The sequence below is a fragment of the Pan paniscus genome, chromosome 8 (genome assembly GCF_029289425.2).
Source record: "Pan paniscus chromosome 8, NHGRI_mPanPan1-v2.0_pri, whole genome shotgun sequence".
Classification (NCBI taxonomy): Eukaryota; Metazoa; Chordata; class Mammalia; order Primates; family Hominidae; genus Pan; species Pan paniscus.
In genome coordinates, this window is record NC_073257.2 from 20,677,662 (window position 1) to 20,749,750 (window position 72,089).

Sequence of the window (72,089 nt, forward strand, 5' to 3'; positions counted from 1 at the left end):
TGATCAGATGTAAGTCCTCTGTTTTCACTCTAATCACACATCTTGGATTTCTGCTCTCCTTGCACCTTATCCTGTTTTCTGTTTCTACCTTATGATGACCAGTTCTTTATTGCCCAGTGGCCATTCAGGTTTCATGTGTGCCAACGTGTGGCAGTAACGCCGGCTGAAATTTACTTAGTACCCTATCTCAGAAGAGATCAAAGTACTTTTACAAACAGTATCTTGCTAATCTTCCATATACCATTGTAGAGTAAATAGGAAACAGCTATTATTATCCTTATTTTACACATGAGGAAATGGGAGCTCAAAGTGATGAGATGGTTGGCTCTATGGTACAAGTACACAGTGGGCTAGGTGTGGTGCTGTGTGTGTTCATTTGGTAGGTTCTTGTGACTTTCTAGGCAGATAGTCTTTCTTGCTAAAGCTATATAGGGAGACAAGAACATCAGAGCTTGTTTTCCTTTTTTCCCATTAGATTCGTACTAATTTTTTTTTTGTAGTCTTTGGCCTATTGCCTTAGGTGGTGTTTATTTTTCAGGGGAGCTGTTTATAGTATGAGCTTGGACTCGAATATTGCTGAGATGTGAGCAAGTTGCATATCAGAATCAAATCCATGGCTAGGACTTATTTTTGGTTTGGGAGATCTCTGAGAAAAGAGTGATTCTTCATCAGAAAGTGACTCTCTTGAGAGGCAGGAATGGGAGAAATCGTCTCTCATGGTTCCCCGTATCTTTATGCTTTTTGGACTCGTAATAGCACTTTGGGGTGAATTTCAATGGGTAATACCCTTGTGACAGAGATATTTAATGGGAAATTGTGATCCTGAGCTTTCTGTTGGCAATGGGCTGTAGCTTATCAAATCACTGGCTTATTTGTTATGGTTGCTAAATTATGTTTTTGGAGAAATTCAGGACCTGCTTTGCCTGAGGACTTTTAAAACAGTGCTCAAAGTCGAAGGAGCTTTATCTTGAAATGTTTTATTGGATGTTCTGAAACACCCTTATGCAAGAATGATGAAGGCCAGGTATGTGTAGGGTAAGGTGTGGTCTTCGTACAGTTGCCAAGTGAGACTTGCTTTTTTCTTTTTTTAAGTTTTGTTGAGACTTGGGCAATCATGATTTGGTTTTCTTCCAGGTCAATCTGCAACATACTCCCTAAATAATCTTGCATTCTCTTGGGGCTGTGGCACTTCACTTGGGCTATGTAGATCTGACAACACATTCAGACTGAGCTGTCATTCTCAAGTAAGAGGACACAGTCATGTATCCCTAAAAGGTCTATGGGGATGTTACTCAACATTGGCTGCTCCAAGAATGGGGAATGCTGAATTTTCCAACTCTTCCATGAGCCATTTGTAGGCTGCTTTTACAAATCTGGGATCATGTCAGCTGGATTTCAGATAACTGGATTGATTATCTAGTAAAATAGATAAAAACTGAACTGGGGAGAAAGTGAGTGGGTCAATCGGCTCTGTAGTTGGCTATGAAAGGCTAGCAACAGAATGGAAATATCGCAGTGGCTTTACCACTCTCCTGGGCTAGCTACTTAGGTTCCAAAGCCTCAGTTTCTTCCTTCATAAGTGGATATTCCTGTCCTACTTATTGGGCAAGAAATGTGAGGATTAGATGATACACTACATGTGAAAGTCCCTCATACACTGATAAAGCTCTGTAGGGATCACTGATGATATCTGTAAAATAGGAATAAAGATATCCAGTTGGTAGGATTGTTGCAAAGACTAAATGAGATAACCTATATAATGCTCCTAGCATATTGCTTTACACATGGCAATAAACAACATGTAACCTTCCCCACAACTTCTTTTTTTTTTTTTCCTTTTCAAAACTCTGATGTTTATTACTTTTACCCTCACTTTGACTGTTTTTTGAGCTATAGGAGAAGCTAGAATTTGTAGTTCGGTCTTTGACCTGGGTTGCTCCTTCCATGGGTTCGTTTCCTTTGGTTTCCTGCGTTGGATCAGGCGTTGGTTCTCACATACGGATATTCAGGGCTTCAGTTCCTATGCTCCTGGATCTCCTGGCTCCAGAGTTTCCCGATCAGATACCAATGCCTCCTGGCAGAGCTGTCACTGCTGAGATCAATCACTTTTTCTTCTACGATCTCATGATGCATACAGAGGCTTTTAGAATTTAGCCCTTATTTTATCCTAATTTATTTATTTTTTTTTTGGAGACATGGTCTCACTGTCACCCAGGCTGGAGTTCAGTGGTACAATCTCGGCTCACTGCAGCCTCGGCCTCCTGAGCTCAAGCGATCCTCCTACCTCAGCCTCCCAAGTAGGTGGGATTACAGACGCACACCGCCATGCTCGGCTAATTTTTTTTGTATTTTTTGTAGAGACAGAGTTTCACCATGTTGTCCAGGCTGGTCTCGAATTCCCGGGCTCCAGCGATCCTCCCACTCCAGCCTCCCAAAGTGCTGGGATTACAGGTGTGAGCTGCTGTGCCTGGTCTATCCTGTCTAACTTGTATCTAATCTCTAATTTTCTATTGTAAACTCCATGATGGCAGGGACCATGTTTGTTTATTTTTGAATGCTACACAGCATCTAGCTTAGTTTCTGGCACACAATAGGCATGCAATACAAATGAATGGGCAAATGCAGGAGTGAATGAAACTAGCAACTAGCAACCCCCTCAGTGTGGTTGCTTATAGATATCACTTTCTGGGATATTCTGTTAAAGCCAGTGACAGGCTTTATTTATGTTTTTCAGTCATGCAATCTGTTGGTGGCTAAGGGAGGGTCTCATCACAATGATCTCTTGAAATGGTAATATTCTGATCACCTGCTATTTTGAATAGTGTTCCATAACTTCTGCTCTGGTGACTCATTATGACTTAGTCTCTATCCTGCCAGAAAAGTTAGTTTCATTCTTTGAAAAAAAAAATGAGTCCAGTTGGTGACTCAGATCCGTCCGACTAGTTGTTCGGTTGCATGTAGGTGAAACAAACTGGTTTTCCATTTTTGAACTGGTGGTTTTGATCTCAGCAGAGGTAGACTCCATGTGACTCAAAGTGGCATTGGAAGGGATAATTCTGCCTGGTGGTCAGAAGACAGGATTAGAAAGAAACAGGAGGACACTTGAATTACACATCCAACCCAGCCACCACCTGGCCTTCGGCAGGTTATGCAAATTTCCTTGTCAGATATTTCCTGAAATAGAAAGGGGAAGTAGTGGATGGGATAATAGCAATGCTTCTGAGAATCTGTGCCCCACTGTGGGTATAAGGTGTACCTGTTGCTCAGGGACATGGTAAAATACTCTGAAGTGTGCAGTGCTATGAAGGGAATGGGGCTCTGTTTCTTATCTCTTTACTCCTTAACTTGTACTTGCCTACACCCCCTGCTTGCCACTTTCACTGGGTTCCAGGACCACTAGGCTACTTAAAGTACTTAGAAAGAAACTTTATCTGAGGCTGGTCTGAGTGCAGAGTGTCAATTGATCACAACCAGTTGCAGATCTCTTTTCTTTCTTTTTTCTTTTATTTGGGTTTCAGACAGGATCTTGCTCTGTTGCCCAGGATGGAGTGCAGTGGCACGATCACAGGTCACTGTGGCCTCAACTTCCTGGGCTCAAGCTATCCTCCTGCGTCAGCCTCCCGAGTAGCTGAGACTATAGGCACATGCCACCATGTTCGGCTAATTTTTTAATTTCTAGTAGAGATGAGGTCTCACTGTGTAGCCTGGCTGGTCTTGAACTCCTGAGATTAAGGGATCCTCCCACCTTGGCCTCCCCAAGTGCTGGGATTATAGGCGTGAGCCACCACGCCCGGCCCATTACAGGTTTCTTTGTTCCATCTTTATGCCCACTATATCACTTGACTAGCCAAAAAAACCCAAAGAAATGAACATTATTTGAAAAATAATAGGTATGACAGAGTAATATTGTGTCCTTATTTAGGAAAAAAAAATCTTTATTTGAAAGCTTTTTTTTTTTCTTTTTCTTTTTTTCTTTTTTTTTTTTTTTAAGACAGAATCTTATTCTATTGCCCAGGCTGGAGTACAGTGGTGTGATCTCGGCTCACTGCAACCTCTGCCTCTCAGGTTCAAGTGCCTCAGCTTCCCAAGTAGCTGGGACTACAGGAATGTGCCACTGCACCCAGCTAATTTTTGTATTTTTTGTAGAGACGAGGTTTCACTATGTTGGCCAGGCTGGTCTCAAATTCCTGACCTCAGATGATTAGCCCGCCTTGATCTCCTAAAGTGCTGGGATTATAGGAGTGAGCCACTGTGCCCAGCTGGAAACTGTTATTGTCCAATATGCCACCATTATGACAAGTATGCCTGGGTGCTGGGCTTACAAAAGCATTACTACACATAATGTATTGCTGAAGACCCTGTTTTGAATGCTCACAGATAATAAGTCATTTAAAATTTCATAGTTAGTAGATAGCTTGAGGAAAAAAGGAAGGAAGAGAAACAAAAACGAAAACAAAGATTCACTAGTGCTTCGGTGTTTTAGAGACTTAAGCTCCGAGCTTTCGTCTCTGAGAATAATCCATTTTGGAGGTTCCCTCCAGCCTTCTTCTCTTCCCTTCCCCAATCTTTTCTTTTTTTCTTCTATTCTATTTCTTCCCGTCATCTTTTTCTCCTCCTGGTATCTTTCTTTTTCCTTCTCTTGGGGTAATTGGAGAGGGAGGATGTGGTCAGAATTGATGAGGTGAGAACGATTCCAGTTCCCTTTTTCCTCCACCTCAAACCCGTAGCAGATGTGAAGCTTAATCACATCATCTCAGCCCAGACCACGAATGGAAACTCCAGAAACCTCAGTCTAGGGACATTATGGCCACAACCACACTCTCAGTGGCAGAATCATTCTAGAAAGCATTCTGACCATAAATGTCGGTCACATCGGTTAGAAATTCATCTACAGAGCAGTGAAGAAGGCACCACAAGAATTTGTTGGTGTTCGTTGATCACATCAACATGTGAATGAACCATCCTGATTTGGTAGGGGAGCAGAGTCCTCCAAGCCCAGAATCTTAGCGTGCTGTTATTCACTGCTGTTTCCGTCCACTCCTTGCATTTCTAGTTTGAGTGCCATTGTTTGTGTGGTGACACCAAAAAGGGAAACTGTGTACTCAGGAAGGGACTGGTCTTAGAAATAATGATATTCCTTAGCTCAGCGTAACTTGCGTGGTGACTTGGATCCTATAATCTTGAAGAAGATGATCATTGTGTAGTTTTCTAATTGACCAAAAGACAGGAAGATGATGAGGACAGAAGGCCGTGAGTTGTGCCTGTGTAATACACCAGCTTATCATTGAGATTTGGGTTCATTTTCACCACTTTTATTCATACCAATTTCCAAGCTCAGGGGAGCTTACGCTCATTTCCAAGAGAGACCATCACTTCTGATGTGATCGTGTCTAGAACCAAGAAACTGGTCTCATCAACATCCTCACAGGAGATCAGTGGTCTGACAATGTATCTTGGTATCGGTTGATTTGGGCATTGAACACATGTAGATCTGGATCAGAGAGCCGTAGTGTAATTCACTCTTGGAGAGACCTCAGGTAACAGATGGAGAAACAATGTCACCAAAGGATACTCTTTATGATGACTTGCTTTTCATTCCTGAAAGCAAGCTTGAGCTTGATGGTAAGGCTCCTAATTTTATAAAACAAGGAATTTGCAATAGATCAGGTCGCTTCCAACCATGGTTGGGGAATTCAATTTAATGCAACTAGCATTAAAATACTGCAATAGGAAGGAATATAAAAATGTCAGAGTTCCTCAAATGTAAGAACAGTGTATATGCTCTTTCTTGAGATTTTTCACTCAGTCACATATATACCCATATGTATGTATTAAATCAATATTAACTTTCTTATGGTGGAAAAAGTTTGCGGGTCACCATGATAGGTGATTACTTTATTCTCTCTAGATCATTAGAGCCATGATGAAGGCAATTTCAGTTAGGGGAGGATGCTTTGTCCTTGGTTTATTTAGTACAGTATGTTCCTTTCTACAGAAGAAGAGAAACAGCACTTAAAAATAACATTCTTTTCTTTTTCTGAAATAAATATATGCTTATTTTAGAAACTATAGAGAATACAGATAAGCGCAAAGAAAAATAAATTAAAATTTTATCTCGCTACCTGGAGATAACTATGTATAAGCGTGTTTTGATGTGCATCCTCTCACTTTTTTAGGATGTGTGTGTGTGTTAGATGGGATTATAGTACATATAATTTTGTAACCTGTGCTTTTCAAATAACCATATATTATGAGCATATTAAATATATGTTTCTAAAATGCCATTTAAAATGGTGGAATTGGCCGGGCGCGGTGGCTCACGCCTGTAGTCTCAGTACTTTGGGAGGCCAAGGCAGGCGGATCATCTGAGGTCAGGAGTTCGAGACCAGCCTGGCCAACATGGTGAAACCCCATCTCTACTAAAAATACAAAAATTAGCCGGGCCTGGTGGCAGGTGCCTGTAATCCCAGCTACTCAGGAGGCTGAGGCAGGAGAATTGCTTGAACCTGGGAGGCGGAGGTTGCAGTGAGCCGAGATCACGCCATTGCACTCCAGTCTGGGGGACAAGAGCAAGACTCTGTCTCAAAAATAAATAAATAAAAAAAAATAAAAATAAATAAAATAAAAATAAAATGGTGGAATTGCACTCAGTTTAGGTACTTTTTAAAGGCAATCGACATGTTGAGAAGTGAAGTGTGGATTTAGAGGACATTGCCAGCCATCGTGGCACTCAGTGCTTGTGAATGGAAAATGTCAAGATGGGTCCAAAGACAGAGAGAAGCAGCAACACGAGTGCTCTTAGGGAGAGGGGGGTATTTTGAGAAAACAAAAATCTGAGCTACTATAACAGGAGTAAAAGAGATAATCCTCCCTATTCTCTCAGATTTGATGTGGAGGAGCTCACAAATACCAAGAAGTGCCAAAAAATGTATTTTCTACTTTATTTACCACCCAGGCTGGAGTGCAATCACAGCTCATCGCAGCCTGACACTCCCGGGCTCAAACAATCCTCCCACCTCAGCCTCCTGAGTAGCTGGGACTATAGGCATGCACCACCATGCCTGGCTCATATTTTCTATTAATTTTTTTTGGTAGAGATGGGGCCTCACTGTGTTGCCCAGGCTGGTCTCAAACTTCTGGGCTCGAGCAATCTTCCTGCCTTGGCCTCCTGAAATGTTGGGATTACAGGCATAAGCCACTGTGTCCAGTTAAGAAATTTATTTTTCATTCAGGTGGACACAAAGTGAACTCCAAGGACATGAACACCTTACTTCAAATGGGGTAAAAATTGTACTGGATTTTAGAACTTTCTTAGGCTACCTGTCATAAGCACATGACCCATATGGTTTTGTAATTTTTCAAAGCTCTGTCTCTTTTTTTTTTTTTTTTGAGACAGAGTCTCACTCTATTACCCAGGCTGGAGTGCAGTGGTGTGATCTCAGTTCACTGCAACCTCTGTCTCCCGGGTTCAAGCGAGTCTCCTGCCTCAGCCCCCTGAGTACCTGGGAACACAGGTGTTCATCACCGTGCCCAGCTATTGTTTTTGTATTTTTAGTAGAGACAGGGTTTCATTCACCATGTTGCCCAGGCTGGTCCCAAACTCCCTACTTCAAATGATCCACCCTCCTCGGCCTCCCAAAGTGCTGGGATTATATGTGTGAGCCATCACGCCCGTCCCAAAGCTCTTCTCAAAAAATGATCTCATTTGGACTTCGTGAGAGCCCTGTATGGAGAAGTGGGGTAGTCCTTGTTATCTGTATTTTACAGACAACTATACTGAGACTGGGTGAGATGAGGTATTGTTCTTCCGCCATCATCAAGATGCAGATAAAGTAATTGAATCTAGACTCCATGGCTTCTGGTTCCTGATGTGGGTTTCACTACGTGGCACCAACCATCAAGCCCATTTTCACCATCATCTGTGAATGCCATATGGCTCTGCCTTGGGATTTTTGGCTCTTCAAGGAAAACAATAAGACTTAGTTGAATGAGACCTCGACCTCTTATTTCTAGGATCTTCTAATCTGAGATAAAGAGTTGTTGTGATTATCTAGAGAATGACAATAAAGAATTCTTAGACAGTGTTTGAAATGGAGCTGAGGGTAAATAACACACGAGTGAAATTTCTTTATAAAACTGTGGTGTTTGTCTGCTTTGGGGTTGATGTTTCCTTATAACAACAACGCTGAATGCCTCATGCAATGCCGATGGGAGGGATTAAGGCTGGCCCCATCTGAAGAGTGCCGCTTTCCAAAGAACAGAGGGCGTTTCCACTGAGGTAGTTTCATAGTCCCATGAATAGACTCTTCTGCTCATTTAAGGACCTTCCTAACATATCTGTAGAAATGAACAGAATATTGAAACCCCACCAGAAGAGTAACCTCTACCTTTCTCATGCTTTCAGTGTGCTGACTTGCTTTTTTTTGGGTTCTCAAATGATGCAATCTGATAGTGCAGCAGCTTCCTGTTTGAGGGTTAATTATTTCTTTTTATGTCTATATTTAAGATGCTTAAATTTGTGATTCATTCTTTATAATTTGATCTAATGCTTAGAATATGTCCACATATATCACATTAACATTTTTCCTTTAAGGGTGATTATTTTCCCCTCTGAGCCATTGCCAATGGACGTAGATCATGAAAACAGGTTGATAAATGCAGCCATCTCAGCGCAACCTGAAATTTGCAGTTGCTGTGGCCATGAGTCAAGACAGAGCCAGCTGTGTCCACATGGGAAATTGCCATTCCCCCAAGGTTGGTTCACATCTATATCCCTGGGCGATGCACACCTTTTTAGTTGAACCAGGGCTCTGTTGTAGTCCAATGACTCTGTTTTGGGTAATGTTCCAGCCCCCACAAGCTCCACCTTTTTGGCTTCTTTGCCTCAAGAGTGAAACCAAGAAATGACTTACAGGGTGGGAGGGAGGAGATTAGAAAATACAATCTCCCCCATGTGAGGGAAGGGCGGGGAAGAGTTTGAAGTTCATTTGAGGTGGCAAAAACCCATCTTCCCCCTTTCTCCTTCCTTGGCTCTGTTCAAATAAGCAGAAGCTTTACCAAGTTCTCAGAACTGAGCCCATTTCTGTTTCGTCAATGCCTATTGTTCTGGAATCAGTGCATCCTTGCAACGGAGAAGGTGGCACTTTCTATTCCCCAGCAGCGAGACCATGATGAGAGAAGGAAGAGAGTGAGAAGAAAAGGAGAGAAGCAGGAAGCAGGAGAAGAAAAAATGAGGAAGTAACCAGGAGTGGGGAGGAAGGAGGCGAAGAGGCTGAGAGAGGGACGGAGCCGCGTGCCTCGGAGGGAACACCTTGCCTTCTTGGCCTTGCCAGCAGCTTCATGGCTGTCCCTTTCGTGCCTGGGACTTCCTCTTCTCCAGACACTGAGTTGCTGTCTCACTGGTAACAATAAGTTAATTGAACAGCCTGTCAACAGATGGGCACACAGTGGCTCTCAGCTCTGGACTCTTTGTTAGTGAGACTTATTTGTAAGTGAGAAAGTCTGAAATAGCACCTGTCTCTTAAGAGAGCATGTGTGCTTGCACACACATGTGCGTGGACACACACACGTGCATGCACACACTCATGCATGCAGATACACACAAGTGCACACACACACGCACACACACACCACCGCCACCGTTCTGTCTTTTTTTTTTTTTTTTTTTTTTTTTAGGTGGAGTCTCACTCTGTCACCCAGGCTGGAGTGCAGTGGTGTGGTCTTGGCTCACTGCAACCTCTGCCTCCCGGATTCAAGTGATTCTCCTCCCTCAGCTTCCTGAGTAGGTGGGATTACAGGGGTGCACCACCACACCTGGCTAATGTTTTGTGTTTTTAGTAGAGATGGGAGTTTTGCCATGTTGTCCAGGCTGGTCTTGAACTCCTGACCTTAGGTGATCCACCTGCCTCTGCCTCCCAAAGTGCTGGGATTACAGGTGAGAGCCACTGTGCCCGGCCTCTGCACCACCTTACGCCAGGCCCCTTCTCTGTCCCCTGTGTGAGCCCAGGCTTTCCACAATTCAGCCTTTCCAATGCTTTCAGAAGTCATGGTGTATTTCTAAGTAAGGAGTATTTCCATCTGAGCTGTTAGGGATAAAGACTCTGAGTCATTTCCATCTGAGTCATTAGGGATAAAGACTCAGAATTTGTGCCACTGAAAATGTGGTTATAAAGGAGGAATGGATGTACTCTACTGCAATGCTGAAATGAATTAATTATGTCCTGAGGCTCAAATCTATCTCTTTTCATCTATTTTTTTTTTTTTTTTTTTTTGTATTTCACCCTCTGTACAGAGCTGAAGTGTAAACCTGTCTCTCCTTGGACACATATTGCACCCTTACCACTTCTTTTCATTTGCATCACATAGCACTTCCCAGGCAAGTTCCACTATTTTGCAGGTGGACAGAGGTTGAGCGCTTTCAGCTACAAGTGGCAGAGACCACTATGCTCGGTATTCATCTCTTTCTTTGTCCTGATGCCCTGTCACGAAGCTGGGCCTGGGTGCATTACCTGTTTGACTGATTTGACTGAATGGATGGGTCAACTGCTCTGTGGCTTAGTAAATATAAGCCAACGCAACTGTCCTGGAGAAAACATGACCATCAAATAGATTTAAATGGAATGAACTCTTCTGTGTCCTATAGACTCCTTCTCCCTCCCCTTATCCTAACACAAAGACTGGGGCTGGATGGCCCAGTACACCCCACCCTCCACACACCTGTGGAGCTTGTTTCACCTGGGCAAGGTTTGGGGTCTCCACCATTGCCTCGCCCAGGCAAATAACGAGTGGGAGATGTACCAGGAATTGCTGGCCCCCTTGCCCCAATTGCCCCAATTCAACCTTAGGAAGGCTGAATTGCTTGCCCCCTTGCCCCAATTCAACCTTAGGAAGGCTGAATTGATGATCAGGGAGGCCTGGAGGTTATATGTGAAGAGCTCAAGGCAAGGTCATCTCACCTTAACAGTTAGTAGGAGGCCATTCATGTACACGATGTAGTTGCTAAGGGACTTGTAACCACTTCCATATTCCTCCTTCAGTCAAAAGTCACCTCCCTCTTACCCAGAAAAGTCTCAAGGCAGTGAAAATAGAGTTGAATTAGTGGCTCAGTAAACTCTGATGCACAGGAGACTCATCTGGGAAGCTTGTTAAAGGATGTAGGTTGGGCCTGGTGGATGATGCCTGTAATCTCAGCACTTTGGGAAGCCAAAGCAGGAGGATTGCTTGGATCCATGAGTTTGAGACCAACCTGGGCAACATAGGAAGACTCCTCTCTACAAAGGGGCAGGGGGGGAAAGGAAAGAAAAATGAGCCAGGCATGGTGGCGTGTGCCTATAGTCCCAGCTACTTGGGAGGCTGAGTTGGGAGGATCGCTTGAGCCTAGGAGGTTGAGGCTGCAGTGAGCTATGATTGTACCACTGCACTCCAGCCTGGGTAACAGAGCAAGACCCCATCTCAAAAAAAAAGTAGTTTTAGGATCCGCCTCACCCTGATGTGTTTTGAGCCAGCAGGACTTGGGTTCAGCTGAAGAATCTGCATTTTGAGTAAGGGCTCTTGGACATTCTGACGCACGTGGACACAAGACCTCATTTTGAGAACCACTGGAAAGAAGTTTTTTGGCTCCTGGAGCCTGCATTTCCCAAATGCTTCCCTCAGAAAATCAGCAAGACCCCATACAATGAGCCCCAAGGAAGCACTGTACATCGTATTAGGTCCCGATGAGAGAGAGGCAGAGAAATGTGAACTCTGCTCTTTGCCCCCTGGGAAGGAGCCCCTTTAAAGTGTCTGTGCAACCCTCACAGGAGAGCGGAGGACAATGACTGGGTTGAAGGAAGCTCCTAAATCAAGGAGGGCAATGGTGCGAGGGAAGGAGCATGCTTCATTGATCCCATGCCATTGAGATCTGGAGTTGAATCCAGTGCCGACTAAGCCCTGACTTCTTGATACCACTCACACAGTGGAATAATGAGATGGTGGTTTGACTCATCAGCTGTCTAGAAAGCCTTATCACATCCTAAAGTAGAAACACCACTTAGTAAGGTGGGCTTCAAACAAAGGGGATCTTCTGGCCTCAGGACACTCCTGGGGAAATGTGGGGTGAGGGAGCAGGGCATGGGACCCAGGGCCCTCGGCATCAGTACAGGAATTCAGGGAAGGTGAAAGCCTCGTCCTATGGGAACTGATGTGGCCTGGGTTTTTCTTCCAATTGCTTCAGAAGGAAATGCTGGAGCCTCAGGGAAAAGGTCACCCAGGCAGTAGGTCAGTGCTCCCACCTGAGGGAAGACAGGAGCTGGGGTGGGGACAGGGAAAGAGTTTTCAGTGGCATTGGAGTCTTTGCTTCTTGAGGCCAAGTTCTCCCCTGGAAGCCAGGGATGGGTGGAAAAGCAGTCACCGTTGGCAAGGAGTTGTGGGAGGCCTGGGTGTGTCCCAGGAGGACAGGACACTGGGAGAGATTGTCCTTGGAGGGGCGTGGCTGAGGCCACTGCTGCTCTTCAGGCTGATGCATGGTGGAGGAAGGCCCCTGGAGGAGAAGAAACAAGGCCAAGCCCAGTGAAAGGCAGGCAGGAGCCAAGACCTGTCCTACCTACTTCAGGAAGCTTCCTGGAGGGAGGAGACTGGGTGCAAGAAGGGGAGACTAGGTACAAAACTTGAGCTCATTTCTGTTTCTTGCAACTTAAAAACAAGCTGTGTTTCTACCCACAGTGGAGTCTGGTGTTCCCGTCCCAGGTCTGTGCCCATGAGAAGGGACAGAGAGACTGAGGGAGAGTGGCCTCCGCTGGTGGGGTCCCGGGGCAGGGCAGGGCTGACAGCTGCTTCTGGGTCACAAGTGATCCCAGGCCAGGTGAGAAACGAATGCAGGTGGCTTCTGGGACTTGTGAGCAATGTGGCTGGGGAGGTGCCCCGTCTCTCTTTGGGGCTCTGGGGTCTTTGTAGAGCAGTGACTGGCATTTTCCTCATCTCACCCAAAGCTGCCTCCAGAGTGATAGAAAGAGTCCTAGCGAGTGTCCAGGTATAGGTTCCCTCTCCTTGTACCTGGACAAGGTGAGGACCATCTTTGGAGCAAGAAACACATTCCTAAAGAACCAGCCACAAACTAGGTCAGTTTCAGGGATGGAGTGTTGCAATGCTTCCAGTGAGAGGCACATGGGTGTTGCCACTTGGGAGAGGCGAACGGGTTCTGGAAAAATGCCCCCCACCCCACCCCCATCCCCACCCCCTCTCTGCTTAACTTTCTTGTTTCATATTAGAGCTAAGCAATGGTTCTATTTTTTTATGTAGTTTTTTTTTTTTTTATGAGTGAGACGGTTTTTCCCCTTGCACCTCTTTTGATTTGGTTCTCAGGAGTAGTTTGGAGTTTAGCAACAATGGCCTCTAAGCTCTGTGGATTCTGATGCCTGTGAGGCTCCTCAGATGGTGATTTAGAGTCAAGGGAAGACGCAGTGTTGGGGCTGGAAAGGGCCTCACAGATCACCCTTGACTGATGGCAGAGCTGAGACACTGAGGTTTGCCCACCGTCTGGGAACAAAGTTGCTGCCTCTATACTAAGCCGCTTCAGAGAAATGACTATAGACATCTTTCTGAAAACCCTTCAGAGAAGCAGATCCATCATTTTCTGTGACAGGGCGCTTCAGCGTTAACCATTTCTGAAGCTTAGGAAGTGGTTTTTATTTTATTTTATTTTTCGAAGAGTGTAGGGTCCTGGGGAAGAGGGTTGTTCCAACTTCTTGTTCCAATATAATTGTAGGAAGATTTGACATTGCCATCTTTTTGGTCAAGGAGCTGGGACCTGAGAAGTGTAGCAAGGCTATGTTTTTTCAGAACCTTCCCGTTCCTTTTGGATTTGAGTCTGGTGAGTTTCAGAGCTGGTTGTAAATCAAACTTATGAACAAAATGTATAAGCATCTCTAGCTTGTAGACGTGTACCAGGCAACCTATCATCTCTTCCTGATTTGAATGCCCATTACATTTTCCCTGTATCACTTTTGTAGTTTTTTTTTTTTTTTTTTTGAGATGGGGTCTCACTCTATCACCCCACCTGGAGTACAGTGGTACGATCACAGCTCACTTCAGTCTTGACCTGCTGGGCTCAAGCCATCCTCTCGCCTCAGCCTCCTAAGTATCTGGGATTGCAGGTTCATGCCACCATGCTGGGCTAGTTTTTGTAGAGGTGGGATTTTGCCAGGCTGCCCAGGCTGGTATTGAACTCCTGGGCTCAATCGATCCTCCCACCTCAGCCTCCCAAAGTATGAGGATTAGAGGCATGAGGCACTGAGCCTGGCTTTTGTGGTATTTCTAATACTTGTTCCCGTGCTACAGTCATTCATTTAATACATCATCACTCCTGTACTGGATGTGAAGAGCTCTGAAGGCCTGAACTGTGTCCGGTCAATACCTTGCACTTGGTAGGTTCTTGAAACAAGATGTTGGGTCAATCACATTCCCCACTATGGCAGAGGCCATCGTTTGTAACCTGGCACCCACCAGCGATGGATGAACCTCATTTTGGAGGTCATGATTCTCTGTCATTGTTGTCTAGTTTCTTTTATATCTCTTTGCACAGAAAATGCAATTAAAAATACAAATGAATGGGTCACATTTTTAAAAGATTTTTTTTTTTGGAGGGAATATTGAAAAAAAAACATGTTAATAGGTTGTCAGTGTTGAGGTATCAAGATTCCAGCCTAAGAGGACACAGGGATTGACTTACAGAAAACTTGCCCTTACTCCATGTCCCCTGAAGGGGTCCTGAATGTGTGGGGCTGGGGGATGTGGGGACAGGAAGCCTGTCTCAGGTTCAGAGGGTTAATGATATCATCCTCTCAGAGGCAAATTTCTGTGGGAGGTACTGCCCTGCATTTAGAGAACCTGCCCATGATAGGTTTGAAATCTATTTGGGCTCAGAGGGAAGTATGACCTGTCAACATCTCCTTTCTATCGTTGTTCATCTGATTTTTTTTTTTTTATTGTAAGCCATGAAAAAAGGATGCTTCAATGTTTCCTTTCAGGAAGAAGAACTGGAATTTGATCGTAGGAAGTGAGCCCTTTGAGCTTGCTGGCAGCCTCTGACCACGAGCTGCATTCAAAAATGCTTCCCAGGTCTAGGTCTGCATTTTTTAATGACTAAGTGGCCTTTGTCTATTTCCTTCCAAGATGGTGCCCAAAGGCTTGGGGGCTTTGAGTTGGGGAGTCAGCATTCCGACAGACAGGTCCCAGCTGAGGTGAGCATGCACACTGTACTGGCCACCTGGAAGGGACTTGAAGAGGACAAAACGTTCAGATCAATTTCCAAAGCTGTAGATGCTTTTGGCTTCTGGGATCTGGTTTGGTGCTTAAGGCCTGTCACTGGCCACACCTGGCCTTACTGAGCCCATGGCTGGCCCTTCAGTGGCATGGGCCCCAAGAGTGTATCCGTTTGCTCATTTGTTTGGGGAGAGGAGGTTTGGTATGAGGGGCAGTTGGTGGAAAATAAAGAGCAAGAAGACAATTTCCATTCTATTCCTAGTGGAACAATGAATTATTTGGGAGTGAATTGATGTGGGGGAAATACCAAATATTTTTAACTCTTAAAGCAAAAGGGATTACTGAAAGATCATTAAGTCTACCTTTATTTTGCTACACAGGAAGACATTATGAAGAAATGCCTCTTTGTGGCCGTTTGCATTTAGAAATTCCTTGAGGTTGCCTGGAGGTTATCATTGCAGCAAGTCACAGCTGCTATGAGCTTTTTCCGGGATGTGCGCCTTTCTGCTGAGGCCTCAGTTCTGTAGTTTTGAAAGTCCTCTGTTTGTAGACAGATGCTCCATTAGTTCTTTATGCTCCTGTTAAAACTCAGAAAAAACAAAGGGACCTAATTCTTTTTGTAACAAAACACGAGTTGTTCTGATTATGATTGCTTCTATTCCTGCAAAATCACGCTGATTCTTGATAAAATGCTGCAATCACACGGTATCGTTCATTCTGTTTCTTGAAGGGCGTGCAAACGTTTACGCATGAAAGTCCACTGTGCTCTGGCGGGCTGGGTAGATGGGGAAAAGATCAGAAACAGAAGTTGTTCTGGTTTGTTGGCTGAAATGGAAAAGTCTGTGAAGTTGGATTCTCACATGCAAGATTGTAGTCACTTTTCCTTCTCATCATGTGCCCTCATTATGCAAGAGAGCATTTTCTGTAGCAGTGTCAACAAAGGAGAAATACATCAGCAGATTATGCTGTTCTGAGATGTTTTCTCAATGCTTGAGCTGGATTTGCTCGTAAGCACCTCCAGTTCTCTCTCCTGCTACAGGAACTAGTAAATCCAACAAACATTTGTCCGGTTCCAGATTGCACACAGCCAGTGCTGTATAAGGGCACGGGGAGAGACAAAGTGGGTTAGATCTAGTCCAATCCCCCTGGGTGCCTCTTAGGAAGTAAGATTCTCACACGAGAAGACTAAAATGGTCACAGAAAGGACAGAGTCACTATATATACTGAGGACCCAGTGGATGACACAGACAGACTGCTGTCAGAGTTCAGAGAAAGCAAAACTGCAACACCGTAGGACTGATTGTCCCAGAAGCCTTGGTTCCGGAGGAAAGAAGCCCACCCTTTAGCTGGAGGTGTAATCTTTTCTTTCACTTCTTTCTCTTCTCTGAGTTCATAAACATATATGAGGATCTGGGTTGTAACTTGCCTTTAACTTGCAGTGTATGCTAGAAAATGGAAGTGCTTACCTTGACCTCTCTTGAGTAAACGCTGCCTTAGCTAGAAAATAGCGATTGCTAGGGATATGTAAAAAATTGCCATGGAAAATCAGTGTTCTCAAGCATCAAAGTCAGCCAGGAGGGTTATAAACAGAGTATGGAGACTGCAGGCCTCTACTTCTGTCTCTGTCCCAGACTGGCAGTTTTATTTTAAGCAAATGGTCATCTTTGAACAACAAGAATGACAACGATGACAATAATAACGAAAGTCTAAATAAAAGAATATCTTGTCGATTGTTGTAAGGATGGGAAACAACTATGATCCTATTATCCTCAAAGAACTTCTAGGTTCTTTCCTGTTGGGTTCTCCAACTTTACCAGTCGTTTTTTTTCTGTCAATCATTTGTGTTTGTAAAAGGCAGAGGGCTTTGGAATGAGACAGTTAGGATTTGTAATTTGGCTCTGTCACTTAGTAACTGTGAACTTGGGTGAGTCACTCACCATCTGGGAGCCTCAGTTTCCCCATCCAGACATGATGGTAATATGTCTACTTCTTTTTTTTTTGGAAATGGAGTCTCGCTCTGTCGCCCAGGCTGGAGTGCAGTGGTGCGATCTTGGCTCACTGCAAGCTCCGCCGCCCGGCCTGGTAATATGCCTACTTCTTAGGATTGCTGGAATGTTAACTGAGATTGATCCTTGTGAAATGCATAGCAGAGAACTGGCATGTGCTAAGGACTCAATAATAGCATCTCTTGTTATGCTTTAAGGATCTGTTTCATGGCTGTGACCAGCTTCAGGGGATCCACACAGGTGGGCTGCTGTCCTGAAGAAAACTGGGAGTGTGCTTCCCCACCTCTGCAAGGTTGGGGCAGCCCTGGCCTGCAAGAGTGGCTCGAGGGGTGTCAGTCCCATCTGCTTTAGATGCCCTCCTTGTTGGTGTTTGGATATTGGTCACACTGATTTCATGCTGCACCTGGGGTGCTTGGTTTATCTGATCTACCAGATGATGTTTGGCTGCAGAAAGGACACAGCCAGAGCCAGGCACAGCAAAGAATCAGCGGTGATAAATCTGGACTATTGAAGGTGTTGGAATTGGGCAGTTGGGCCTCATCCCATGCCGTCCTACCTCCCTCTTCTTTGAGATGTTTGGCTTAGTACTCCCAAGGGAGAAATGGGGACTGAAGCCTTGCAACCAGGGGTGGAGATGAAATGCCTAAGTGCACACAGGCAATGCGGCTGGAACTTCTGTGCCCCTCCTGGCTCCATCACTTCCCAGTTAGGCCATCCTGAGCCTGTTATCTCACCTCTTTGTGCCCTGGTTTGCTCATCTCTAAAATGAGGAGAAGAATCATACCTACTTCATTAGGTTGCTATTGGATTAAAGGACTTAATATACACAAAGCAATAAGCAGTTTCCAGCATATAATAAATAAATGTTAACGCACTGATGCTCAATACATGTTAACTATTTTAATTCATCATCCAACTCACTTAGATTCGAGTGGAATTACAGTCAGTTCCCCGAGGAAGGTAGGTTGTTTTCTGTCCCCGTGGCCCTTGGTTATTACGAACTTTAATAAGGATGCTATTCCCTCCCCTTGTACTAGATTTTCCTCTGTCATTACAGCTTCCTGCCACTGACATACCTTTGCTGTGATTAGTAGGTGTAGGAAAAATGTTGTGGTCTGGTCTATGTCGTGAAAATATTTGCGGGAGGCCCCTTTGATTAGCTTTGTTACTGCTTTTAATGCCCAGCACATGGGCAGTCACACGTGTTTGGAAAGAGGCCATATTGCTTTTCAAGACAGATGATCAAAAACTAGCTTTCATTCAATTGTGGAGTCAAGGAATTCCAGCAAACGTTCCTAAGAACAGCCACCAGATATTTGCTGGTATTCTCCCTGTGACCGCCAACGTTCTTTATAATTTTTCCCTGCTCTATACATTCTACCCTGGGTCTCTCAATGATGCAGATATAAAATGACATCTGAATTTTAATATTTTTGATTTTATTTTTATCAAAGTTGCACATGTACATAGTTTAGAGAGTCAGATTATGAAGCTTATTACGAAAAATGGCGATCCCTTGCCCAAAACCCTCCTACACTTTCCTAATCTCCAGAGAATATCACTTTTTTTTTTTTTTATGAAGTCTCACTATGTTGTCCAGGCTGGTCTTGAACTCTGGGGCTCAAGGGAAACTCCTGCCTCAGCCTCCTGAGTAGCTGGGACTGCAGGCATGCTTTTCAACAATTTTAATTGTTCCTTTGGTATTAACCTCCATTATCACTAAGTAACATGTTTTGAATGCTATTTCTTGAATTTCACCATTAGGCATTTTCTATTTTCTTTCCACTGCTGGAGATGAAACTTTCTTTCTCTTTCACCAAATCTGCCCCTCAGCTACCTCTGATTACCTCTCAACATTCACTCCCCTCTCCCCATTCTCCCACTACAGTTATGTAGTAAATGTGGTCATGCTGTTTTACGTGAGTGTTAATCACAACCAAGACTTTTAAAATACTATGATTACCCTGTTTTCTTACAAAATGTTTTCACTTTCTTGGAGTTAATAATTGTCTTATTTTTATTTAGTTTTTTAAAATAATGATCAGAGCCAGGTGCAGTGGCTCAAGCTTGTAATCCCAGCACTTTGGGAGGCTGGGGTGGGTGGATCACCTGAAGTCAGGAGTTCGAGACCAGCCTGGCCAACATGGCAAAACCCTGTCTCTGCTAAAAATACAAAAATTAGCCAGGCATGGTGGCACACCCCTTTAATCCCAGCTACTGAAGAGGCTGAGGCAGGAGAATTGCTTGAACCTGGGAGGGAGGCAGAGGTTGTAGTGAGCTGAGATAGTACCATTGCATTCCAACCTGGGCGACAGAGGGAAACTCTGTCTCAAAAAATAAATAAAATAAAATAAAGATAAATAAGCCCTGAAACATCTGCTTGTTTTAATCTCTGCTCCCTGTGTTCACATTCATCTGGTGTGCAATAAATTTATGTTTTGGAAAGCTCTTTGCTAGTGATTGACAACCTGGTGATTGCTCTCTGGCCTTGAAATTTCCCTTCCCCTCATCCTAAAGATACTCTTTGGCCCTTTAGGGGGTTGGAGCCCTGTTTCCTGGTCGCTGTGTCTTCATGTCTTCCCCCTCCTGTCCTCACTTCACTTGCTGGAGAACCTCCTCTGGCTTTCTGTTTTCTCCCTTCAGTATTTTAGTATCTTGTCTTTGTCTCCAGTGATTAAAGCTTCACAAAGCTCTACCTTGGTGTGGGTCTCTTTCATTCATTCTCTGGGGGCACTCAAGCTTTTATAATCTGGAAACCCACGTGCTTAAATTCTGGGAAAATTTCTTGAATAACGTATTTGATAATCTCACTCCACCTTTCTTTTTTCTTTGTGTTGGAATTCTAAAACAGATCTCTAATTTTTTTTTTTCTGCCCAGGATGGAGTACAGTGGTGCAATTATAGCTCACTGCAGCCTCGGCCTCCTGGGCTCAAGGGAGGCTTGCACGACCCTTGCTGCTAACTGTAGCTACTATCTAAGCAATCTCTGCAAGTTGACTGGTCTTCAAGAGATGAACGTTCCATGCAGTAGAGGGGTGGAAATGGTCCCTCTTCTCTTAACCTTTTCCCCTAATCTATCAATTCAAGCTTCTGCAAATTCAACAAGCAGTTGGAGATGGTGGGAGATCCTAGACAATGTTTCTCTTTATAATACCCATATTGCCCAAATCTCTTAAACTTTCCAAAGATAGTACTTACTGAAAGCCGGTTTTCACCTTAAAATCTTAGATCTGGAAGTGTTTATAAAAATGGTTTAGTTCATGTTTCTAGATGAATATACAAAGGCCAAAGCTGTGAACTGGCTCACCCAAGGTCACACAGGCAATTTGAGGGACGAGACCTTGATTCTAGCCACAAATGGAAAAGAAGCAGTTTTATCTACTTTTAAGGACAGTTTGGCCAATCATCGACTGTTGGGAATCTTTATGAGTGCATAGGTCCTTCTGTTTGTTTCTGTGGCTAGGGAGGTGGAGAGCTGTTTATTTTTAGTTTAAAAAAGTGATGATGTAGGCCAGGCACAGTGGCTCATGCCTGTAATTCCAGCACTTTGGGAGGTCAAGGTGCCAAGGTGGGAGGATTGCTGGAGCTCAGGAGTTTGAGACCAGCCTGGGCAACATAGTGAGACTCTTTCTCTACTAAAAATAAAAAAAATTAGTGTGGTATGGTGACACATGCCTGTGGTCCCAGCTACTTGGGAGGTTGAAGCAAGAAGATCACTTGAGCCCAGGAGTTCGAGGCTGCAGTGAGCTATGATCTTGCCGCTGCACTTCAGCATGGGTGACAGAGCAAGACCTTGTCTCAAAAAGGTGGAAATAAAAATAAGAAAAGCAAAGATGTGAATAGAATATAAAATTACACATAAAAGTTGCATCCAAGGCCAGGTGCAGTGGCTCATGCCTGTAATCTCAGCACTTGGGAGACTGAGATGGGATGATTGCTTGAGCCTGGGAGTTTGAGACCTGCCTAGGCAACAGAGCAAGGCCTCATTTCAATTTTTAAAAAATGAAAAAATAAAAATAGAATTGAAATTTTGTAACAAAGAAAAAATACCTAGAAAATAATGAGAAGTAAGTGAGAGAGAGAGAGAGAGGCTTTTCTAGCCGACTTTCAGCTTACATCCATATGATCAAGGCACATCTCCTTGGGAGCCAGGTTCAGAGGACAGCAGTTGTACTTAGTATCATGAGTAGCAGTCGCTCAAATGTGGAAACCATAAAGAAGATCCTTAGTTGGAAAACTCTGATTTTCAGATGAAAACCATTGCTGCCTTCATTCTGCTTCAGTTAGGTGCCTTAGCGTGCCCGCTGATGTTGAGGAGGGGACAAAAGCCCTCCCTGGCCACCTTCTGAGGCAGCAGAGGTGCCTGCAAGATGGTAGCTTTCCTCTTATGGTTTACGATCCTCCTTCTTCCTACCTGGGGCCAGCGAGCAGGCTAAAGAACGAAAATGAGCGGAATAGTCAGACGCACATTGATCCGGGGTCTGAAGCAATCTGCAGCCTCAGAGCTATGGCAAAATGCACAGCGTTTGACTGAAGTACTTCGTGCAGTTGGTTGGCCAAACAACCAATGTGGTTGGGAAAAGAAGCTAAATTTGATGGACTTGATCAATTCATAAAACTGGTTCGAGCCTGTGGGGGCACAGCCCTCCCCTCGCTGTTTCTCGCATCTCTTACTGCACTTATCAGCAGGGATGGCTTTGATTTGCATAATATAAGAAAAAAGCAGCTCAATAAAAATGCACTTGGTTCTGTGTCTTTACATGAGTGACTAACAAATCAGCACAAGGGAAGCTTTTGCAAATGAGAGATTAAATTTCCTTGTTTATGTTGGAAATCTCCCTCCGTCTCTGTCAGCAAATGTGCTATAACATTCTTTCCGTACTGGGCAGTTTTCAGTCCATTTGTTATTTTTATTTCTTTTGTTCTTGCTATTAGCCTTCAGAGTGACCGTCTCTCTGGGGTAGATAGAAACTCTTGTCTGGGCTTAGGGAAGCCTTCCTGGGGGGCGGAGGGTGGGGGTGGAATGGAGAGAGGATTGGCAGACAACCTACAGGATGTTCAGTGCCATTTGAATTTCAAATAAATACGTGGAGTTTATTTATTTTTTTTAAGCATAAGTATGTCCCAAACATTGCATGGGATGTACTTATACTAAAAAAAGTACCCTTGTTTATCTGAAATTCAAATGGGACTGAGTGCCCTGTGTTTTTATTTGTTAAATTCAGGGAGACACAGAGCCCCTTTGGTGAGGGGAGGAAGGGCCTGTGGGGCTGAGACATTTCCAGGGCTGTAGGGTGGGAGCTGCTCTTCCCACTATCTTTTTCTTTCCCTAGACAGAAAGAAGACGAGGATTTTTTTAAAATTAAATTATTTTTTAAAATTTTTTGTGGGAACAGGGTCTTGCTGTTGCTCAGGCTGCTCCCAAACTCTTGGCTTCAAGAGATCCTCTCACCTTGCCCTCCCAAAGTTTTAGGATTACAGGCATGAGCCACTGCACCTGGCCTTAGGCTAGGTTTTAACTCAAAGCTGGCACTTACTTGTTTTAGGGACCATGGTGAGGACAGTGAGTCATTGCCTTGGGCACAAACCCAGTAACAGAGATAAATAATATTTGAATGCAACGTAAGAAAAACTGTAAAATGAACGCTTCTGTCTTTATTTAAAAATTTCATAATTTGTTCATCATTAATCTTTGGTGTGGTGGCATGCACCTGTAATCCTAGCTATTTGTGAGCCTGAGGCGGGAAGATTGCTTGAGTCCAGGAGTTCAAGGTTGTAGTGAGCTATGATTGTGCCACTGAACTCCAGACTGGGCAACAGAGTAAGACCCCGACTCAAAAAAAAAAATGCTCCAATGTTATGTTAGTCGATTGTTGTATCGACATTTTTTAGCAATACAAATACTTGGAATCTTTAGTGTGATAGTTTTGTTTGTTCTTGTGTTCCGTGATATTTAGAAATCCTAGATAGCTATGGTTTGTGCATTCAACTCACGGTTGGTGCATGCAAACCCAGTGTTTTAGACTTGCCACATGGAGTAAATGGAGCCAAATGTCAGTTATATCACCCATTTGGCTGAGAAAGACATGCACTGTTCACATAATAATCTGTGTACACACATATGCGCGTGCGCGCGCGCGCACACACACACACACACTCTCTCTCTCTCTCTTTCCCTCCAATACATAAAGATTTAAAAGCAGACATTAGGCTACTCTGGGCACTTATCCTAAAAAAGTATAAGTACCACCCTATGGGGTACTTATGGGTGGTCCTGCTCTGCAAGGACTAAAAAGAAACTTTATTTTTATTTAAAAAAAAACCAACAAAAATAAATACAAAATAAAAGTAAAGATTAGAAGAGTAAAAATATGGGAGGGGAGCTTAAAAAAGTGGGCAAGGGATGTTTAAAAAATACAGAAGAAAGAAAGGTTGGGGTAGCATTGGCGTTAGTTAAATGAATGAATGAATGGAATGAATGAATGAGGGAAGGAGGGAGGAAACAAAGACACCCCTGGGCTCCATGAAGCACATTGCAAAGAATATGATGTGGGGGTAGATCCCAGTGGGGCAGGCAGTGATCACTCGATAGCCTCTCCTCTGTTGGGTGGTGGCTGAAGCTCTCCCAACCCCTAGCCCAGAGCTCCGGTAGTGATGGATAACTCGCATTCTAGTTACTGCCTTTATTTTTGCATCAATTAATATATCTGTGGTATTCTGAAGAAGAGTGATCAACTGCTCCATTTAGAAATTAGAGCTATCTCAAAAATAAATCCGATGTACGGTATTGTAGCAGGTTATGTGCACTGAATTTAGGAGTTTGTGAATGAACAAGAGTAGGAGTCTCTTAATGAACAGTTTCACCTACATGAGTTTATCCTAAGAAAATCTTGAATTTGAGCAAAGAGTAACTGACATTGATGTTTTCTGTAGAGGTGTTTCCAACAGCAAAGACTGCACACTACCTAAACATTATGGATGAATTGTTAACTCAATTATGAAACAATTATATGGTGAAACTGTGTACAGTCGTTAAATAGTCACGTTGTAAAACAATATTTAACAATGTGGGGAAATGTCCATTTTATAGATTGTTAGATAAAGAGATTACACAAGAATGAATGAAGTATGATCATTAAAAAAACATTATCATGTATCTAATCTATGCATATCATCTATCTAATTATATATAATCTTTATATATATCTAGTCTATATAGAATTATGTGAAAAGTGATATAAAGGAAAGAAAAACCTAGGTTCTATGACAAAATGTTGACAGCAGCAGTTTCATTTGATGGTGGGATTTTAGATGATTTCATTTTCCTTCTTCACAGTTTTCACTGTTTTTGTTTTTTGTAATGAACACATTACTTTCACAGTTATAGATTAATTAAAACTATTCACTTTAAAAGGAAAAAATTCCAGATTATAAAATAATTATGTGGAAAATGGTCTTATCACATGTGTGGCTATGTATGTCTGTCATGCCTAAAAAAATGGATCATAAATAAATGCAACAAAATATATACAGTTTCCATAGGTGATAAAATTGCAGGTGATGAATACTTTTTTTGTATATTACAATTTTTTTTTGGCCAAAAGCATGTAATACTTTGGAAAGCGGAAAGAAAATATAATAAAAGGAATTGGCCAGGCGTAGTGACTCATGCTATAATCCCAGCACTTTGGGAGGCTGGGGTGGGTGGATCACCTGAAGTCAGGAGTTCGAGACCAGCCTGGCCAATATGGTGAAACCCTGTCTCTACTAAACATACAAAAATTAACCAGGCTTGGTGGCAGCCGCCTATAATCCCAGCTACTGGGATCCACCCTCCTGGACCTCCCAAAGTGCTGGGATTACAGGCGTGAGCCACTATGCCCTGCCTTAAGACGCAATTTCAAAGGAAAGTTACTTATAAGAGTTAATGCAAACTCTCAGAGTTATTCTTACACATGGATCACTGTAGACACTTCTGCTTACTGCCTTTCTGCCAGGTGTTTCTCCATCTCATAGATAGTGGTGAGATAAATTTTCTGAAGCACACAGATACAATCATGCCACATCCCTGTTCAAAAACCATAAATTCCTGTTATGATCCCTCAGAATAAACTCCAGCCTTTTTCTGCCCATCGTGAAGTTCCTTCACTGTCTTGTGGCAATCTGTTTTCCTGTCTATCCTTCCAGACTCCACAATATTCATGGATTCATCAGCCCATATTTAATGAATTCTTATTACGTGTAGGACACCATGCGAGGTGCTGACATACATAGTTTGTTCTCGTCGAACTAGACAATTCAGCTTTCTCATCTGTGATTTGTGGTTAGTCATCTCTGTGTTTTCTCTTAGGCTGTTTTCTTTTTATGAATGTTCTTTCTTCCACTTCTGCTTTTCAAATTCCACCCTTTCTGCGAGTCCCAGTCCAGGTGGCACCTACTAGTTCCAGGTGGTAATGGCTTTATTTTTATGAAGAATTCCTTCTTTGTACATTTCCTTTTTTTTTTTTTTTGAGACAGAGTCTCGCTCTGTCTCCCAGGCTGGAGTGCAGAGGCACGATCCCGGCTCACTGCAAGCTCTGCCTCCCGGGTTCACGCCATTCTCCTGCCTCAGCCTCCCGAGTAGCTGGGACTACAGGCGCCCGCCACCTCGCCCGGCTAATTTTTTGTATTTTTAGTAGAGACAGGGTTTCACCATGTTAGCCAGGATGGTCTCGATCTCCTGACCTCGTGATCTGCCCACCTCGGCCTCCCAAAGTGCTGGGATTACAGGTGTGAGCCACCGCACCTGGCCCCTTCTTTGTACGTTTCGTACAGCTCTCCTCACACACTGTATTTTACTCCAGCAGGCAGAGATTTTGAGTCACACAGGGACCAACCTGCTTGGGCCAGGGCAGGGCTGGGGGAGGGTTGGGTGGAGATGGGGAGTTCCCCAGAGAGGAGCGAATATCAGAATCGTGGTGGGCAGGACCTGCGGTGGTTTAAAACAGACTATTAAAAATAACCATTACTAGGCCGGGCACGATGGCTCACGCCTGTAATCCCACCACTTTGGGAGGCTGAGGTGGGTGGATTGCCTGAGGTCAGGAGTTCAAGATCAGCCTGACTAACATGGTGAAACCCTGTCTCTACTAAAAATACAAAAATTAGCCGGGCATGGTGGCAGGTGTCTGTAATCCCAGCTACTCGGGAGGCTGAGGCAGGAGAATTGCTTGAACCCTGGCGTGGAGGTTTCAGTGAGCCGAGATTGTGCCACTGCTCTCCGACCTGGGTGGCACAGCAAGACTGTCTCAAAAAAAAAAAAAAAAATTACCTCCTGTTTATTTTTTAGGTTAGTATGACATTTATTTGGACCCTTTAAATGACAGTATCAAAAGGGGCATGGATTAAAAATGGTGAGCCACACTGCTTGATGGGATTGTGTGAGTGCCTCTATAGCTGCTGATTGAATGAATGAATATAAAAGAGTACATGAAAATTACTTTTTCCACCCGTCGCGGTGGCTCACGCCTGTAATCCCACCACGTTGGGAGACCGAGGCCAGCGGATCACAAACTCAGGAGTTGGAGACCAGCCTGGCTAACATGGTGAAACCCTGTCTCCACTAAAAATACAAAAATTAGCCAGGCATGGCGGTGTGCACCTGTAATCCCAGCTACTTGGAAGGCTGAGGCAGGAGAATCGCTTGAACCTGGGAGGCAGAGGTTGCAGTGAGCCGAGATCACACCACTGCATTCCAGCCTGGGGTGACAGAGTGAGACTCTGTCTCAAAAACAAACAAAGAAATAAACAACAACAAAAAACCCACTTTTCCAGAGTTAACATGAGGCCTCACTCTTGGTGTTGTACATTCTGTGGGTTTTCACAAACACATAATGACATGCATGCATCCACCATTGTAGCATCATACAGAATGGTTTCATTGGCCTAAAAATCCTGTGTGCGTAGATTATTCATCCCTCCCTCTCCCCAAGTCCCTGGCAATCACTGATTTTTTTTTTTTTTTTTTTTTGAGGCAGGGTCTCACTCTGTTGCCCAGGCTGTAATGCAATGGTGTGATCATAGCTCACTGCAGTCTTGAACTCCTGGGCTCAAGCAATCCTCCTGCTTTAGCTTTTTTGATTTTCAGTAGAGACGGGGTCTTGCTATGTGGTGCAGGCTGTTCTTAAACTTCTGTGTTCTAGCAGTCTTCCTGCCTCAGCCTCCCAAAGCGCTGGGATTACAGGCATGAGCCACTGTGATTGACCTACCACTGATCTTTTCACTGTCTCTATAGCTTTGTCTTTTCCAGAATGTCATATAGTTGGAATCATATAATATGTAGCCTTTTAAAGACTGGCGTCCTTCACTAAGTAATATGCATTTAAGTTTCCTCCACGACTTTTGGGGTTTGATAGCTCGTATCTTTTTCAAGCCGAATAATATTCCTTTGTTTGGATGTACCACAGTATATTTATCCACTCACCTACTGCAGGACATCTTGGCTGCTTACAGATTTCGGCAATCATGAATAAAGCTGCTGTAAACATCCATCTGCAGGTTTCTGGGTAGATGCCAGTTTTCAACTCCTTTGGACAAATACCGAGGAGCACAATTGCTGGGTCATATGGTAAGAGTAGGTTTAGTTGTGTAAGAGATCACCAAACTGTCTCCCAAAGGGGCTGCACCATTTTGCATTCCCACCAGCCATGGATGGAGAGATCCTGTTGCTCCACGTCCCCTCCTGCATTTCGTGTTGTCAGTGTTCTGGATTTTGGCCATCCTAGTAGGTGTAATAGGTGTGCAGTGGGAACTCACTGTTGTTTAATTTGCATATGCCTGATGATATTTGATGAGGAGTATCTTTTCATATGCTTATTTGACATCTGTAGCTCTTCTTCAGTGATGTGTCTATCCAGATTTTTTGCCCATTTAAAAACTGGACTTTTTGTTTTCTTATTGAAAAAGTATTTTTGACCACAGTTTGCCCATGTGTAATGGGAAAGGGAGTTCCAACCAATGCTCCAGCGATCTAAAGATGACACAGTCCAACACCAACTCAGGTAGAGGTGACACTATCCAATGCCAGCTCAGCAATCCAAAGGTGACACAGTCCAACACCAACTCAGGGTAGAGGTGACAATATCCAATGCCAGCTCAGCAATACAAAGGTGAGACTGTTCAACACCAACTCAGGGTAGAGGTGACACTGTCCAACAGTGAGCAAGGTAGAGGTGACACTGTCCAACACTGACTCAGGTAGAGGTGACACTATTTAACACAAACTCAGGTAGAGGTTACACTATACAATACTGACCCCAGTAGAGGTGACACGGTCCAACACCAACCCAGGTAGAGGTGACACTGTCCAACACTGACCCATGTAGAGGTGATACTGTCCAACACCAATCCAGAGAGAGGTGATACTGTCCGGTGCTGAACTGTTAGAGGTGACACTGTCCATCATGTTACTGAGCCAGGTAGAAGTGACACTGTCTGACACTGACTCTGTAGAGGTGATACTGTCTGTGACTGATTTGCTGAAAATGACAACTTCTTCCAAAGCAGCATTTTGAGAAGTTAATAATAATGATAATTTTTGATTTCCACCACAACTTGGCTCTTTTTTCACTCCCTGTCCTTGGTGTGACCGTGTAGCTGGGTGGAAACCCAAAGGCTGAATGCACCTTCCTCAGAGGTGGGTGTTGAATGATGCCCACATTGAATGACTGTGGTCCCAAACTCTCTCTCTCACTGCTCCATTTGCCTGGGCTCCCCTGTACCCTTCTGTCTACCTCACTGGGAAGTCCTTACAGACACTCTCTAACCAACATCAGAATAGGGACCTTCTTCTGAACTTTCCATCCTGTCCTTCTGCAGTCAAAGTGCCTCTCACAGGGTCTTGGTGACTACTATCCTTCCCGTGAGACCCAGGTTCAGTAGCCACCAAAAGCAGGTTAGATTCTGGGACTCTGTCTTGTTTACCTTTGTATCCTCAATGTCTAGTAGACATGAAATCAATCTAAATTAAATCTAAGTTAAAAGAATATCTGCAACAGATATTTGTTGCACATCTGTGTGCTTGGAATTGTGCTGTTAGGTTTGGAAAGCTTCACAAAAAAACTCCAAAGATTCCTACCCACTAGGATTTTACATTCTTACAGGAAATGACTATTTGAACAAATGAGTGTGAATTAAAATTGCAGAGGGAGAAGATGGATTCTTATGTTAATTTATTCACAATATTACCATGAATTTGCAAGAATGAAAATGTACCTACATCTCTATATCTTTTTGTGGCTTGAGAGCTCATTCCCTTTTAGCACAGATATATGTTATATATCTATCTAATATCTATATCTATCTATTTATCATCTCTCTCTCTCTCTCTATCTCTCTGTCTATCTATCTTCTATATCTGTCTATCATGTCTGTCTGTTTAATTTTTTGTACTTTCCCACACCATGATCTCTGCCTCGAGGTGGACAGGTGGAAAGAAGCCAGAAGATGCCCTCTCAGCTCCTTTCCAGCTAGGATTTTATCAGCTGGACACGGCCACACGTGAGGCTTGGATTTAGATGTGAGTCTCAGAGGCTGGAGATGGGCACAGTTTCCGTTTTGCTGGGGAGGGTGGTAGAGACACTGAGCCTCTCTGGAAAGTGCTGTGGTGGACCCAGTGTTCTGGGACTGTACCTTCAGCAGTTTGCAGAGGGAGGACAATTTGAGGACTGCTCTTGGCTGGATAGCTTTTGAGCCTAATTCTCTGGCTCTCCAGGAACTTGTGTGAGCTTCCTAATAGTCTTTAATAAATTTTCTGCTTAGGCTAGTTAGAGTGTGCAACACAGAGCCCTGGTGAACGCTGACTGCTCTCCTGGGTGCACCCTCAGCCCCGTTCTTTCCTCCAGTTCCATGCTGTGTTTAGTCAGGAATGACTGGGCAGAGATGACCTCAGCCAGCCTTGATTCCTGCCAGGGCTGTCTCTCTAGTGGGAATTAGAGATCTCCCAGCCTTGGAAGGCAGCAGCTGCCATCAGAAGGGCAATTTATTGAGTTTGGGATGAAATCCAACTTTTTATATAGGTAATTATGCCAGAATTCAGGTCAACCTCTAGGCTGGGTTGACTCATATTCCGAGATATATAGGAAGTAAAACACTATTTGAGCTCCACTGTAGCATTTCCCATGGAGCTTTAAAATGTCTTTTAATTATTTGTACATTTCTATTGAACTGCAAATGATTCTGCTCTTCTGAGTACCACGCTTTGTCTGCTTGAAAAATAAAGACACCAAACGACTGCAGATGAAGGACTGTAGTTAAAGGATGGAATGTTGTCATGAACACTTTGAGAATGGTGACAGTTGGTATTTTCCCAAAGTAAACTCAAAGGTTCAAATTATTAAAAAGGCTGAGGTGGCCAAATTTGTCTACTGTACTACAAGATCTTCTAACAAGATCAAGACTAAATCCTGGCCAGGAAAACATTGACTTTAGTATTTGTGTTGGTTCTGGGTTTTCAGTGTTGAAATCTTCCTTGCCCTATTCCCTCTCTTTTCCCAATGCCTCTAGAACTATCTGAGATATGGGACTGGTGTGGTGAACACAATTATTTTGTTAGCCTTTGTCAGAAACATGAGGGAAAGAAAATGTACATAAAATTAACATAAAGTCAGGCAGTGGCACCTGGGAGCCAAAATCCCCTCTGTCATCAAATTCCCCGTTTTTGTTGGTGACCTCGCTCATGGCGAACGAAGCTGCTGGAAACTTCTTGGTTTAGCTCTTCTACTCTGGTTTCTTTCACGGGCAATTAAACTTCCGGGTCTCACTTTCCTGAGAGCTCACCTCTGCTGCTCTTACTTGCATTCTTTCCAAATCTGACAGTCAGTCATCCTATCTCTGGCACACCCTCAGTTATATCTAGGAATCCCTAGGTTACTTTGAACACACGAACGCACACTTTATAACTTAGTAGCGGGGAGACAGGGGAAACATCACAGTCCATATTTTACCTTTTCCATGACACCATCTTGTACTCCCTTGTCTTTCTTTCCACGAATCCTTCTTCACCCATCAATCAAGGGCACTTCCTGTGTCATCCAGATGGCACTTCCTGTGCCATACAGAAGCTCTTGCCAGGGATAAGTTTTGGCTGAATTGTCAGCTTGTTGATTATAGCACAGCTTAATTATAGCTGTATGACATTAGTCATAAAGGGCTCAAGGGCCAGAGAGTGGGTTTGTGTAACCTTTGAGGGTTCACTTTACAAGTAGGTTTTGAGGAGTAAATATCAGATACCTCAGCTTTAAGAAGAAGTACTTTAGACATGCTTCTGGCTCAGGATGAGGTCAGCTCTGTGGATGACTCAGAAACCTTTACCTTGTAAACAGCCATGGTTGAGGCATAGATGTTTGATATAAAATATAAAACTTTGGTGTATTAGTTCATTCTCACATTGCTATAAAGAAATACCTGAGACTAGGTCATTTATAAAGAAAAAAGTTTTATTGGCTCCTGGCTCCACGGGCTGTACAGGAAGCATGGCAGCTTCTGCCTCAGGAAAATTCCAATCATGGCGGAAGGTGAAGGGGCAGCAGGCACTTCTCATGGCCAGAACAGCAAGAGAGAGAGGGACGAGGTGCCACACACTTCTAAACAACCAGATCTCGCGAGAATTCACTATTAGGAGAACAGCACCAGTGAGATGGTGCTAAACCATTCCTGACAAATCCCACCCCACGATCCAATTACCTCCCATCTCCAACCCCAGACCCCATCTCCAACACCTCCAACACTGGGGATCACAAGTTGAGATGAAATTTGGGTGGGGACATAGATTCAAACCATAGCATTTGGTAACTTCTTCTGTGAGAACAGCAACTCTAACCTATACTCTTTATCCCTGGACATGTGCAACTTCAGACCAATCAAACCATAAGCACATCCAACCAATCAGAACCCCCGAAAGCCCTGATGCCCACCACCAAGTCACTTAGAAGGTTGTTTATGCAATCATCAGAGTGCAGTAAGCAGATTGTAGAGCACTGATGTGGCGCTCTGTCAACAACACATCTTAGTGCTTATCAGCACTTTCAAGCATGTCCGGCTTTCTTTTGCTGTGTTATTAGTAGTCCATCTTTTCCCCATCTTTGTTACTGTTCCATTGCCTGGATTTTTTCCTACCATCTAAACTTCAGGACAGTGTGTCTAAGCCAAAGGGGCTATCTACATGGTAAAAACGATTGATCACCAGTTAACCGTAATAAAAATATAGTGCCTACTTAAAAAAAAGTAAGTGGAATTTATTTAAGAATTTGAGCGCTGCAGTGTTTCCAGTTTCAAGATGGTCTCCTAAGCTGTTTAGTGAAACTTCTTCCACCTTTCTCCATCCCTCTAGGTGGTTATTTATTTATTTATTTATTTATTTATTTTTTCTGAACCTGGATGTAACACATTAAAGGACCCGACGCAAATAGAATCGAAGGCATTCTAAAATGGCTAACCGTACACTGAAGGATGCGCACAGCGTCCGCGGCACCAACCCTCAATATCTGGTGGGGAAGATCATTCGAACGCGAATCTGTGAGTCCAAGCACTGGAAAGAGGAGTGCTTTGGACTTATGGCTGAACTTGTAGTCGATAAAGCCATGGAGTTAATGTTTGTGGGTGGCGAATATGGTGGCAACATAAAACCAACACCCTTTCTGTGTTTAATCTTGAAGATGCTTCAAATTCAATCCGAGAAAGGTATCACTGCAGAGTTTATAGAAAATGAAGATTTCAAGTATGTCCACATGTTGGGGGCACTTTATATGAGGCTGATGGGCACTGCAATTGATTGCTACAAGTACTTGGAGCCTTTGTACAATGACTATCGAAAAATCAAGAGCCAGAACAGAAATGGGGGTTTGAACTGATGCATGTAGATGAGTTTATTGATGAACTGGTGCACAGTGAGAGAGTCTGTGATATCACTCTGCCCCGGCTACAGAAACGCTAGGTATTAGAGGAAGCTGAGCAACTGGAGCCTTGAGTTAGTGCTCTGGAAGAGGACATAGATGATGTGGAGTCCAGTGAAGAGGAAGAAGAGGAGGATGAGAAGTTGGAAAGAGTGCCATCACCTGAGCGCCTCTGGAGAAGCTACGGAGACTTGGACAAGCCCCGTCCATCTCCCACACTGTGCTACAGAAGGAGTAGGAGTCTGTCTCCCAGAAGGCGGAATCGATCTCCCAAAAGTAGAAGCCCCTTCTCCCGCCGAGAGAGGCATCCGAGCAAGGGTCCAAGACATCACCGCAGCAGATCCCAAGACTGGCGGCACAGATCCCGTTCCAAGTCCCCAGATCCTCACCGTAGTCACAAACACAGGAGCTACTCAAAGTCTCCCAAAAGGTCTAAGAAGAGCCACAAGAAGAGCCGGAGAGGGAATGAGTAAGGGACTCAGTTTGGCTTTAGTCCAAATGGGCTCCTGTGGATACGAGGATATCTGTCTATGTGGAAGGATTAAGATCTTCCCAGGCAGCTATAAGAATATTTTAGTTTTTTCTTATCAAGTTTCTCAACCTTTATTTTCAATGAAGGAGGTGCTGAGTTTTATATCTCTTTTTAATCATAATCAACAACAGTTTCTGACCCAACTTACCTTGACTGTATTCAAACTTATGAGGGTAGAAAGGATCTGAAGGTTGGGGATATGAATGACAAGGATTGGATGTGTCCACCTGATGACGTTTTCCCTTTTTATTAAACTGGACACATCTGTAAAAAAAAAAAATTTGAAAAGGGCAAAAACCTAATTAGGTCATGCACAAAGGGTAAAGACAGGCTACTTGAAGAATACAGTTTCTCTCCTGTAGGTTTTTGCCTGGAGCCTTGCCACCTCTTGATCTGCTTGTGTGGTGTTTTCTTTCCTCCTTAATCTCCAAAGGATGCAGCTTCATACTCTGGACAGGAAAGGGGCCAGCTATAGGGTGAATGTCAGAGAAAGCCAGAAAGGAGAAGGGGAGTTCTTTCAAGTCAACACATGATGGGCTTACACACAATGGAAATGAAGCTCCCCACTGCCATTAAAAATATTATTTCTCACCGTGTTTAACCACCAAAGGGGTCTATGCAAAAGCTGATACTGATGCAGTTCTGAGTGGGTTCTGATTTTATTGACATGACTTCCATGATTTTCTAAATACTGTATCTTTCTTTTTCTTCCTGGATCCAGGGTTAGCCATCAGGATGCGACTGTGTGGGCGACCTTAATATTTCTCAAAGTGACAAGTGTTTCTTTCTTTCCTTTTTTTTTTTTTTTTTTAAATACAAGGAGTCTTGCTCTGCTGCTAGGCTAGAGTGCAGTGGCGCAATGTCAGCTCACTGCAACCTCTGCCTCCCGGGTTCTGTCTCAGCTTCCCAAGTAGCTGGGACTACAGGTGCGTACCACCATGCCCAGCTAATTTTTGTACTTTTAGTAGAGATGGGGTTTCACCATGTTGGCCAGGATGGTCTTGATCCCTTGACCTCATGATCTGCCTGCCTCGACCTCCCAAAGTGCTGGGATTACAGGCATAAGCCACCGCACCCAGCCTCTGTTTTTTACCCAGAAGCAGTGGGGTTGCTGGTGAGGAGAACACAAATGTAGATATTAAACAGTTAACACTTGCCTATTGGTTTTTCAATACTACCCACCTTTTCTTTTTTGAAAAATAATGGACTTATATGTTTTCTTGGGGATCTCTATCTCAATTTTACTCTTTACAGATTCACCAACAAGAGCTTATGAACACACTCAAGTGTGTCCTGTTTTCTCCTCCCATGTTATTAACAGTCCATCTCTTCCTCACCTCTGTTACTGTTTCATAGCCTTGATTTTTTTGGTCCAACTTAAACTCCAGGACAAGCCAAAGGGGTTATCCAAAGGTCTCAGTTTTACTACCTTTTTTGTTTCTTTGTTTTTTAAAGGATTATCCTTGCAGTCAACCAACAAACCAATTGCCTGAACCAATGAGAGGTAAGTGCCAAGTGGCACAAAAAGAGCAGAATATTCCAAAGGCTCCTGTGCACCTGCAAGTCTGGTGGCCAGATATGACAAGTTAGTGCTTCTTTGTTTGTTAGCCTTCCAGAGAGAGCTGTCCCCACAACAGTCATTGGAAGTGTACTTGAGAGGATTTTAAGTAAATACCACCATGAGGCCAATGTGTGCGAACTGTCAATTTGTATTTCTATGATGTGTGACTGTGCTGAAGCAGGCACCATGAATCATTCAGGATTACCCTTATGGAGAGCCTCTAATTCTGCCTGAAGGATTAGGGAAGCAGGGTTCAAATGCCATTCATCAGCCCTGTCTTTCAGGGAGCACTAGTAAAGTCATCCTGTGCCTGACCTACAGTTGAAGCACTCAATTTCTGAGTCTCAGAGAAAGGTCACCTAAAGGTAATGGAATATTTTTGTCAAGGTAGCAAAGTCCTGCTCCCTAAGCTGGCTTGGGAAAATACTCTCTGGGACCGAAGATGAGGAGGAGGGGAGACTCTTAGGGAGAAGAGAGACAATGGTTCATTGCTCTGGGTATTTCTGAAAAAGATCTTCCTGAATCATAGGTATTAATGCTGCTTTTAAGGGTATTCCTACTGAAATGCAATGTTAAAATCTTCTCAAAGGAGAGTACATTCACTATCAAGTAGATGCTAAACAGACGAATAGGAGACGTTTTTTCAACTAGTAGTTTGCAATTCCCTTCCTTTTGTGTCTTCTCGGTTCAGGCCTTTGGATAGTATCTGGATCTTTTTTGTGCTTGGCAACCTTAATTATTCTCTGTTAATCACTCTGGGTGTTTGATTGATTTGATTTATATTTAAATACTGAACCAACTTTTACAGAGCAGTGGACTTTATGGAATCATTAAGAATGAGACTAAGAAGTTCAATGTAAAGAATGTATATACCCAAAGGAATATGAATCATTCTATCATACAGACACAATCACACATATGTTCATTGCAGCATTATTCACAATAGCAAACTAAATGCCAATCAGTGATAGACTGGATAAAAAAATGTGGTACATATATACCATGGAATACTATGCAGCCATAAAAAAGAATGAGATTATGTCCTTTGCAGGAACATGGACGAAACTGGAGGCCATTATCCTTAGCAAACTAACACAGAAACAGAAAACCAAATACTGCATGTTCTCCCTTATAAGTGGGGGCTAAATGATGAGAACACATGGACGCATAGAGGGGAACAACACACACTGGGACCTGTTGGAGAGTAGAAGTTGGGAGGAAGGAGACGATCAGGAAAAATAACTAATGGGTACTAGGCTTAATACCTGGGTGATAAAATAATCTGTACAACAACCCCCTGAGACACAAGTTTACCTAACAAACCTGTACTTGTACCCCTGAACTTAAACTAAAACTTAGAAAAAATGAATGAAATAGCCTAGGTTTGGGATTTTAATATTTGGTGTTGTCTTCAATGACTCGCCCCAAATATTTTGTAATTGTTGTGAAGACATTTTCATCATGGCTGATGGCTTTTGGCACAGTGGATCACTCCTGGACATGCTTTTACTCTTGGCCTCCTGCATGGTGTCCTACTCTGGCTCTTCTCCTACCCCACCTCCCTGGCTTCTTCATGTTGGGATGCCCTAAGGCTCTTCTCTTGGCCCCTTATGTTCTCTCTCTCTCTCTCTTTTTTTTTTTTTTTTTTTTGAGGCGGAGTCTTGCTTTGTCACCCAGGCTTGGGTGCAACAGCACAATCTCGGCTCACCGAAACCTCCACTTCCCAAGTTCAAGCGATTCTCATGCCTCAGCCTCCCGAGCAGCCAGGGTTACAGGCACCCATCACCATGCCTGGCTGATTTTTGTATTTTTAGTAGAGACAGAGTTTCACCATGTTGGCCAGGCTGGTCTCGAACTCCTGACCTCAAGTGATCTGCCCACCTCAGTCTCCCAAAGTGCTGGGATTACAAGTGTGAGCCACTGTGCCTGGCCCCTTATGTTCTCCATCCATACTTGTGCCTTAGTGATTCATCTTGCCTCATGCACTTAAGCATCATCTAGAAACTGGTGACTCCAAAATTTACAACTCCAGACTGGACCTCTCTTTTGAACTCTAAACTCATATTTTGACCTGCTTCCTCAAGATTCCCACTTGGGTTTTCAAATTTAACCTGTCTAAAACTGACATCCAAATGATCACCTCTCCAAACCTACTCCCACTACAACCTTCCTCATCTCAGCTCATGGAAATGCTACTATTTTCATTTCTTAGGCCAAAATTCATTTATACCCCTAGCACAGATCTGTCTCATGAACTCCAGACTCATATTTTCAGTTGCCAACTCGACTTCTCTACCTGACTGTCTCACGATCATCACAAACTTCTATCCAAGGCTAACTCCTCCAAACACAACCCAGCTGTAGCCCCACTCATGGCTCCTTGGTGGATGCTAATTCTACCTTTGCATAGGTCAAAAATCATGGAGTTATCCTTGACTTTTTTCTTTCTCCCGCATCCACATTTAAACTGTCAGCAGATCCTGTTGGCTTAGCCTTCAGAGCTTATCTATACCTTTATTGCTTCTCACTCCTCCTCCCTGTTTCTAACCACATCACCTTTCTCATGGTAGTGCATATCACGTTTTTTTTTTTTTTGAGAGAGAATATTTCAGGACACATGGAAATTATGTAAAATTTATTTATTTAGTTTATTTATGGAGATAGGGTCTCGCTCTGTTGCCCAGGCTGGAGTGCAGTGGCATGATCTTGGCTTGCTGCAACCTCTGCCTCCCAGGCACAAATTATTCTCCTGAGTAGCTGGGACTACAGGTGTGTGCCACCACGCCTGGGTGATTTTTGTATTTTTTGTAGAGATGGGGTTTCATCATGTCGCCCAGGCTGCTCTCAAACACCTGGGCTCAAGTGATCTGCCAGCCTCAGACTCCCAAAGCGTTGGGATTACAGGCATGAGCCACTGAGCCCAGCTGATATTTCGAAGATCTTTATTCTTAGTCTTTTCACTCTGTATGGTGTCTTCTGATGGACTGAAGTTCTTCATTGCAGTGTGGTTGAATTTAACAACCATATTTTTTATGGTTTGTTTTTATATGTCATGTTTTAAGAAGTATTTTCTACCTTGAGGTCATTAAGATATTTGCTTATTTTTCCTTTTACAAGTTGTATAGTTTTGCCTTATAAATTTAGGTATTTTAATCAAGCTGGAATTGGCATTTGTGTATAGTACATTTCTTAATTTCCAAATACCCAAGAGTTTTCTAGTTAACTTTTCATTTTTGACTTGTAGCTTAATTACATTGTGGTGAGATAATGAGAATCTCTATGATAATCTTTGAAACTTGCTGAAACTTGCTTTATAGCTCGGCATATGGTCAATCTGTGCACAAGCTTGCAAAGAACATGTATTCCACGGTAACTGGGTGAAGGGTCCTACATGTGTCTATTAGATAAGACTTGTTTATTATGTTGTTCAAAACTTTCTTATTCTTTCTTATTTTTATGTGCTAGATATATCAGTTATTGAATGAGTTGTGTGAAAAATCTTTCACTATGATTCTAGATTGTTTTTTCTTACAATTTTGTCAGTTTCTGCATTATGTATTTTAAGACTGTGCTATGAGATACAAACAGATATGCAATTATTATATCTTCTTTGTGACTTTATTTTCTCATATTTATGAAGAGATCTTTCAAAAATTAAATAGCTGAGATTAATATATCTTATACCATATACTTTTCTTTTGGCCAATACTTAAATGCCTATTCTTTTCCATCCCTTTATTTTTCACCTCTCTTTATCTTGTTTTAGATGTGCAGTTTGCAAAAAGCTTATGGTCAAATTTCATTTCATTTTATCTGCTTGAATTAGTCTGTTCTTATGCTGCTAATAAAGACATATCAGAGACTGGGTAATTTATAAAGGAAAGAGGTTTAATTGACTCACAGTTCCACATGGCTGGGAGGCCTCACAATCATGGCAGAAGGCAAAAGGGAAGCAAGACATGTCTTACATGGCAGCAGGCAAGACAGCTTGTGCAGGTGAACTCCGATTTATAAAACCATCAGATCTCATAAGACTTATTAGGTGCCACAGGAACAGTATGGGGGAAATCGGCTCCATGATTCAATTATCTCCACCTGGCCCTGCCCTTGACACTTGGGGATTATTACAATTCAAGGTGAGATTTGAGTGGGGACACAGAGCCAAACCATATCACTGGTATACCAATCTTTGTCTTTTAATGAGAAGCATTTAGCCTATGAATTATAAATGTAATTGCCCATGTATATGTGTTTAAATCTTTTATAGTACTTTTTATTTTCTATTTTTCCCTTCTTTCTCTTATTTCTTGCCTTTTTTCTCATTCTGTTTTTTCCTCTACCTGGAATTTGTATATATTATTTCCATTTTGTCACTAGCCTAGAAATTAAAACATGCTTATTAGTTTAACAATGCCTAAGTTAAATGATATCTTCATTTTCCTCTCAAAGACACTTAGAACACAGTAACTGCAATTATATTTCTCCTAATTTATCTGATATCATTGTTTTGTATTTTAATTCTATTTTTTAAACCTCTCAGGACATTTTAATTGCCTGATGCAGTCTTAGTTTTGATTTCCCACATTATAATATATTCCATCTTGAAGCTTAGAGATTCTCCCTTGCAGTCTGGAATTACTTTTCTTTTTCCTGAAGTACAACCTTTAGATTTTTTTTTGTAGGGTCTGTTGGTGGCAGACTCTGGTTTTGCATGTCTGAAAATGTCTTTGTTTTGTCCTCATTCTTGGATGATATTTTTGCTGGGTATAGAATTCTAAGTTAATAGTCTTTTCTTTTCCCCCAGCACATCAAGGGTGTAATTTCAATGTCTTCTCTTGCTGCAGTTGAGAAGCTAGCTGTTAGTTTGTCACTCCCTTGAGGATTATCTGTCATTTCTTTTTGGCTACTTTAAAAATCTTTTTCTTGGATATTTTGCACATTCACTATGATGTCTAGCTGCGGATTTCATTTTATGTATCTTGCTTTAGATTCTCTTGTCTTCTTGAATTGGAGTGATGTCTATTATCAGTTCTGTAAAGTTCTTCTCAATTATCTCTTTTAAATATTGTGTCTTCTACATTACTTTTCTTTCTTCCTCTAGAACTCTGATTACACCCTAAAAATTGGGAGCATTATTAGTCCTCTGTCTTATCCCCATCTTTCTTATTCTCTCTTTCTTGTCTCTGTAACTTTCTCTCTCTTGCTTCAGTCTGAATAATTTCTTCAGAATCATCCTTCAGTTCATTAATTCTTTCTTTACCTGTGTCTAATCTGTTCTTATACCTGCTTTTGTTTTAATTTTAATTATTCTTATTTTTATTTCTAACAAGTTTATTTAATTATTCAAATCTGTGTAATAATTCTTTATACATTTTTAGGCCCTCCAAATATTTTCAATTTTGTCCTTTGTTAATTAGACATAGTAAACTTAGTTATTTAATATTCTGCTTCTGATAATTCCAATATCTGAAAACTTCCATAATCTTTTTCTTCTGACTGCTGTGTCTTCTGTTTCTCCATCAAGTGTTTAGTGACTGTTTCCCTCTGAGCTGCTCATGATCCATGGAATTTTATTTTTGGTAATTCTTTGATGTGGGGGGTGAAGGAGAGTCTCTTCAGAGAGTATTTATATATGCTTACTGTACTTCATTGATCTTGGGATTACTTTAAATACATTCTCAATATGAGGTATTTAAAAAAATTTTATTCCTCTCTCTCTCTGTCTCAATATTTAGATGCAATAAATTCAAGCTACAAATCCACACTGGGGCTAGCCTGTCATGAGAACTCAGGGTCTGGCATTCCCGTTCTTCCTAGACCCTGCTCTGGGGCTGTAGATGAGAAAGTGCCCACCTTGGGCAGGTCCTGGCCTTCATCTCCTATACCCTTTACCCCATACGGATTTGCCAGCTCATTGATTCTTTTAAGGAGATGACATTTCTTTTCATGCAGAATTTTAGTTCTTTTCAGCAAGTGAGCCATTTTAGGAGACAAGCACACCATGTTTCCAGCGTGTACCCGTTTCATTTTTAAATAGTGGCAATTATAGGACATAATACCTCTCCAAGAGCTTTTACTGTATTATTTCAAAAAATATTTATTAGCATATCTGTCCCACTCTATACATATATATGTAACTATATATATGTATATATAATATGTATATAGATAACTTTATATATGTATATACTATGTGTGTGTGTGTGTGTGTGTGTGTGTGTGTGTGTGTGTGTGTAATTTTGCCCTGGATACAATGAGATGTGATTCTATAGATTTCAACACATAGTGAGTATTGATGAAGAGTTCAGTTCTGAAAATATTTATTGATACTTAGTCCTCGCGAGTAAAGCACTGTACTTGTGACTGGGGTGTGCTGAAGACAGATGAATGGCATCATTCCTGCCCTCCAGAAGCTCCAAATCTAGTATTGGAGATAGGCATTAAAACTTTTTAAAAAATTTTACTTTTGCAGACAGGGTCTTACTCTCTTGCCCAGGCTGGAGTGCAGTGGTGTGACCACAGCTCACTGCAGCCTTGAACTCTTAGGCTCAAGCAATCCTCCTGCCTCAGCCTCCCAAGTAGCTGGGACTAGAGTCATGCACCACCACACCCAGTTAATTAAGAATTTTTTTAGAGATTGGGTCTTGCTATATTGCCCAGACTGGTCTCAAACTCCTGGACTCAAGCAATCCTCCTGCCCCAGCCTCCCAAAGTGTCGAGATTACAGGCACAAGCCACTGTTCCCAGCCAATATTAACTTTTATACTGGAGAACCCAATGATAATGCTGTAGTGGAGGATGTACAACAAAGAATGGTGAGATTATAGGTGTGGAACAGACTGGGTGGGGGCAGGAGAGAGGGCATTTATGAGAGAGGTCATAGCTGTTTGAGCAAAGACATGGAAATGGGAAGATGCAGGACATGCTGGGGAAATGCTGAGTGTCCTGGGTGGGTGAACCTGAGTGTGGGAGTGTATGCTCGTGGCCATGCGTGTGAGTGTGTGGGCAGCAACTGTGATGCTGAGGAGATGGTGATGGGCATCATGGTAAAAAGAAAGGCTAGAAAGGAGTATATTAGTCACAGTTCTTGGAGAAGCAGAACTTGGAGAATGTGTGTGTAAGTGTGAGTGTGTGTGTGTGTGAGTGTGAGTGTGTGTGAGTGTGAGTGTGTGAGTGTGTGTGTTGGCTCAAGTGATTGTGGATGTCTTGTGAGTCCAAAATCTGATGATGGAGGTCTGCAGGCTGGAGACTCATGAAAGAGCTGTCATTTGAGCATGAAGGCTGTCTGCTGGGAAACCAGGAAGACCTCCTGCTGCAGATGCAGTCTGAAGGTGTCTGTGGAGAAGCTCCTCTTGCTTGAGCAAGTTCAGCCGTTTTGTTCTATTCTGGTCTTCAACTGATCAGATGAGGCCCACCCACATTAGGGAGGGTGATCTGCTTTATTCAAAGTCCACTGATTTAACTATTAATCTCACTCCAAAACACCCTCCCAGAAGCACCCAGAATATTATTTGACTGAATATCCAGACACCATGGCCAGGCGAAGTGGACACACAAGATCAATTGTCACAGGTAGGTTCTAGCAAAACTGTAGAAGAGTTTGAATGCCATTATGAGGAGATGGGATCCTCTCTTCTATTCAACTGAAAGACGGAACTATTTTGAGTAGGATGATAACCCAGGTAAATGTACCAAGGGTGGGCAGGAGGGCAGAGAAAAATATTCCAAAGGTGAGACATTGTCCTTAGGAAAGGATGGAATGGATTCTGTCTACTATTAGTTTTGGGTCTATGGATGAATTATTTCATTCCTAGAGTTTGTTTTCTCATCTGAAAAATGAGAACAAAAACAATCTGGGCGTGGTGGTGCACGCCTGTAGTCCCAGCTACTTGGGAGGCTGAGGCAGGAGGATTGCTTGAGCCTGGGAAGTCGAGGATGTAGTCAGCTATGATCATGCTACGATACTCCAGCCTGGGTGACAGAGTGAGACCCCATTTCCAAAACGAGCAACAAACAAACAAACAAACAAACAAAACAAAACGAAAAGAAAACTGGGATTTGCTTCATAGTGTTGTAAACACCTAGTTGAAGAATGTGAGCTCACTGCCTGTCTCTGCCTTCCTGCCCTGGTGAGCTAGCAGGCATGGACTGAGAATGACTCTGTAGTAGCCAGCCTTCAAGGTGGCCCCCAGGGGCCCCTGCTGCCCATTGTATTAGGGCTGGTCTGCAAGACCAACAGTGTTTGGCGAAGTGATGTGCCATTTCTGAGATTAGGTTATAAAAGACTCGGGCTTCTACCTTGAGCATTCTCCACTCATTGCCTCTCCATCCCTCTTGGGTCCCTGGCTTCTGGGTAAGCTGGCTGCCACTCTAGGGAGAGGCCTTGGTGGGAAGACACTAAGGCCTCAAACCAACAGCCAGAGAGGAACTTAGAGCCAATGCCATGTGAGGGAGCTTGGAAGACGCTGTTGAACTGTCCCATGACTGCGTCCTGGTTGATTGATTCCACCTTCATGAGTGACCCAGCTCATCCACTCCTGGATTCTAGACCCACAGAGAACTTGTTCATTTCGAGAAAAATCTTTGCCGTTTCAGGCTGCTAAGTTTTGGTAATTCATTATGCATCAGTGGATTGCTAGTAGAATGCCACTGGCATTCAGCAAATACCTGCAATCTTGGAATATGCGAGATGCAAGGAGGGAGCAGGATCTTAGCACTCTATCCTTTTCCAGGTAGAGTTGGTGCATCGCGGGGCACAAGGGAAAAGGGACTTCAGATGGGGTGGAGTTTATGAGAAGAGAAATCTGGAAAGAAAAAGAGGAGAGTTAGGGCATGAATATTCTCTGATGACCTTGAGAACATGTGTGTGTGATGCCCAAGACAAGGCTGAGAAAATAAGGCTGTGCCCTTGACACAGTGCGAAGGAATGAAGTGGTGGGCTCACGTGCACAGTACCCCTGGGCAGCACCCCCACCATGACATACATGCACGCACACTCACACGCATGCATGCACACGCACGCACACACGTGCATGCACACACACATGCATGCACACACACATGCACACAGACACACATGCATACACTTTTTTTTTTTTTGATGGAGTCTCGCTCTGCCACCTAGGCTGGAGTGCAGTGCTGTGATCTCAGCTGACTGCAACAGCCGCCTCCCAGGTTCAAGCAATTCTCCTACCTCAGCCTCCCAAGTAGCTGGGATTACAGGCATCCACCATGACGCCCGGCTAATTTTTTTGCAGTTTTATTAGAGACAAGGTTTAACCATGTTGGCCAGGCTGTTTCCGAACTCTGGAACTCAAGTGATCTGCCCGCCTCGGCCTCCCAAAGTGTTAGGATTACAGGTGTGAGCCACCACACCCGGCCACATGCACACACTTTGAATGACCATCCCAGGCTTCCACTTGCCTATACTGAACCTGTGTGTGAACTAGAGCAAGGTTCTCTTCTGGACAGTCAATTTAGAACAAGGAGCCACCCCTAGGCATCCTTGGGCCTACAGGCACATGGCTTGGCAAGGAGACTACACCCTTTTGTGGGGAAAAAGCGTCTCTTCTTCCACATGGACACATGCCAGTGCCAAGCCTCAGGGCTTGGCAAACAAAACACAGGCTGAACCTCAGACTGCACTTTCCCCTGTGTCAGCCGCCTTGTGCAATGCATAAACCGGACAACTATACTACAACTTGCAGCCACCTGAACGTTTCTGTAAAAAGCTGCTAGACATTTATATGAATTTGGTTCAGGGAAGGGAGGAGGGCTAGAGGTTTTTAGCATCAGAATCAGTAAAGAGTAGTTCTGTTTTGCAGAGCAGTGGCTCATTATGGACTCTGGACAGTGAGGAGTGTCAATACCCTGATGATAACCTGTGTGGGACACCAGTGATGATTCTCATGTTTTCCTGTCCCCTGAGGATGGCATGGAAGACACACTGCAGGGCTTCAGGAGGCCTGCCATCTGGGTACATGTAAATAGCAGCCAAGTGTTCACCCCATGCTGCTCCCTTGAAGAAATCCAAGGTGCCTTCCAATTTTTAAAATCAAAATGCCAACTTTCTGTTCTTACCTTTCCTGCAGATTCCTCTGTTATATATAAAGCTTAGACAAAGAAGCTCTTAGTGTCTTTATGGTTTTGAACCAAACAAACAAACTCATAAATATAAGGGCCAAAGATCATTGTAGGATGCCACTGAGTTGCTCAAAGTTCAGGTTTATGGTTCCTGGCTGGTCACATGACATTCAGTGGTGAGAGTGCAGGGAATGTCGTTCATTCATCCACCATGGACTAAGGCCAATCATGTGTCATGCCTAGTGGTAGAAATAGGTATATAAATAGATATTTCTAATACAAAATCCTCTTATCGAGAAGCTTTCTAATGTGTCTTGGCCACTAGAAAAACATGTTGGGTCTAGAGAAAGAAAAATAATTTTCTTCTTTCAAAGGTAACGCATTAACCTCTTTTATATTTGCAATCATTTGGCAGCTAGTATCTAGGTTAAGGGCAACTGATTTACATAAGATGAGCAATAAAGAAAATGCATTAAAAGGAATTTGTCCAGATTTCCACTTTGTAGTGAGTGGCAAGAAACCAAAGCAAAACACAACAAAACGAAAACCCCACAAGTATAACTAGCAGAAAAAGCTTGGTATTCCAATGGTATTTTTAGTCTTTTGAATTAATCTACAGGTAAATGACTTGAACCAGTATGTCAAAAGTGACTGGGCATAGTGGAATACAGAAATGGGCGCTGAGGACAAAGACGGCTCAAGGTCTTACACAGATCAGGAGCACCAGCAAACTTTGAGTCACTTTGAGAATTTTGAAAGGAAATGTAAAGTAGTGGCCCTGAGGATAGGATTAAATGTAATAATCATATGTTTTGTGGAAGGGTAAATGGCAAAAACACAGCGTGGGCAAGATAGGCTGATTTCATGTACAATGCACATTCGCTGAAGTAATATTTAGAAGCAGAAAAAATGGATACGTCTTGGGAAGGGGAATGTAATAAAACCCCACATCAACAGCAAATTATTTTGTCACGTGGAGCTGATGCAACATGAAAAATGGATGAGAAGTGCAGTACCTCCTGTTGTGATTGTGTAGAACATGTGGGCAGCTACAGAGCAGAGCTGTCTCCCATGAGAATTCGTAGCATTAGGTTACAGCCCTGGCTGGACCAATGCGGGGACAGCTCCTGCAAGCTGGACGCAGTGGAAGGTGAGGGGCGGGCCACGGGTGGGGGAAGTGGGAGTGCATGGGGAGGGGCCTCTGGCCAGGAGCTCTCTGGGACTGCCTGGTGGAGAGTTTATACCTGGTTATACCAGGAAATGCTCTGTCTTGTGCTGATTCACTATTTGGACTTTAAAATCTGGTAATTACAAGGGCAACAACTTCACATTCATTTTGGTCACTTTTATAAATTTCGGTAAATTCAGTATTTGGGGGGCTATTACCCAGGACAAAGAAATCGGGTTAACAGAATGCAGGAGATGCTTTTGAGCACGTGCTCCTGATTGTACAGATTCTCCCGTTTGGCCAGGCACGGTGGCTCGCACTTGTAATCCCAGCACTTTGGGAGGCTGGAGCAAGAGGATTGCTTGCTTCCAGGAGTTTGAGACCAGCTTGGGCAACATAGTGAGACCCTGTCTCTACAAAAAATAAAAAATTAGCCAGATGTGGTATGCATGCCTGTGGTCCTGGTTACTCAGGAGGCTGAGGTGGGAGGATGGCTTGAGCCCAGGAGGTGGAGGCTGCAGTGAGCTGTGATTGTGCCACTGCACTGAGACTGGGTGACAGGGAGATCATGTCTTGAAAAATCAAAAAGAAGATTCTCCTAGTAGATCTAGGTCTGGGGTAGTCTACATTTAATGCTACAATTTCTGTTCCTTCTTTTTCTTTTTATTTGTTTTTTGAGTCAGAGTCTCACTCTATCACCCAGGCTGGAGCACAGGGGCATGATCTCAGTTCATTGCAACCTCTGCCTCCCAGGTTCAAGCAATTCTTCTGCCTTAGCCTCCCAAGTAGCTGGGACTACAGGCATGCATTTCCATACCCAGGTAATTTTTTGGTATTTTTTAGTAGAGACAGGGTTTCACCAGGTTGCCCAAGCTGGTCTCAAACTCCTGACCTCAAGTGATCCGCCCACCTCAGCCTCCCAAAGTGCTGGGATTACAGGCCTGAGCCACCACACCCAGCCTTTTCCTTTTTTTTTTTTTTTTAAGCATACACACACACACACACAAACACATAATGCATAATAATTATGTAAAATAAACTTAAACTCAAAATGTCTACTTTTGTCATCAAATTTTGTCATGCTGTTAGTCATGATTTAATGTAATCTTACCTTCAGACTGGACAAAAACAACTCTTTCTTTCTCAGCTCTAAATTCTTATTCTGGAAATGGACCCCAAATCTGAGATGGTAGCAAACCCAGTGCCCAAAGCCCCATTGGGATTTGTCTTCTCTTTCTAGTCATTCATCACCCTTGGTCTCACATAGACTGTCCTTTGCTTTGGCTGTTCTATCCAGTTAAGAGACAAGCTTTAGTCGACTTTACTGTTAAGTATCTTCACCCAGGATAAAAATCTACCTTCTTTTGATCTTTTGGAGTCTTCTCTGAAGATGCATGTCAAGTGACAGGGCTCCTTTATATAGCCAGTGCTATATAAAGCCTATTTTATGAAAACATAAAACTATATTAAATATACAATAAAAAGTTTCCATGGCATGAACACACATCATGTGATCTCTTTTCATGTGCACTTATTCTTTTTCCCTTCTAAACTCTTGCACTCTGTGTCATAGGTGCATATCATTATGAATATAATATGTATAATTAAAAAAAGTATTTTAGCCCTATATCTTCAAATATATAATAAACCTGCTTGGATATAGACCAAATATGATAGTGCCCAGAGCAGCACTGACAAGATACGTTTTTGATTAATTAATTGGTTGATATTTTCCACTGGCATTTGGTTGATGCATTTAGGCAAAGAGAAAATCCATATTTGATTTACAGAGCCTAAATACATGTTGTGAATTTAGAGCAATCACATACATAAAAGTTACAGTTATCTGCCATTCATGGGAAATAACTGTATAAAAGACTCAAATTTGGCCAGGTGCGGTGGCTCACACCTGTAATCCAAGCACTTTGGGAGGCCAAGTGGGGAGGATTGCTTGAGCCCAGGAGTTTAAGACCAGCCTGGGCAATATATTGAGACCCTGTCTCTACAAAAAGTAAAAATAATTTAGCCAGGTATGGTTGTGTGAGCCTGCAGTCCCAATTACTTTGGAGGCTGAAGTGGGAGGCTCCCTTAAGCCAAAGAATTTGAGGCTGTAGTGAGCTATGATTGTGCCACTGTACTCCAGCCTGGGCAACAGAGCAAGACCCTATCTCTAATAACAACAACAAAGACTCAAATTTGCTATTTTGTTTTATATTATCAAAATTGTTTAAAATTGGAGTAGGTAGTAGAATATCTTTTCCAGGAGGTGTTTGGATAGTGTCTTAAATTATTTACTGTTCTGTTGGAAGGCTGTACTATCAACTGATTCTTTTTTTTTCTTTTTTGAGATGGAGTCTTGCTCTTGTCATCCAGGCTGGAGTGCGGTGGCGCTATCTTGGCTCACTGCAACCTCCGCCTCCCAGATTTAAACGATTTTCCTGCCTCAGCCACCTGAGTAGCTGTGATTACAGGTGCCTGGCACCATACCTGGCTAATTTTTGTACTTTTAGTAGAGACGGGGTTGCACCATGTTGGCCATGCTGGTCTTGAACTCCTGACCTCTGGTGATCCACCTGCCTCGGCCTCCCAAAATGCTGGGATTACAGGCATGAGCCACCGCCCCCAGCGCAACTGATTCATTTTACAAAGATTTCTCTCTATCTCATGCCCTTACCTCATCTTCATTTAATGAGTTAAACCAAGGCTTTCTTCCCCCCAGGCTGGAGTGCAGTGGTGCAATCATGACTCACTGCAGCCTTGACCTCCTGGACTCAAGTGATCCTTCCACCTCAGCCTCCTGAGTAGCTAGGACTACAGATGTGCACCATGATGCCCAGCTAGTTTGTCTTCATTTTGAGAGACAGAGTGTCACTATGTTACCCAGGCTGGTCTCGAACTCCTGGGCTCAAGCAATCCACCCACCTTGCTTTCCTGAAGTGCTGGGATTATAGGTGTAAACCACTGTGCCTGGCTAATAAAGGCTAATGACAGCTAAGAACAGAGCCACACAGAAAATGGGCAAGAGCATGGTTTACCCAGCCTTTGAATCAAATTCATACAATAATATACCAACATGAAGAAAAAATGATGGACAGAACTTGAGACCTGGAAAGACTAAGAATCCATAGATTAAGGTCCCCTTGAGTCATTTACATTAAATATGTATATATATTATTACACAGAACATGCCTAAGATTTTGATTAATTCAAACTTAACCTAAGCCTAAAGAGCATAATCTGTCTTGGGATTTTACACCTGAGTGGCGGATCACTTTTGTGTTGAACTCACAAAACACATCATTATCATTTGAATAAAAGGGTGACATTTTTATTCAGGGGTGAACGTATATGAAGACATGGAAAAGACCTACTGAGTAATTTGAAACTATCTAATTAATTTTTGATTTACTAGATAATCCATCATTTTGGGCTGGTATACTGCAAGGGGAATTTTCTACTAAAAACGTGTGTATATTTCTTTGATTCTCACTTGCTTCCTATAATCTCAAGTAGTTATCTAATGTAGACAGAACAAACTGAGGTTTCTACATAAGACTATAGATAACTTGGGTGAAATGATGTACCTTGTTACAAATTATGTAATACAAATTTTGTATTATGTACAGTGTACATAAATGAAAAATTTTACCCAAGGACAGAATATATTGAATCCCAGCATATCCGATTACACCATGTAAATTAACAGTTAAAAGTGCAATTCCTTATGCCTTAACATTCCATTTCATCTTTTGACCGGCATTTTTCTGGAGCCTATGATACCATTAATTTAAAAAAGCCACTCTGGCCGGTTGCAGTAGTTCATGCCTGCAATCCCAGCACTTTGGGAGGCTGAAGCAGGTGGGTCATGAGGTCAGGAGATTGAGACCATCCTGTCCAACATGGTGAAACCCCGTTTCTACTAAAAATACAAAGATTAGCTGGGCATGGTGGTGTGTGCCTGTAATCCCAGCTACTTGGGAGGCTGAGGCTGGAGAATCACTTGAATTGGGGAGTCGGAGGTTGCAGTGAGCTGAGATCATGCCACTGCACCCCAGAGTCTAGCCACAGAGCGAGCAACTCCTTCTCAGGTGGCTTCCCTCTAAGTTACGTCTTTGTGGATACTCTAGGTTTATGTCATTGCTTGAAGCTGTCCTCACGCTGATTCTTCTGCTGGGGGGAGGGGAGTGCTTCATTTTAGACTGTAACTGGCAGTTGGTAGGTGCCGTGCTGTCATCCGATAGTCTTAATGAATGTTACAGACACAGTCCTAGTGTTGATTTAATGGAGGTCCCTCTTTTCACAGATGGTAACACAGACACAGAGAAGCAAAGCCACTTGCTCAGCGTTCCACAGCTCGTTGGTGTCCAAGTCAAGCTTAGAATTAGGGTGTTGGTGTTCTGGCCATACTATATTTCTGCAATTTTTCCCCTTCAGCATCACAATTCTGGCCTAATCTTGTTTCGAAATGTTGAAGCAATTCTTGTTTAAACCAAAAGGTATTCTGTTTATTACTTAAAGTGACATTTGGGTCCCCAGCCTTTAAAAAAATTTTATTTTAAGTTCTGGGGTACATGTGTAGGATGTGCAGGTTTGTTACACAGGTAAACGTGTGCCATGGTGGTTTGCTGCACCTATCAACCCATCACCTAGGTATTAAGCCTGGTACGCATTAGCTATTTTTCCTAATGCTCTCCCTCCCACCACCCCAGCCCCAGACAGGCCCCAATGTGTGTTTTTCCCCTCCCTGTGTCCATGTGTTCTCGTTGTTCAGCTCCCACTTATAAGTGAGAACATGTGGTGTTTGGTTTTCTGTTCTTGTGTTAGTTTGCTGAGGCTAATGGCTTCCAGCTTCATCCATGTTCCTACAAAGGATATGATCTTATTCCTTTTTATGGCTGCATAGTATTCCATGATGTATATGTACCACACTTTCTTTATCCAGTCTATTGTTGATGAGCATTTGGATTGATTCCATGTCTTTGCTATTGTGAATATATGCATAAAGATACTTATGCAAGCATATATCTTTGTAATAGAATGATTTATATTCCTTTGGGCATATATCCAGTAATGGGATTGCTGGGTCAAATGGTATTTCTGGTTCTAGATCTTTGAGGAATCTCCACATCGTCTTCCACAATGGTTGAACTAATTTACATTCCCACCAACAGTGTAAAAGTGAAGCAATTATTAATGCCATTATATCTGAAAATTTTGTGCATGTACATAACAAAAATAAGCACTCTTCTTAAATAAAAAGGTCACTTTTTACACAGAATCAGAACAGTTGGGACAGCAAGGCCTTCAATGATTCTCTTTTGTAGACCTTCCATAGGTAAATGACACTCTCCTCATTTTACTTGCTTTGAATTGTTCAGCTGAAATCTTGACCTACAAACATATTATATATCAAGTGGCTAGAAAAACAGCAGGGGGGAAATCAGCTTTATTGCATTTTCTGTTAGGAGAATATCCTTAAATTATATTGAATTCTTGCCTTGTAAAGCACCATATGGCTCTTTTGCTTTCATGGTGGCTGCTTTACCACACAGCCTCTTTGGAAAGTAATTAAATTGAACAGACACTGCCCTTGATTTAAAGTCAGAGGGAGAAGCAGTTAATTGAATAGAAATGACAGTTCTTTTTTTTTTTTTTAAAGGCTAGGCCAAGCTTAGAGAAAACAAAAATATCAAAAGGGAATTGCCCTAAACAGTCAAGATGAATGATTTGCTTGGTGAATACGATTTATTCTCTTTCACTCGAACGCTTTCTCTCCAGGCAGGCAACAGTGGGACTTTGCGATTCCTCGTCACCTTGGTACAGAGGCTCTCTAACCTTTTCTCACTGGATTTTTCTGGTCCGTTTTCAGGTTGGAGGGTGAGGGTGACAGAAGCTGGGAAATGAAAGATGGGATTGTTTTCTTGTCATCCTGTATCCCTGCCACCTGGCGATGGTGTTTCTGGTGAGTGGAGATACATAATGGCTATCTCAATGCAACATGCTTCTTATTTCCTGGGGGTCAGGCACCAGGAGGACCAGGAGGGCAGAAGATCTGTTGAAATGTGACCCTATGTGGAATAGGGATGAGAGTCCCTGAGCTTGTAGAGGGGTCTGAGGAAATGACTTCAAGGGAAAGTTCACAGAACTCTGAAATCAATAGCTAAAAGTAAAAATGCTCATTTTCAAGAACAAAGTATCATTTAAATGCTCCCAAGGGGTGAATGAAGAGAAGGAGCTAATCCTTGTCAAGTGATGGATATAAAATAAAAACTCAAAGTGGAAAAAAAATCAAATTTCAATGCTAAAATCTACCGCCACATACAGAGAGAGCTGTAAGCTCCTAGGACATTTGTATTGAATTCTTCATAGCTTTTGCTTTTAAATGATATCCTTTTCATCTTTAGCTAAATCCTTAACCTTATGCACATCGCAGGAGAGTTACCTGGAACTTGATGGATCTGTACGGAGGAGAAGGCTGAGTTGGGGCATCGGCGAAGACAGTGTTTCTCCATGCTCCCGTTATTCTTCCAGAGCTGTCAGGAGTGGAAATCATTTCACCTTTGCACTTAGAATAAAGCAACTCGGCATTAACAGTAAATTGGCTTCGGCATACTCTTAGGTAAGCAAGTGCTTCTGCCGGCCGAGTCCAATTTTCTAGTCTGCAGGTCAGGGAGCAGGTTTGCGTAACCGTGGGGAAGGTGAATGTAGAGGAGGCGGGAGAGGCAGTCAGGAGAGATTCAGGTAAGTCTTGGCTTGGCTACGAATGAACTGTCTTTTAGGGGATGCCAACTTCCCTCTTGAAGCAACAGTTCCCTTATTGCTATAAAGTGAAGGCATCAGGGCTGATGATCTCTAAGCTCCTTTTAGCCCTGACATGGCTGTGTGCCAGGCCTCTTCACACCTACTCAGTGTGTGTAAATGGCGGAGTCACACACAAGCTCACACCACCAGGCACTGGCTGACTGAAGGGGGTGATCTGAGATGGGCCTAGATTTAAGCTGGGATCACAGGCTTCCAATGTAGGTGAATTATTTTTAAGCAGCTCCTATATTTTAGGGACAAGTGCACAAAATGAAGAGACTTCTTCCCTGCAAAAGGGAATTGATCTGCAATTTCAAAGCATGAAAGAAGTGATATTTTTGTTCAGGAAGGGTTGATAACTTTTCCATACAAAACATTTGCAAGTTACAGTCTTTCTAAATTCCTTAATCATAAAATAAAGATATTGGCCTGGGGATTTAAGCACTATCTCCCAATGTGCATTTTGCAGTGAAATTTCAAGAACTAATAACAAATGTCTGGGGGTGGGGGTGGGGGAAGGACCCTGCTTATAAACTAGGCTATGTGGGCATCATTATTGCTGGACTTCTGAAAATTTTTAATATGCTAATAGTACATTTCAAACTTTTAAGGTGGGAATATAGTATTTACTTAACTCATTTAATTATAATTCCTTTAATTATAGTTAATCTTTCCCTCACAAACTCATTATGATTATTATTTTTTGGGGGGGCAGGTTAAAGGCAAAGTTTTATTAAATAGAATGCAAAGACATCAATCCTAAAAGAAAATAACATCTTACTAAAATCAAAAATTTTTTGCCAAAAGACGTCTTTGAGAAAACGAAAAGATAAGCTACTGGCTGGGAAAACATATTTTATATAAATAGCATATTTTACTTTGTTGCTATCTTTACCTATCCCTCTACTTTCTTTTTCTCTTTTCAAGTTTTATTTTGGGTTCAAGGGAATTCACTGTTATTATTATTATCTTAAGTCGCTGGTGTTCTGAGGAGGATAGTTAGGGGAACATTGCCTCAGGGAGTCCATGCTTTTAATCTTCACTTATTCTCTTGAAGAGCTGTCCCCTTGGTGTCTCAGCAAGGGAGTTTCAACTTAGACATATTGAAGAACTTTCCATTGTGAAATTGTGTCACAGTTGAATGAGGAAGACTCTAGGATTTTTCCTTTCCCAGAATTTTTGTTCCATCGTCCACAAACCGTGGTTTCAGTTCTCATTCAGTCAACTTTCCTAAGGTTCTTGTTAAACACTCCGATTTGTGAATGAAAAAAGTGACCTTTCAAACAAAGAGCTAACAATTAGAAAAAGTGTCATCAGCACTCATGTCAAACCAAGCATGGTTTTCTGCAACAATTGGGAGTAATATTTGGAGGTTTTTTTCTTTCCTTTTACTTCACATTGTGGCCAAGAAGTCGGTATTAGCATTTTCATGCAATCTGCGGGTGGTGTTGCTTATCTCTGCTGTTATGTAACCCTCATTACTCATTAGGATGTGGTGTTCTTATCGTGTGGCCTCAAACATTTCTCAGACAACAGAATTGGATGTAATATTTGGTAGTAGAGTATTCAAGCTTACCAAAAACTTTTCACATTTGTGGATCAAAAAAAAAAAAGGTATACGCTACTTTCGCTGGGTTTTGTTAAAATGTTTCTTCTGTTTTGGCAGGTTTTGGTTTGAAGACAATCTAATTGTTTGAAAAATATAGGTTAGCATACCACCTAGGAAAGTCCCTCCCCGAAGCACAGTAGACAGAACAGGAAGTCACAAGTGGCTGGCAGAGATTACTGCTCCTAGCTTCTCAGTGTTCTCCCAGCATGCACATCTCTTCTGATTGGTTTGAAATCCACAGTGGATAATGAGCAGGGAGAGGCAGCATTGATTTGTTCTCCTTGGGTTTCTAGATTATGGTAATTTTCACTGAGGCCATTGCTTGCCATTGTACATTTCTGGTAAGCTGAGTTTTGTATATTACCCTATGATTATGATTCTAGGCACTGGGGTGGTGGCCGTTATTTATTTTTGAATGAATGAATAAATGGATTGTACAAAGCTTGGTATCCTGAAAAAATGTGCACATGAACTCCAGCTCCATCAATAACTAGCTGCCTGCTCCCGGAGAGCAGAGGTTTTCTTGGCTGTAGTTTCTCCTCTAGCTTAGATTACAGTCTTCTCCCGGTAAAGTTGACTCCATTTCTCATAGAATACAGCAGAGTCTCATAGCAGAGTTATGACTCAGTTTCTATACCATTCTTGTCCCTGGATTTGTTAGAATTCCCAGCAGAAAAAGGAACAGAACTCGATCTGGCACCTTCTTTCTGTACCAGTCTTTACTCCGGACTCCAATCTTTCTCTCTTCGGCTACCATGTAACTCACCCCACCCTCTCCTGGCCATAAAAATATCCCAGAAAACAAAAATATTTCAAAAACATCTAAATGCTAAAAAGAACATGTCATTTACTATTAGCTTACTACGTTCCACATTTTCATGCTCTATTTTACTGAATCCACACAACAATTGTGTTGTAGTCGTGATTATTCCCATTAAATGACATAATGAGGCTAAAGGGGTTGTCCTGGACACAAAGCCACACAACTAGAAAGTATGGGAGCTAGGATCAGAACCCAAGGATCTACTTTGGGAGGCCGAGGTGTGTGGATTACCTGAGGTCAGGAGTTCGAGACCAGCCTGGCCAACATGGCGAAACCCCGTCTTTACTAAAAACACAAAAATTAGCCAGATGCGGTGGCGCATGCCTGTAAGCTCAGCTACTCGGGAGGCTGAGGCAGGAGAATCACTTGAACCCGGGAGGCGGAGGTTGCAGTGAGCCGAAATCCTGCCTCTGTACTCTAGCCTGGGTGACAGAGCAAGACTCTGTCTCAAAAAAAAAAAAAAAAAATCCCAAGGCTTTTTGTCTTCAAAGCCTGTGCTGTCTCCTTACAAGAAAAGTGAGAGCCTTGGAACAGCCCCGAGGTTCCTTTTGGCTCTCTAATTCTCTGTGCCTATGTTGCCATTGTCTTCCCTACTCTGTATCTTACTCTGTGTATTTCACCACCTCGGATTTTTTTTTAGCACCCCTAATTTTACAGCCCCAAAGCAATAGCAATCACGTGTCCTGATGCGGCAAATATTGAGAAGTTTATTTGTTAAGTCTGGGTTTGAGCCAGATGTCACCATGGTGTTTCTGCAGCCTCCTGCAAGCTGGGGGCTGTGTTTTATCTTTTCATATCTAGAATAACCTGTGAGGTCACAGGTTTTATTATTATTGCTACTGCGCAGGCAAAGAAAATGAGGCAAAGAGAGGCCACACAGCTACTAAATAACAAAGCCAGTCTTAAATCTAGGTCTTTTGTCTGGAAGTCAAGTGTTATTTTCATTCAATGCTGGCACAGAGCAGGCATTTAATAAATATCCATTGAATTAATAAATGAATGACAGGATCATGTCTTAATTTTTATTTATTTGTTTATTTATTTTTTCTGAGATTGAGTCTCTCTCTGTTGCCAAGGCTGGAGTTCAGTGGTGCCATCTCAGCTCACTTCAACCTCCGTCTTGGGTTCAAGTGATTCTCCTGCCTCAGCTTTCTGAGTAAGTGGGACTACAAGTGTGCACGACCATGCCCTGCTAATTTTTGTATTTTTAGTAGATACGGGGTTTCACCACGTTCGCCAGGCTGATCTTAAAGTCCCGACCTCAGGTGATCTGCCTGCCTTAGCCTCCCAAAGTGCTGGGATTACAGGCATGAAACACTGTGTTTGGCATGATGTCTTAATTTATTTTCTGTGATCTTAAAACACAAAACGTAATTCCTATGCAAGGTGTAATCTCTTCATGCCTGTAATTTCAGCACTTTGGGAGGCTGAGATGGGAGAATTGCTTGAGGCCAGGAGTTCAAGACCAGCCTGGACAACATAGAGAGACCCCTATCTCTACCAAAATTTAAAAAAATTAGCTAGGCATGGTGGTGTGCGCCTGTAATCTCAGCTGCTCGGGAGGCTGAGGTGGGAGGATCACTTCAATCCAGGAGGTCAAGGCTCCAGTGAGCTGTGATTGTGCCACTGCACTCCAGCCTAGGTGACAGAGTGAGACCCTGTCTCACAAAAAACAAACAAACAAACAAACAAACAAACAAAAAACAGAGAAAGAAGGATTTGTTTAATCACAATAATGATATGTCTCCTTTTATATGCTTCTCCCAATATGGAACTTATTTCCCCATGATTATTTATTTGCTGAATTTTAAATAAGACGTCTCCTTAGTGATGGTTTTTCTTTTCCTACTGGTCTTTACCAATATGAAAACATTGCTTTCTCTTCCTTCTTCAGGGCCTCTATGGAATGATGAGAGAGCTGCCTAATTCTTCTCTGCCTCAACATTCTTCCCCAGAAAACAGAGAAAATAAGAGTAGCTTTCATGTGAGATAATGTGTATAAACTGTAAAGCAAGCACAAATGTTTATTACTATTTTTTATCCATTGTGCTTTCATAAGAAATGCCTTGAACAGCAGGGTATGCATTTGGAGCAATTTTTTCCAGCAGAGGATGAAGGGGAAATTTTCTTGGTTCATCTCTCATCGTTGTCAGCATTATCATTACTATTATCAATGAACATTTATTGAGTACTTATCATCAGTGGGGCAGGGTATAAGATCTGCTGAGAAGCATAAGATGTCATCTTTGTAGCAGAGAGATTTATAATTTAATTAGGAAGACCACATATGCTAATGGATTAAATAACAATGTGGAGTATCCCAAGATAAATGCCAAGTGAATACTTTGTTTTATTTTGTTTTGTCTTTTGAGACAGGGTCTGTTGCTCAGGCTGGAGTGCAGTGGCACAATCACGACTCACTTACAGCCTCGACCTCCCGGGCTCAAGTGATCCTCCCATTTCAGCCTTTCAAGTAGCTGGAACTACAGTGCACCACCATGCTTGGCTAATTTATTTTATTTTATTTTTTGTAGAGACACAGTCTTGCTTTGTGGCCCCATCTGTTGTCAGATTCCTGGCTTCAAGTGATCCTTCCTCCTCGGCCTCTCAAATTGCTGGGATTACAGGCATGAGCCACTGTGCCCGGCCACCAAGTGAATACTATGGCTACTAAAACCTACAAGAAGTCAGAGGGGAGACCACATTGAAGACAGTATAATGAGATGCTTGAGCTGACCTTCAAGGATGATTGAGTAGCATTTGGTAGTCAGTGACCCAGTGGTGCATCTGTTGGCCAACGATTAGGGAACAGTTAGCTATGGAAAAGAGATGCATTGCAAGGTCCAGGCCTTAGTCACACTGTACTCTGGCCATCTGAACTAGCCAGTGATAGCACCTTATCACTGTGGGTTTTCAATCCATCTGCTTTTCTTTTTTTGGATCCAGGAGACATTGACAGTATAAGGCCTAAGGAAAATTTGTTAAGTAGTTGTTTGTCATAATATTTATTGTACTCACTGAGATTAGGCTAGATACTTGAGATATGTGCATCTTTGTATCAACAAAGGCTGAAGGAGAAAATTAGTTTGGGGTTTTGTAATCTTGAAAATGACAGCCAGTAAAATAAGATTCACATATCTCCAGAATTGTTTATATCTGACTTTTATTTCACAATGTGTTTCACGCCCTGTATCTCAACCTACTGGCTCTTCCTCGCAATGAACAACTCGCTCATTTTACACTTCTGGCCAGTAGTTCTGCTGGCAGCTCTTCTCCAGGTTGCAAGCTGACCATTTTGCACAGATTCTATGGAATGCAACCCTGACCTTGCGATTAATTAGCTTTGGGACTTGGTGCAAGTCACTTTCTGTTTGCAGGACTCAACCTCCCAGTTTAGATCGTGAAATAGCTGGGCTAGACCAATGTATTTCAAATCCCTTTTAGTAACTAAACCATTTCCTCCTGCAGAATATTCTATGGAATCTCAATTTATAATAGTAGAGTTTTCTTTTTCCTTTTTTTTTTTTTTTTAAATTGAGCAGTCCCTGAACCGGAATAGGTACAGAGAGGCTCCCTGTAACAGTAGAGTTTTCTGATGAAGACAGAGGTGAAACAGGGGTAAAGGAATGCAAAGTCCTGCCGATGGGCCTTTTCCTTAGTGGCTTTAATCACCAGAGCACTGTGGAAACCAGGTGGGGTACAGTTGAATTGAAGGACCTTAAAATCTGTTCCAGTGATAATATTTGGTTATTCAAACTCTGCTCATAGAAACAACATAATGGAATTACTTTACTTTGTTATCCCGGCATGTCATTGAAATTGAATCCCATGAAAGTTTCATTTCTTTGGAAAAACTCCACGTCACAGAGACTGTAGGACTTGATTTAATCTGGGAGATCACATCGTAAAACCCTTCCCTGAGGAAATATTTGAGCTGTTTTTTGATCTAATGTATTTTGTTTATTATCTGAAGGTCGCTGGTTGTTAGGAAAGATCTTTAGGAGGGGGAACGGCATAGGTCAAGTCCTGAGGGGAAGGGTGCACTTCACAATTAAGAACCTGGGGGAAGGTCAGAGGATGGAAGACAGAAGTTCAGGGTGAGAGTGGAGGGAATTAACATTGCAGGTGGATATAGAGGCCGAATCCTGCAAACCTAATGGGCCATGCTGAAGATTTAGGTCTTTAATCTCAGAGCAAGGGGCAGACACTGGAGGGCTTTTAAGGGAGGCATATGTGTTACAAGGTCAGGGTAGTGTTTTCTGTGTGGAGTGTGGATTGGAGTGGGGAGAGGGCTGAGCAAGAGTGTCGAAACCCCATCTCTATGGTGGGTGGATCACCTGAGGTCAGGAGTTTGAGACCAACCTGGCCAACATGGTGAAACCCCATCTCTACTAAGAATACAAAAGTTAGCTGGGGTGTGGTGGCAGGTATCTGTAATCCCAGCTACTTGGGAGGCTGAGACAGAAGACTCGCTTGAACCCAGGAGGCGGGGGTTGCAGTGAGCCGAGATCGTGCCACTGCACTCCAGCCTGGGCAACAAAGAGTGAAACTCCATCTCAAAAAACAAACAAACAAACAAATAAAAAAATACAAAAATTAGCTGGACGTGGTGGCGCACCTGCAATCCCAGCTACTTGGGAGGCTGAGGCATGAGACCACTTGAACCCAAGAGGCAGAGGTTGTAGTCAGCTGAGATGCCATCATACTCCAGCCTGGGAGAGAGAGCAAGATTCTGTCTCAAAAAAAAAAAAAAAAAAAAAAAAGAGAGAGAGAAAGAGAGTGTGGAGAGAAGAGTTAGGGTCTAAGGGAGGGGCGGAAAGGGATGTGGGCACACCGGAAGATTTTCAGGAAGTGATATTGATGGGGCTTGGTGAATGACTTGAAATGCGTGGGAGCGGAGAGAGGGAACAAAGGCCATTCCTAGGTTTCTGGCTTCTGCAGCTGGACAGATTGTCTTTCTATTTCCTGAAACAGAGAGGAAGACCACGTCCAGAGCGGAGAATCTGGCATTTTGGGGGAGGTTTCAGAAACAGGAAGGTTGAAGGGTGCAGTCATTGGATGGGTACTTTGATAGATGGATCTAGAATGCCGAGAAGAGTTCTGGGCTGGAGATGTAATTTGGGAAGTCGCTGATCTAATGATATTCATCTGGCAAACAGACCACGGGCATGGCAGAGATTGCCGAGGGAAAGAATACAGGATGAGAAGAGAGAGTCTTTTCAGAATCTCTACCATTTAATCACCTAGTCAAGCAGAATAAACTGGCAAGGCGGATGGGTCGGGTGGCCGCAGAGAGGAGGATGGCTGGAGAGGGTGGGGTCGCTGTGTGGAAGGCTTGAGCATTAAAGTAACTACCAGGGGATTTTGTAACGTGAGATCTACGTAGCTCTGGTGGCTGTTGAGAACCCCTGCAGTTGGAGAGTGGGAATGGAAGCTGGGCTGGGCGGGAAATGGAGGCGGAAGGTCTGGAAGAGGCAAAGGGAAAAGCGGCAGTCTCTGGAGGATGTGTGTAATTGAAGCTCAGTTCCTTTAAAATCTCCAAATCCATGTGATCTCTAGAGATGACGTAGAGGCTTGAACATGTTAATGCTAATGGAAGGATCTGGAAGAAGAGGAACAGTGGACTTGAAAAGAGAGAGACGAACTAATAAAGAATAGACGCTTCTCAAGAAGGCAGGAGAGAGTGGGATCCAAGCCACAAATGGAGAATGGGCTGACGGGCGTGCCTTTGACTTCCGGAGGTATTAGCAGAGTATCTTGCTGTGTACCTCATTAGGGCAGTCAGTTCAGTGGGCACTATATCTCAATTATTCAACCACGGCCGGGTGCAGTGGCCCACTCCTGTAATCACAGCACTTTGGCAGGATTGCTTGAGCCTAGGAGTTCAAGACCAGCCAGGGCAACATGGAGAGACCCCATCTCTACAAAAAAAAAAAAAAAAAAAAAAAAGAAAGAAAGAAAAGAAAAGCCAGGTGTGATAGCATGTACCTGCAGTTCCAGCTACTCAGGAGGCTGAGGTGGAAGGATTGCTTGAGCCCAGGAGGTCAAGGCTACAATAAGCCCAGATCATGCCACTGCACTCCAGCCTAGGTGACAGAGTAAGATTCCGTCTGAAAGAAAGAAAGACAGAAAGAAAGAAAGAAAGAAAGAAAGAAAGAAAGAAAGAAAGAAAGAAAGAAAGAAAGAATGCCAGCCCAAACAAATCAAAATCTGTAATCTTATAGAGACATAACTTTGGGTATATACATTTTCTGTGTGTGTACTGTATAACTCATGTAATATTCCCCAGAGAACTAGCATTTGAAATACTAGTCAATTTATGTAAAACTCCAAGCATGTTACATAGCACATGGTAGATTCTCAACAAACATCTTTCGAAGGTAGGAGGATCGCTTGAGCCCAAGAGTTTTAGGTTAAAGTGAGCTATGATCGCACTACTGCACTCCAGCCTGGGTGACAGAGCCAGACATTATCTCTAAAAATAATTTTTAAAAAATCAATTATTCAACCACTGATTAAGCACCTACTGTATACCCAGTATGTGTTAGCAACGGGGGCTGCAAAAATGAATTACAGTGGAAGTACAACCAAGCTAGTGGGAGAGGTGATGCAGGGGTCGTGACACAGGGGTGTCGGAGTACCACTGTGTTGAATGGCCTTGTGTGTTCAGTGCTTAGCTTGGTGAGATCTGCTGAAACACAGGAGTTCTAGGCTCTTCTATGCAGTGACTCATCTCCTTACCTGAAACAAATTATTTAAATTTTCTGTGCCTCAGTTTCTTTGTTTACCAAGTTAGGATAATAATAGTGGCTTACCTTAGAGGAGTACATTGAGAAAAGTCTAATTGATAGGGTTTGGCTTTCTGTCCCCACCTAAATCTCATCTCAAATTGTAATTCCCTCGTGTTGACTGAGGGAGGTGATTGGATCATGGAGATAGTTTCCCCATGCTGTTCTCTTGATAGTGAGTGTGTTCTCACAAGATTGGATGGTTTTATACGACAGTTTTTCTCTGCTCTGGATCCTCTCTCTCTCCTGTTGCCATGGAAGACGTGACTGCTTCTCCTTCTGCCATGATTGTGAGGTTCCTGAGGCCTCCCCAGCCATGCAGAACTGTGAGCCAATTAAACCTCTTTCCTTTATAAATTACCCAGTCTCGGGTAGTATCTTTAAAGCAGTGTGAAGATGGACTAATACACTAATAAAACAACTGAACAGTAAATGGTAAAGGGTTTATTAGCAATTAGTGCTACATGAATGCTGAATTATGAACTGAGATTACATCTTTGTCAAAGGTAAAAGCCAGTTGGGCAATGTTCTAGAATTAAATCTCAGAACAACAGCTTACTTTCACAAGTTACCTGGGATAAAAACTTGTCCCCTTAATAATAGGAACATGTATTGAAAAAGTGCACAGTAAAAAGTCCAAAAGGAAACGTCATTTAAGCCTTTTAAATTGTTCTATGTGGATAAGGATTTTTTTTTTTCTTGAAGATATTGAGGAAAAGGAGGAGATTTCCTCATTCCCTCATTCACTCATTCACTCATTAATTCATCAAATATTATTTGTTGAACCTGACAGTGTTTAACAAATCTCTGATAATTCTTGGACCTCTCTGGCCATTGATACACTGGCTTTCAGTTTTCATAAGTGAGAAATAGGCCAGGTGCAGTGGCTCATGCTGGTAATCCTAGCACTTTGGGAGGCTGAGGTAGAAGGATTGTTTGGGGCCAGGAGTTTGAGACCAGCCTGGGCAACATAGCAAGACCCCATCTCTAAAATAAAATATGAAAATTAGCCAAATGTGGTGGCGTGCACCTGTAGTCTTAGCTTCTCAGGAGGCTGAGCTATGAGGATTGTTTGAGCCTGAGAGGTTGAGACTACAGCAAGCTATGATGGTGCCACTGTACTCCAGACTGGGTGACAGAGCAAGACCCTGTCTCTAAAATATAAGTTAAAAGCAAATAAACAAAAAACATAAGTGAGAATAGACCTTTTAGTTATTTTAAAGCATTGTGTGTACAACTCAGAGAACAATGAGCCTTAAAGTACATATCCAATTAATTAAAGCTAATAAATCTGATTGAACAAATATTAGTAACTCAATCTTTCAAAAGTGTCTGAGAGAAAAAGAGCTGCTATTTTTTGAGTGTTGACTTGTGCTGGGCTCTGTAACCTTATGTATCTAATCTCATTTAGCCCTCCTAGTAGCTTTGCTAATAGGCATCATTATCTCCATTTTACAGATAAGCAAAGTGAGGCTTTGAGAGATTGAGAAATTTGCTTGTGTTTACACAGCTATTAACTCAACTCTGCCTCATTCCAGAATTCTTTCTCCTTCCATTCTCTGCTCTCTTTCAAGAAGTAAGAATCTAGGCCTCCTCCCCAGCCTTCCATGCAAATAAAACATATGTGGGTGTTTTTTATAAATGCTCACTAAGTATTTACTTTTTTTTTTTTTTTTGAGATAGGGCCTCACTCTGTCATCTAGGCGGGAGTGCAGTGATCACGGCCCACTGCACTTAATCACGGCCCACTGCAGTGATCATGGCCCACTACAGTAATCATGGCCCACTGCAGCCTCAACCTCCCCTGGCTCAGGCGATTCTCCCACCTCAGCCTCCCAAGTAGTTGGGACTACAGGTGCATGCCACCATGCCTGGTTAAGTTTTGTATTTTTTTGTAGAGACAGGGTTTCACCATGTTGCTCAGGCTGGTCTCAAACTCCTGAGCTCAAGTAATCCACTGGCCTTGACTTCCCAAAATGCTGGGATTATAGGCCTGAACCACCGTGCCTGGCCACTATTTGTTGAATGAATAAATCAGTGAAGCAGTATTTATCAAATTGTAGTAGTATGTCACAATTCTAAGGCCAAGGATAATTTATGTAAATTTAAAAAATCTATTTAAATTAAGGAGTTATGTTAAATTTTTATGAGTGATAATGGTATCATGGTGATGCTTAAAAAAAGAATCCTTATCTTTTGGAGATAGACTCTGAAATGTTTACAGACAAGAATGTCTGATATCCACTTCAAAAATGATGAGATGGAGCGGAGAGTTTAGATTAAACAAGATTGGTCATGGTTTGATAAGTGATGACCCTTGATGTGTACCCAAGGGCTCACTTGACCATTTTCTGTTATCGTATACATTTAAGATTTTTCATAATAAAATGCTTAAAAATTAAGTTTCAGTGGAACAATAAATAAATAAAGGGAGTAAACACTGTGGGGAAGTCTCCTAGTTTTTTATTTTTAAATAATTGCTTTATTTTCACCAAATTATTAAACATAACTCTCTATGAAACCACTTTGGGGGAGGGTATTTTCTGTATCATTTATCTTTTAAAAGTTTACTCTCTTGATGCAGAGAGAAGGATTGATTTCCCTAATGTATTGTGTGAATTTGAGTGAGTCATAGCCTTTGTAGGTGGGTTTCTTACCTGGAAATGAGAGAATCAGTCTAGATAAATATCTGGGATTCTTTCCATTTCTGAAATTCTATAACTCCGACTAACCAGGAAAATACTACGTGTGTCATTCCTTTGCTGTTTAGTCTTTAGCCCTTAGCACCCATATTCATGGACAAACAGCATAAGAATCACGACACACCTTGAATTCAGGGGATTAGTCCCCCTACATCACGCCTTGAATTCAGGGGATAAGCCCACCTACATTTAAAACTGCCTTTAGGGCAGAGCGCATTCCTAGTAGTTCTCCCTAATTCTAGCTGACCGAGTAGGGCTTGTCACAGAGGGCAGGAGATTTAAGATGCAAACAGTATTGGTTATCTTGAAGAAGACTCCTTATTTCCTGAGAGATAGAATTAAACCAGAATACGACTGAAATGAAAAGCCTTCTTTTAGAGCACTCCAAGTAAATGTTGAGTAGATACACCTTTTGCTTAGATGCAATCCAATTAAAGCCAAACTGGTTTAAGGAATACGCAAGGGTACAGGGTTGAGCAACGACGTTCTCATGTGAATTCAACAGGTAACAGACCCACCTAGGAGCTGATGTGATTTGACAAGCTTTGTCCTCAGGTGTACTGTATTTGCGCATGTAGCAACTATGTCTCCACCCACAGAGCAGTGCCAAGGGCCTGAAAAGACTCATCTAAGAAAATGGTAACAAATCAGAAACATGCTTAAGATGCTGTCCTGTAGCACTGAAAAAATTTGTACCCAGAGCTTGTATTTGTAGAATCAGGATTTCCTATTTTCCTGTACTTCAAATCTGTCTGAGGGAGTGCGCTTTTACCATTATTATAATTTACCATGTATTTAGTATTAAAAAACATATTATTAACATGTGGCTCACACCTGTAATCCCAGCACTTTGGGAAGTCAAGGCAGGCAGACTGCTTGAGCCCAGGAGTTTGAGACCACCCTGTGTAACATAGCAAGAACCCATCTCTAAAAAAAAAAAAATAGCTAGGAATGGTGGTGCACATCTGTAGTTTCAGCTACTCAGGAGGCTGAGGCAGGATAGCCTGAGCCTGGGAGTTCGAGGCTGCAGTGAGCTGAGATCGCACCACTGCACTCCAGCCTGAGAGACAGAGTGAGACTCTGTCTCAAAAAATAAAATAAAATAAAACAAAACAAAAACCAAAAGCAATTTGGAACCCTCCTATGGAGACATAACCCTTGGGCATATATTTTGTGTATGTGTACTGTACAACTCATGTAATATTCCCTGGAGAAACAGCATTTGAAATACTAGTCAATTTATGTAAAACCCCATACCCATTACATAGCACATGGTAGATTTTCAAGAAACTGTTCTTTTTTACGTTTCAGATGTTCTCTGTCAGCCTTCACCTCACTGAGTCTTCTTACTCATCATCTCTAACTTCTGAGTCCACTGCTATGCCACATGTGATGGCTAATTTACTTCAAGAAAGCTCATTGCTTACTTTTTCTGTGGTACTATTTAAAAACTTACAAATAGGGAATGTTTCTTTTGGATGTATGGTCAACCTCTGCTTCTTTTCTTTTCTGTCTTTTTTTTCTTTTTTTTTTTTTTTTGAGACAAGGTCTTGCTTTGTGGCCCAGGCTGGAGTGCAGTGTCACAATCTTGGCTTACTGCCTCTACCTCCTGGGCTCAAGCAATCCTCCCATCTTAGCCTCTTGAGTAGTTGGGACTACAGGTATGCGTCACCATGCCTGGCTAATTTTTTTTTTTTTTTTTTCTGAGACAGTGTCTTGCTCTGTCACCCAGGCTGGAGTGCAATGGCATGATCTCAGCACACTGCAACCTCTGCCTCCCAGGTTCAAGCGATTCTCCGCCTCAGCCTCCAGAGTAGCTGATATTACACGTGCGCACCACCATGCACAGCTAATTTTTGTATTTTAAGTAGAGACAGGGTTTCACCGTGTTGGCCAGGCTGGTCTCGAACTCCTGACCTCAAGTGATCCACTTGTCCAGGTCTCCCAAAGTGCTGGGATTATAAGCGTTCCACTTCTGTTTTTTATACTTATAAGCCAAAAAATGAAAATAAAGGCATTAGTAAATCCTCAGTCAAATGGCTGTGGGGGACCCTCTTCATCTTAGCGAACATAAGGAGCTTCTTGGGATTAACTTGGATCACATTTACAAAGATACAAAGCTCTCACTTTTGAATTATGGTCATAAAGTGCAGAAGAGAAGCAGAATGCAGGTTTTAAGAAATGCAGCGTAAATCTTGAAGATTCTTTTCTTTTCTTTTCTTTTCTTTTTGAGACAGTCTCACTCTGTTGCCCAGCAGGCTGGAATGTGGTGGCATGATCTCGGCTCACTGTAACTTCCTTCTCCTAGGTTCAAGTGGTTCTCCTTCCTCAGCCTCCTGAGTAACTGGGATTGCAGGCATGTGCCACCATGCTCAGCTAATTTTGTATTCTATTTTTTAATTTTTTAAGTAGAGGTGGGGTTTCACCATGTTGGCCAGGCTGGTCTCGAACTCCTGACCTCAAATGATCCGCCTGCCTTGGCCTCCCAAAGTGCTGGGATTGCAGGCATGAGCCACTGCGCTCAGCCAAAGATTCAGGTTTTAAACTTTCTCCCTCCCTGTCTCCCTCTCTCTCTCCCTCCCTCCTTCTCTCTCTCTCTTTCTCTTTTTCTTTCTTTTTGTAGAGACAGGGTCTCACTATGTTACCCAGGTTGGTTTTGAACTCCTGGACTCAAGCGATCCTCCCACCTTGGCTTCCAAAGTGCTGCGATTAGAGGTGTGAGCCACTACACCCTGCAGGATTCAATTTTTAGCTGCATGTAAAATGTAATCCTCCTGGAAAAGAATGAACAAATTGTAATGATGCAAATTAGAGCTATCACTTTAATGACAGTGGTTTGAAGGCAAGGTTGCCATTATTGTTTATGATTAAATTCTTGCATCTGCCATGTTGCTCCTCTGATATTACCATATGTTAGGGGTGTTTGTGGGACTAGCATGAAGATACCCATTAAAACACCAGCAAAGACCTAATAAAATGGCCTTTAATTGAACTATAAAAGATCCTAAGGATAAAGTTGCATTTGATACAGATCTCTCTCTCTATCTATATAATCTATATTCATGTTTACATACACATCCATAACATGAATTTAATTATTTACAATCTGTAGTTATACTATCTAAATTATTTCTCACTCTGTCACTCAGGCTGGAGTGCAGTGGCACAATCACAGTTCACTGTAGCCTCAACCTCCTGGGCTCAAGCAATCCTCCCACCTCAGCCTTCTAAGAAATTGGGACTAAGGCGCATGCCACCTAGCCCAGCTATTTTTTTTTTTTTTTTTGTATTTTTTTTTTGTAGAGACCACGTTTTGTCATGTTGTCCAGGCTGGCCTGTAACTCCTGGGCTCATGTGATCAGCCTGCCTTGGCCTCCCAATGTGTTGGGATTACAGGTGTGAGCCACAGCACCTGGCTCTGATTCTTTTAAAATTTATTTTTATTTATTACTTATTATCCTTTTTTGCAGAGATGGTGTCTTGCTATGTTGCCCAGGCTGGTCTCAACATCCTGGGCTCAAGTGATCCTCCTACCTTAGCTTCCCAAAGTGCTGGATTATAGGAGTAAGCCACCGCAGTCAGCCTTTCTGATCTTAGTGACACCTATAATAAACATTATTTATATGCTTCTTTCTGATAAATGAAATGTTGAATTTCTTGTTTTAAGCTTAAAATAGTCTCATTTGGAGGTTTATTAACTCTAAAATACTCTCAACAACTTACCTATATCAACTTCTACTGTAATCAAATGAATGTAAATAGAAATAAAAATATGATAGCATTGCAACCCTACAAAATTGGCAAAGCCCAAAGAAATAATCACACTATATTGGCCAACAATGTGAGAAATGAAGGAGTTTCATTTACCACTGGCAAGAGTGTAAATTGATGCAACTTTCTGGTACAGCAGGTTGGCTCTAAGATTTCAAAGTCTTAAAAGTGCTCATAACACAAACCTAACAATTCTGCTTCTCTTCTAATAATTTACTCTTAGGAAATAGCAACAGGAAAAGGATAAATATATGAAATATACATTTTAAACTGTGAAGCCCTAGAAGCAATCCAAATGTCTAACAAAGAGTACTGGTGAAATGAAGTCTGGTGTATCCATATGATAGCCTACTATGTAGCTAATAGAAATAGTTCCATGGGAGAATGTTTCCAAATAGCAAAAAGATTCAGGATATGTTGCTTAGTGAAGATAGCAGATTACAATACACTATTTACTATATGGTTATAATTGTATACCAGAGATGTATAGAAAAATGGAAAATATTAACTTAATTTCCGACTAGGATATTACAAGTGTTTTTACTTTTTTTTGTTTTTTTCAAAATTCCCATAATTTCTCGAATAAAAAATATGATTTTGGGCCAGGTGCAGTGGTGCATGCCTGTGATCCCAGCACTTTGGGAGGCCGAGGTGGGCGGATCACTTGAGGTCAGGAGTTCGAGACCACTCTGGCCAACATGGTGAAAACACATCTCTACTAAAAATACAAAAATTAGCCGGGCATGGTAGTACACACCTGTAATCCCAGCTACTCAAAGAGGCTGAGGCACGAGAACCACTGGAACTTGGGAGGCGGAGGTTGTAGTGAGCCAAGGTAGTGCCACTGCATTCCACCCTGGGCGACAGAGTGAGACTGTCTCAAAAAAAAAAAGAAAAGGTTTTAAAGGGAGGAGAATGCAATAAAGTTGTAAAAATCAAAGTTTATCAGACATTGAAACTTACTACTATTTTTGAAGGCTGGGTGCGGTGGCTCACGCCTGTAATCCCAGCACTTTGGGAGGCTGAGGCAGGCTGATCACCTGAGGTCAGGAGTTCAAGATCAGCCTGACCAGCACGGAGAAACCTGGTCTCTACTGAAAATACAAAATTAGCTGTGTGTGGTGGCGCGTGCCTGTAATCCCAGCTACTTGGGAGGCTGAGGCAGGAGAATCGCTTGAACCCAGGAGGCGGAGGTTGCAGTGAGCCGAGATTGCACCACTGCACTCCAGCCTGGGCAACAAGAGTGAAACTCCATCTCAAAAAAAAAAAAGAAAGAAAAGAAATTTATTACTGTTTTTATAAACTTAATTAATTATATTGATCTTTGGGTATATGATTAATACTTGCCATGTAAATATTAACAGTAAGCAAACCTTAATATAATTATACATGTTTCTAATATTATGTATCGATTTTATGTAACTATATATAATGTCTCTCTATGTATGATACACTATATCACACCTATCATATAGATATGACATGATGCCTTAACGCTTCACAGCTTATAAAGTGCCTTTTCGGAGATAATCTTATTTAGCTCTTAGATCATGTATAAAACGTATTATCTCCATTTTATGGAAGCAAAAAGAGAGGTTAAAAACTTTAATAACCTGCTCAAAAGTCTCTGCTGGTCAGGCAGACCCCCTGATGTCTGTACCTCCAGAGCTACTTCTGCGTCACCCAGGTGGGTTTGCTGTATGAGGCTGTGTTTGGGAACATGACTTGGCTGGCAGGGTATCTGAGACGGCCACTTTATTGGAATTCTAGGATATCAGAATTGCTTCTTTTTCAGAAAGGGCGTGGAGTAGGACAGTCATTCTCTTTGGTTAAAGTTAACTGCAGGATAATCAGCTGCTCTGCAAATTTCACTGTGCTTTGTTTCCTATTCTTTCTTCCTTTTTAAGCCTTTGCTTTTCTTTGCATTTAGAAAAGTCTGAAAATCGTGGCTTGTGCCAGCTAAACTAACGGGCATGAAGAAATACACACCATCCTCCTTTGTTGATGGTCAGAGTTTTCAAGGAAAATCCATGTGATAGCAGCGAGTGGGGTCAGAGTGACAGAATCCCAAGGACAAGATTAAAGTCCAGGGAAAAGGGCTGAGAATCCTCGCATCAGCTGCATTTCCCCACCTGGGAAATTTTCTTTCAGAGATAAAGCCCTCATTTTGGCATGCATTAGAATGACCTGGAGAGCTGGTTACAACCCACCTTGCTGTCCCTTCCTCACTGTTCCCCGACCCCTACCAGAGTTTCTTTATTTTGAGACAGAGTCTCATTCTGTTGCCCAGGCTGGAGTGTGATGGCGCGATCTCGGCTCACTGCAACCTCCGCCTTCCAGGTTCCAGCGATTCTTGTGCCTCAGCCTCCTGAGCTGAGACTACAGGCATGCCACCATGTCCAGCTAATTTTTGTATTTTTAGTAGAGACGGGGTTTCACTATGTTGGCCAGGCTGGTCTCAAACTCCTGACCTCAGGTGATCAGCCCGCCTCGGCCTCCCAAAGCGCTGGGATTACAGGGTCATGCATCAGGCCTCCCACCAGTTTCTGATTCAAGTAGTTTCAGGGTGGAGCCTGGAAATGTGCATTTATAATACGTTCCCAGGTGATACAGAGAATCAGATGGTGCTGTTGGTCCCAGGACCACACTCACAGAGCTGCTGCTTTAGGAGTTTCAGGGGGATATTTCTCTTGCAGAGGAACAGTATCCGGTACTTAAGGATAGAAAGATGAGTAAGAGCTCATAATTACAGAACTATGTGGTAAGGACTGCAGTGAATACGTGTGCTCAGAGGAGTCTGTGCTTAGCAGCGTCTTGGCAGAATCCAAGAATGCTTTATGGTAGTCCTATTCAAAGGAGGAGGGGTCTCACTGGGCTTGAAAAAAAATTCCAAGCAGACACAACAGGAAAGCAAAGGCATAGGTAAAGGAGATTATTGTGATGTAAGCTCTGAAGCAGTCTTCGGAAGTAAATATTCTTCATGCAACCTATTTCTGTTGCTTTCTATAAATAGCGTATTGGCTATTATTTAATTTATATATATTTATATATAATTTAATTTATATATATTTATATATAT

The 72,089-nt window shown here is 42.5% G+C and overlaps 1 pseudogene; it reads left to right on the forward strand.

Annotated features, from left to right (window-relative positions):
• Positions 1–32,247: 32,247 nt before the first annotated feature.
• On the forward strand, positions 32,248–33,663 carry LOC100971535 (pre-mRNA-splicing factor 38A-like; annotated as a pseudogene).
• Positions 33,664–72,089: the final 38,426 nt, after the last annotated feature.